Source organism: Agelaius phoeniceus, chromosome 3 (genome assembly GCF_051311805.1).
Source record: "Agelaius phoeniceus isolate bAgePho1 chromosome 3, bAgePho1.hap1, whole genome shotgun sequence".
Classification (NCBI taxonomy): domain Eukaryota; kingdom Metazoa; phylum Chordata; class Aves; order Passeriformes; family Icteridae; genus Agelaius; species Agelaius phoeniceus.
Genome location: NC_135267.1, coordinates 74,734,348 through 74,806,436, shown reverse-complemented (window position 1 = coordinate 74,806,436; position 72,089 = coordinate 74,734,348). Strand labels below are relative to the sequence as shown.

General features: G+C 38.4%; 1 protein-coding gene across 2 annotated transcripts; it reads right to left on the bottom strand.

Moving 5' to 3' along the window:
* Positions 1–22,505: 22,505 nt before the first annotated feature.
* THBS2 (thrombospondin 2) lies at positions 22,506–55,594 on the bottom strand. 2 transcript variants are annotated; one of them, XM_054629369.2, is made up of 22 exons: positions 55,444–55,594; positions 54,065–54,139; positions 52,576–53,132; positions 51,031–51,115; positions 46,462–46,655; positions 45,541–45,681; positions 45,221–45,317; positions 44,329–44,499; positions 43,329–43,505; positions 42,419–42,592; positions 41,855–41,982; positions 41,592–41,744; positions 40,317–40,535; positions 37,164–37,271; positions 35,222–35,381; positions 33,657–33,775; positions 32,998–33,232; positions 29,924–30,151; positions 29,165–29,436; positions 28,092–28,189; positions 25,696–25,835; positions 22,506–25,027 (listed from the first exon to the last, which is right to left on the bottom strand). In XM_054629369.2, the coding sequence occupies exons 2-22, from the start codon at positions 54,132–54,134 to the stop codon at positions 25,020–25,022; spliced, it is 3,534 nt and encodes a 1,177-aa protein (XP_054485344.1). In that variant the 5' UTR covers positions 54,135–54,139; positions 55,444–55,594; the 3' UTR covers positions 22,506–25,019. The 2 variants fall into 2 exon arrangements, with proteins under 2 accessions (XP_054485344.1, XP_077031738.1); XM_077175623.1 differs by lacking the exon at positions 55,444–55,594 and adding an exon at positions 55,207–55,369.
* Positions 55,595–72,089: the final 16,495 nt, after the last annotated feature.

The window sequence follows — 72,089 nt, the reverse complement described above, 5'->3', positions numbered from 1 at the left end:
AGCCACATCTGCATTCACAGATGGGTCCAGCCTCCATGCCGGCATGCCACAGGCTGGATTCCTTTGGCCAGGACATGAAGCCAGGCTGGATTCCCCTGGCCAGGCCATGTACCCAGGCTGTGCGTGCAAGCTCAGCACTTCCCAGCTGAGAGACCGCTGGCTGCCATGACCAAAGCTCTGCTCCATTCCCTCTCGCTGTCTGAGCTGTATCCTGACATCTCCTTGTATGTAATTAACTGTCTCAGCTACAGTGCTATCCAGCTGCAGGATTTTTACCCGATGAGTCATTTACCCCCCTGCCAAAAAGGCTTTGTTTTTTCCTTCTTTGTTTGTTTTTCTTTGCTTTGTTTCTGTGTAACAGACAGCCAAACACGTTAGCCTTTCTTTAAGGATTCCCATATTCTGGGCAGCTGTACCATATGCAAATCTTTATTACAAGGAATTCTCAGGACAAAGCAACCTCAATTACACACGTTTTTACTTACTGGCTATGAAAGACCAACTTCCCAGCTTCTGGTAGTCCTAATAAGGCTGTTGACCATACAGCTTATTTAAAGACTCTTGCACTCCTCTACCACAGGCAATTTCTGTACCATGGTTTAAAAATCTCCCTAGCATAGACATTGATAATGCAAACAGTTGGAAATCAAAAGCATAGCATTCGAACATATGATTCTATTGGCAAAGGTGTGTTAGTAGTCTTGTTTTATTTAGATTTCAGGCTTTGGTTGCCTGGGAGGAACTAATTGTTTCTAAATCCCTGAAAGTGACATGTATGCATGAACAAAGCAGCCTAAGGTACTTCATTTTATTCTAGTTCTTTAAGTGCTGGTAAACACAAGTAAGCAGGCAGACAGGCAGTGACTTGAAGCTTGTGGTGAAAGCAGATCTGAATGATGAGGGATCCATGCCCATTGTCTCATCCATGGCATCTTTCACAAAGTACAAAACCCGCAGACAAAATTTGTCCAAAACTTGTCGTCTGACTCCAAACTTGAGAAATGCACAGTTATATGAAATAGAATATATTTCAGGGCAATATACATGTAGGTATTACACTTAATATACAAAAACTTGGTATATACCTACACAATACACGTAACATTTAAAATCACCAGTGGCTTTAGCCATTGTCAGGGATTTGGACACATATTGCGATCCAAGACAAATAGGGAGCTCAGAAAAAAAAATTACAGTGGACATGACCAAATTTTTGCAGCATTGAGAGACAGAACTTCTATTACAAATAGCATTTTTTTAACCTACAAACCCAAACATTCTAAAAAACCACACTGTGTGTCCTTGAATGCCTCTTGCTTAGGAATTGGAAACAACAAAAGGAACTACACAGCAAAATGTGGTGCAAATCTGAATGTGGAAAATGCTCTTGTGAATCAGAAGTGGGGTAGGTTCAGACACAGACTTCCTTAGTTCTTTCACATGGGTAGAATTCATGACGCTGTTTTCATGGCCAACCATTAAGTCTTTCTCTATGGCTGAAATAATTAAAAGTTTTTAATTCTGAGCACTTCACATGCATAAGGAGAGAAGATTTTTCAGAGTTGGGATTGGAGTCCTCTAATGTTTCTAGGGGCTGATGCAGAGATTCTGAAACAACAGATGCATTCCCACTTTAAAAGATTAAAGACAATCTATTCCTTAAAGCCAGATTTTTTTCCCCTACCAAACGAAAGATGACATGCAGGGAGCACATAGGCTCAAATAGGCCCTGGATGGTTTAACACAGCGCATAAATGAGTGTATAGCTGGGCACTGTAGCACATTTTCTGTTTAAGCAGATTTGACTAGGAAAATATTTTAAATTTTTCTCTGAATTCATCTTTTACTTTGAAGTACAGCTATGCAAAATTGACGCTGTTCTACTCAAGGTAACTGGTCTTTCTCTGTATCAGCATCTGATCTTCTAAATTCATTGCTTAAAAAAATAGCTTCTCTTCTCTATTGCAGGCCACAGTGTATGCAATCTTTTCAGTAGGATTTTACATGAATTGTGATTTCTGAACCTTTATTGCTAACTCTGGAGCCAGAAGGAGCTCAGACAGACTTGTAGATTTTGAGATTAATTCTTGAGGATTTTTCAGTCAATTAAGAGGCAACTTTCTATCTGTAATTTGAGCAGATTTTTCATGGAACTTCTTAAAGACAATGTATACATTGACAAACTAAAGACACTCTTGGACAGAATATTCAAACTATTCTAAATTTCTGCTTAATAATAAAATTATCAAGCTTTCTGAAAGGACTCTTCTGGTCTTTTACCTTGAATATCCATGCAGAAATTTTGTCAGGACTTAAATTACAATTTTTTTTTTGTCAAATGAATGTGAAATAGGCTGAAACCTGCAATGCACTTATCCTTCTCTTAACGACACTTGCTGTGTTAGGAAGCTGCAGAGTAGATTGTAATATTCATATAATTATCTCACTAATGTTGGCAGCAATCCAGAGAGACAGAAAATGGCAAAATGCTCCTCTTTGGAATATTGTTAGTGTCTGTACAAACCTGGTCATCCAGATTATAGTTTAGTAGAGCTAAGGTAGTAGATATAAATATTTCCAAAATGGCTAGTAAGTCTCTATTAAGACTTCTCCAGGCTTGTCTTTCAACCAGTTCTAATGTTCAAGTGCAAAATATTTTAAAAATATTCAAATGCTCTCAGTGAAATCTGATTTTTTTTCATTCCTTACAAGGCCTCATTTACATGGCTTCCCTGGCACAATTGATAATTCTCCATCTTAATGAAGTGCAGAAGTGCTTCTTATTGAGAAAACATTCTGGTGATAGATCTCTTCCTGATTCTTGGTCCTTTCTTTAGAACAGCAATAAAGAAAAGCTAGGTCACTTGATTTTTTTTTTCCTTGAGCAGGTCATTTCTTAATATTCCTAAGGTGAAATCAGTCCTGGAAGAAAGGGATATACATCAAGTCTCCACACTTCTTCATTATGTTTGAGTACTACTTGTGTTTAGGAACATAAGTGACTCTAAGTTTTTGCACATTCCTTGTGCAGCCCACCAGAAGAAAGCAATGGTTGGGGATTGTAGTTAATGATCCATGTCCTAATTCAGGCAAAAATTCCCAAAGTACATACTCAGGGTTTTTTCCATCTCCTGAAATTCATGGTTCCTCCTTATGTCTTACCCAAGTACATCACAGTATTTGACACTTCAGACAAGCCCTTTCTCCCTCCTCCCCCTTGCTTCCATCTGGCTTACAGATTGGCCTGACTCCATATAAATGCAGTAGCACATTCACTGCTAGTAAAATTAATTTGGCTAATATCAACCTTGAAAGCTGAAAGCCTGCTTTAACACAAATAGAATTGAAATGTCCTCACAGCTGATCTGATCACAGAGCTTAGCAGCACAGGCTCTATAACCAAGGTAGAATAAATCACTAGAGAATTTCCACTGGGTTGCCCACTTTGCAAATTACCTTTTGTGTGGTCCAGTAAAGGTGTCAATTCTGACCAGGTTTTAAAATATGAAAATGACCTAATGGGTTTTCATGGGCTTGACCTAAGCATAAACAGAAATATTTCTGACAAAATTTAGGGGTGCACCAAAAATATATAATGGGGACCAGGTTCAGTGAAAAACCAGAGCATAAACAAATACACTAGAGAAAGAAAAGAGTTTAAAAAAAATTGAATTTGTTGAATACTTACCAGCTGAGCCCTGCTACAGGAGTCAAGGCCAATTGCTTTTGGAGCAACAGGCTAAGGCTAAAATCCATTTAGTTGTTGCTACTGTTCTAGTCATGATTGTTGGGTTTTTTTTTACCAAATCTCCATATGCACATGAAAGAAATCGTTTGATGCCTTTATTAAATTGAAAATTTATAATGAAATAGATTGATCTACAGACTCATAGAGATGCTAAGATGATGAATGATACATTTTTGTTTGCTTGTTTTTCATGTTTTTCAAAACTTGCCTGGATTGTTTTGGTGTTGCCTTGTATGACTGAGTGTTCTTGTATTTTCCCAAGTAGTTTGTAAATTTTACTGTAAAAGAGAAAGACAATGTCACTGCAGTAACTGAGATGGGAGGACAAAAAAATGGTCCAAACTCTAGAGAGGAACATTTTTTTAGTCATGTCAGCTCGAATTTCATGCCAGCTTGAATTTTTAACTCTATTCCAATGATAATTTACTCACTATTTGAAGTTTATTTAAGCTGTTGTTTTGTTTTGTTTTTCAGCTCCAACATGCAGCTGAAGCAGAAGGATGTTGAGGGCACTATTTTATTGTCTCTGCACTCTTCCATATTTTTACTTTCACTACCTTGAAGTATCAAACAGTTATACTGTCTTGGTGTGAGGCATGTAAATGTATTAGCCAGTGGTAATTACAATTAGCAATGGACTCATCCAGGCATTTCTGACCACCACCTGACTCAAAGCCCAAGGTGCCCAGGAGTTAGCTCACAGCATGAAACCAAAGCAAGATTCGAGTTCAATACCGGTGGGCCTTCAGAGAAATAATTCCTCTGTTTGGAAGGTAAAGGCAAACAAAAATGTGGAGGAAGGACCAACAGATCTGCCATTTTGGGGCGGGACACATTGCTGCATTTGTTCCAAGGATGTGAGACAGGATGCTCTGGTTTTTGGCTGTCCTGTGGTCTGAAATTCCATTGGCAGCAGCAGGTCATGGGGAGGACCAGTCCATTGCTTCTGGAGCACATCTGCTGGTTTCAGTTTATTCATAGGCACCAGGTTCACATACTCCAGGATGACTCTGCAGCAAGAACCACTACCTGGATAGTGAGAGAGATCAGGAGATCCCCATGAAAAACACACACAGCTGAGGTCACCTAAGGCACTAAAGTCAGTCTGAGTTCATTTGCTAGGATTTTCACTCACACCTTGGGAACTTCAACAGACACAGTCAGAAGGGAATAAAGTGATTTTATAAAATAGTCCCTCTCTTCTTCACTCTCTGAAAGTGTACAGACAAGGGTAACAATAGAACTAGGCATTCTTCTACTCTTGCCCTGTAGGGACTTGTACAGTAGAGAGAAAAACTGGACTGAGGTTTGGTTCCAGCACTAAACGTTTTCTGAGGCATCTTCAGGAACTGATAAGGTTCTGAAGAGATACTCTCTACCTAGTTAAATTTTTCTTTCTGTTCCTTAACAAACTCACCTATCTGGCCAGAGAACATCCATTCACCATCATCACCCACCCTACTTTCACCTGATTCTGCCTTTGCTTTATCTAAATTTTTCCTTTTATACCCACCATTGTTCTAGCTCACATTTGACATACTAAGATACAGTAAATAAACTCTAGCCCAATCCACCAGTGGATAAAAACTGGAATGACTAAACAAAAAAAAATTTGAAACAACAGATTTGTAAATCATTGTGTGGGTTATGCATTTCTACCCTTTCCTGATCCTGCTGTTTCCATTACAGGACCTTTCCAAAGATTCTCTCTTACTTTATACTGACAGAATGGGACTTAATGACTACTGGAACCTCCAAGGACCACTGCATAGCAAAAAAATAAGCAAAACAATAATGCACAAAAGAGAAGAATGTGTCTATCAGACAGAGAGATTTAGTTCTTCTATCACTACTGCATAAATTTAATGAGATTTCACCAAAATTTTTCATTTGAGTTTTCATTCCCAAGGAAGCTTTTGTAGATCATATTGACCCAGACAAAACAATTACAGAATTGTCTGAACTATAAATATTTATATTTCTTTCTAACCTTGGCTTGCATTTCTTTTTCCTTGACTTAAGCAATACTATTTCATTCTGAAAGGCTCAAGGGGAGTGAATCAAAAAATTAGTAAATAAAACAAATATGAGAAAGATAAATAACACAACGCTGCTATGGTTTATCTAACCCTCACTACCCATGAGAAAAGAGTTCTGGGATCTCACAAAGGTTGGAGCCCTCATATAGATTTCCAAAGATTATGATATTTGAGACCATAGACTTAAGATGAATTAATAAATAGCATTGTACAATCCTCTCACAGTATGATGGTTTTGTGTGTTTATGAAGCAGCTTGGGAGGTCAATGAGTGCATTCTACAGATTCTCCACATATTTTACTCTGCCTGAGACATAATGAAAAAAGCTCTTATCATGTCCTGATAAATAGTAGCAGAGTTTTAAAGGAAGAGACGATATTGCTACAACATCCCTCAGAAATCCAGACATGCCACTCTTTTTTACCCAGTGCTGAAGACTGGTTAAGTTATAAGAAATACCTTCAGATGGTAGCTATTCCTCCTCTTTTCCCAAAGTTTATTGAAACACTTATGCAGTGCTTGCTCCAGCTGTCAGTTGTCAGGGTGTCTCTTTGCCAAAAACTCTGAATCTATCTAGCTATACAAATCTCACTGTTCTTGGAAGCAAGTCTGATTTCATGACCAAGCTCTCCAAGAGCTGACTTCTGCACTAGTGCACAAGAGGATAGCTCAGGTCAAACACTGGAGTCAGCAAGGTAATTTTTCATAAACAAAGGAGACCTAGACTAAAGAGTGTGGTAAATCAGACTAAGGAACTCTGGCAAAGAGAAACATTTTCCTGTCTGCATAATAGAGAGTGCAGCTGAAACTGGGTTTGCGACCTCAAAAGTCACAAAAGAAAAATCTTTTTTTCTACCACATATGTCGCTGATGTGTTATTACATGCCCTTTTAGAAACCAAATAAACCCATGCAGAATGTGAAACAAACTATACTAATTTCAGTAGATATATATCACAATATATGCTACTTAAAAAAAAATCTGGATGAAATTTATCAGAACAAGCAATAGGTAATGTCTGAAAGAAATAATCAAGCTGAAATATATGAGATGGAGAGAAAAACTAAAGAATGTGATGTGGGACTAACAGTAAACAGCTGAATCTGTCAGCATTGTTATACAGATGCAAAAAAAACACCAGTGAAACAAATCTAAACAAAGCATGTCTGCATATTTAAATAAGAATCCAGCCTGCAAAATAAATGAAGTTGTTCTGCTTTCTGCTGCACTGTGCAGACACTGCTTAATGGAGGGCTATGTAAGGGGTAGGGCTCTATATTTCAAGAAAGATGTGAACTAACTGGAGACAGTTGAAAAACTGATCAACTGTCTGGAAAATCTGAGTTAAAAGGAAAGATTAAAAAAAATGCGATTGACAGAAAACAGGGGAAGACATAAAAGTTCTAAATTGCTACTCAGAGTTTATTTTTAAAAAGTCTTTTACCTAATGATAAATATCTATGAAACAATCAGAGTTAGTTCTGTCTTGTGTATGACAACACTTATTTTCCTACTCAAACGTGGATTAGAAATGGCCACTTAATTCTTGTCCATTACTCAAGTATGATTTATGTGCATATACAATAATGAAAAAAATCTATTTAATGTTTCATCCTAATTGTAAATTCTTATGTCCCTTTGTTTGTTTTCCAATGTCTGAACTTCAATCCATGTTATATTCATTTCAATAATATAAACTTGCACTAATTGTGTGTGATATTTTCTATGATAATATGAGTACAACCTGTCATGTCAAGTTCACAAATGTGTGAAACACCTGCAAAGTCATCCATTGACCTGAAAAAGAAAATCATATGTGGTCATGCATCCATGTCTTTTGCAAACATGTATAGTTAATTTTACTTTCCATTCAAACTAGTTCCATTTAAAAAAATAAAAATCAATGCCCTGTGTCTGCACTTTTGGTTTTGGGTATCTAATAAAATACGTAAAATGTTTCCTGGTTACTATTATCCACTTATATCTAAGTATCAAACAGCAGCAGGTATTCAATGATACTTTTCACACAGGTTTCCCCATTACCTCATTCTTCAGTCCCTGCAACCCCAATCCCACCCCTGCCTCCAGATTATGAGCCTCTTTGGTTACAGGCTCATGATCTGAGGCCAGGCAATTTATCAGCTGGTGCTTGTATTAAGCACTTTTCTTGCCACATACAAACTATAAATGATGCTGAAACACCTTGTTAAACCCTAAGTACTATTGATAGGCAGAACCATCTCACTGAAATTAGGCATGGCAGAACTGTCCCAAGCCACAAGTTCATAGAATCATATATTTAATATGTATTGATTTAATTGTATAAATACATGTCTACAAAGTTAACTTTTTGCACTCCTCAGAACCCAGTGAAACCACTGATCTGCACCTGTACCTGGTTGCTGTGGAATCCTTAGCATACACAACCTTTTCACAACCCTTTCAACAGGTGTGATGAAATACAGAATGGCTCCTCCATCCATCCAAACAGAACAGCAGAGCTGAGGTTTCATTTCTGAGAGTGTACCAGTAAGAATAGAGGTGACTATTGTGAAAATGGGGAAACAATTTTTATGACATTTAAAAAAATCCCAAAAACTTATGTTTGTCCATTACAGAATTTCTTGAAATAAAAGGATGAAGCCTCCACGAGCACAGCCTGTGTCAATATCATAACTTATCTGAGAAAGCCAAAGGTCATTTCCAGTGGGATGCCAGCAAAGCTGAAGCTGCATTGCAACACAGTGTGTCCTATTTAATTCCCTAGTGAAGAAGCAGCAGAAATTCATGCAGTGGGATGGCTGTTGTCCTGCTGGAAGGCAAAGCTTCGTATTGAAAAAGCACAGCAGGGAAAATAGCTCTAAGGAACAGATAAAAATTCTGGCTCCAATTCCTATGTGGGATTGCACATTTGACTTTCTGGTTTCTGAAAAAGTGAGCATGAATGCAACTGTAACTTGTCTTTATGGGTGGTAGAAACCTTTCACACAGTCTTTGCATCTCTGATCCACCTGGTATGGCATGCCTGCTCATGTGCTTCACTAAAAGACCACCAAATCTGGTATGAATCACAAATAAGCTCAAGTTTTACAAAAGAGTCAGCCCTGCCAAGTTTTTCAGACCAGAGAAGTTCAGAATAACATTTGAGTGCATCTGAATAACAATTTTTGAGGGCCCTGTGTGGCCTGCCTCCTTCCTTCTCTCCCTCGTTTCTTCCTAGGGATTTAGCTGGAGGGAGTCTGGGCTGTTGTACCCTTTAAAATCACCACACTGTAAGAAAGACAGTAGTCAAAGATTTGGACCACAAGAATTAGGACTACAGGATAGTAATGAATTTAGTAATTCGGGACTTAGCTTTTAAAGAGTCACTTCTCTGAATAAATCTAGCCTAACAGATTTTGAGAGTAGCATTAAAAAAAAAATATCCTTTCTATCTACAAGTAAAAATTAAAATAATATGCTATACACACAGTCATTTCTTATGGGATTTAAAATACTGATAGTAGTCCCATTATCATAGTCCTGGCATCAGTAAACTTTTGTTGTGTATTAGAAAGAATCCAAAACAGCTAATGCCAATATACATACAGAAAGAACAACCACCTCAAAGAATTCTTGTAGGCAAAATTGCTTTTTTTTTTACAAGCTTCAAGACTAGAATATCTGTAACTGTAGCTGTTTTTTAGTCTGCTTTGTGAGTGAGAACACATCCCATCCTTCCTGCAGAGCTTCTCTGTTTTTCAAGACCTCATCGTTCAAGATCTACAAGCACAAGCTTGTGCAGAATGGAGCTGTTAAACTGTGGCAATAGGTGGTCTAATGAAATATTATAGTACCATCTCTTCAAGGCCTTGTTTGGCTTCTTGTGTCATTTATCGTTCTCAGGATCACAGTGTTTACTTTGGACCCTTTTTCTGGAATTGCTCCTTGGTGCCTGATTGACGTGATGAATCACTGGGCCGTCACTGCCCCTTGACCCTGTTCAAGAACAGGAAGTTCCTCCAAGGCTGGCAGCCCGTGCTCACTCCAGGCGCTGCTCCAGGTCTCCGAGGAGGAGCAGCTCTTTCATGACACATAGTCTGCTTGGAGGAGTCCTGTTGACATCACCAGAATTGGCTTCCCTTGCACTCGGGTGGTAGGAGATGCAATTCAAGGAGATGTGAAAGGCACAGGAGGATAGGGGAAAGAATGGTCTTCTTCCATCCACAGACCAAATGTATTTTTTCTTCACCAGAGCCAGAAACAGATTGCTTCGAAGTGACACTAGGGATTTGAGGTCGTTGGCCTGAGTGCAGCTAGGACTCCAGCTCAGCTGCTGTTGTTTGTTTAGGAACAACAATTGTTCTCAGTCACAACTTCAGAAAACAGCATGTCTTTTGAGAGTCAGGACGATGCTGCAGTTGCTGTGAAGTACCGAGTGTCCTCATGTCCCCACTCTGACTGCAGTGAGAGCTGAGAGCTCTCAGCACTTTATTGGCAGTGATCATCACCTCAGAATTAGGTCCATGGACAATTAAGGCTCTCAGATATTCCCACACAGAAGTGATGAAGAGTTGCAAACATGAGGTTCTGATTCTCACTACTGTTAAGTGTGACTGCTGAAACATTAATTTCCACTTTGAGTATTTGTCCATATGTGTACTCCTCTACTGGTATGCACACACAGTATGGGGTTGCAATTTGAAATCTTTGGCCAGCAGGATCTGCTGGGGATATTCCTACTTCTTCTATGTCCACCTGCTGTGATGCCAAACTCTAAGGGGCTGTTCATGTATAATAAATAGCACAGTTTCTTCTCAGCATTCATCTTCTCCCAAGATAATCATTGGTACTGTAGTCAATAGATGCAGAAGTGTTAGTTTAACAGTGCTAATTAGGTAGCTGTTCCCTGAAAGCTCTTTAATCAGATTTAGTTTGTAGACATAAATCAAATGAGAGTCCTTCTTTGGGATAAGCTGTTCCACACTGGGATTGCTGGATTGAAACAATGCCCATCTTTTAAGAAAAAATTACTTCTTGCTTAAAGAAAGCACCTTTTTACCAGGAAGGACCTCAGAAAGTAAGGAGACCTAGTCAGCATCTGTAGCCATGTCTTTACCTAATTATCCATATGGAGACTGGAATCACTGCTAAGCTTGTTTTTCAGAGACCAGAGGCTTTTTTAAGTTCAATAATAGAAAAGAAATCAACATTATATACTTTTGCTTCTTTAACTTATGTCCATGCTGGTTCAGAAAGGAACTCAGAGCACTGAGTGGAATCACATCATCAAAGGACGTCCAGATCTTAAAAGAACAAATCAGTCCTGCTCTTAAAGGGGCCAACCATTCCTCCAGTGCGCCCATAGGAGGGGACAACTGATACAGACAAATGGAAAAGCAACCAACTGTCCAAACAGAAAGTAGGTTGCACAGAATTTGGGCAGTACTGTACATGAGAGGGGACCACAAAATAAACTTCTGAAAAAATTAAACTTCATACTGGATATTTATAAACTGGAGAGTGGTTTTGCAAGACACATGATGCAATCCTTCTGTTCTGCTTCTAATTAGATTTGGGGCATTTTTTAACAAGCTTGTTAAAAAAAACAGGACACCTGAAAATACTACAGTGGAAAACAAGAAAGGTGTTTTCGGCCTACAATGTGTTACTTTTGAGAATAAATTGATACTGGATTGCATGGGAGGAAGTGATATATAAAAAAAAATCAGTCTTCAAATATGTAAAAGGTTACCACAGAGTTTGTCAGTGAAGAATTGTCTGGTTTGTATTGTCAATTACTTCTTGTCCTATCACTGTGGATAGGATAAGAAGTAATTGATTCAAAGACCAGCTAAAAATACTTCATGAATTAGGGAAATTCTTCTGTCTGTTGCTGTGGTTAAGCATAATATCTAGGGCAGTTGTGAAATTCCTTCTCTGAAGAACAGACAAAGAAAATCATCTCTCAGGAATGGGTTAGATAGGGGCTGTCCTGTCTTGAGGAGGAAGCATGGATCTGGATCATGGATCTTTCCTATTCTACAGCAATGATTTGATATAGAATAAAACTATTTTTCATTGAAGTAAAAGCAGCAGACCCTTGAATGACATTATTTTTTCCCCCCTAGGTATTTTCCTACATTTCCTTCTGAATGCATACTTTTTACTTTACTTTTTACTTTTTATCTGTATTACCATAGACAATTTCATTGTCCAATACCACAAAGGAAGACAATTAGTCTAAAAGATCTTACCTGCTAGAGGCCAAACTAAACTCATTCCTCTCAGCTTTTCAAGTCTTGCCTAAGACTTCTCATTAGATACTAATGAGAAAGAGAAAAACCTGGCGTTTGGGAAAATTGTGCTCTGTTCCTCCTCCACCTTCTGTGGAAATCTGGGGAGATCCCCTTGACCTGCCTATTACACAATTCTCCATCTGCCCTTCTCTTCTCTCATGACTTCCACACAGGTTTGAACATTGTACCTTTAGTCTATCTTGGGCACTTAACAGATTTTCCAGGACAGCAAAATGCACCTCAGACTGTGCTTGTGTAGTACCTAGCAAGTTACCCATGAGGCTTGACTAGAACTAATACAGAACAAAGAAATTGCAACTTGGTTTTGTTTATTGCTTTAGTTCCACATGAATAGACCACTCATGAGGGTTCTGAGGTATTTCCAGGGACACATGCGACTCTGTGGGCACTGGAACTATGACTGGTTTCCAATCACTCTTTTAGCTGAATTTTCATTCCTCAGGAGCTTTATAAGACATCAAAGAGAAAGAGATTAGAGATCTGCTAATTATGATGAAAGATTTCAGTCTTTTTGTAACTTACTAGTAAAAAAGAGAGAATCCACATAGAAGAGAAAACTTAATCAATCCTATTGGCACAAAAATCATATGTACTTTATAATCTTCAAAATATCTGTCAAATTCAGCTCTGTCAAGTCAATTAAAAAACTTTCCAATGACCTTAAAACTTCTGCTAGTAAGTAATATACTAGCAGATGATAGACAGATGGAGAGCATGGTTGTGCCAGCTTAATTTCTTTGAGAAACTAGGATTTGTAAGAACCCTACTCCAGTTGCTAGTTAATTTTTCACAGTACGATGGATACAAAGCATGTTCTGTATCCTTAATAGTTCACTTTTGATTGTTTTTACTTTTTTCTGGTTTTAACTTTTCTTATTTCAACTGCTCTCAAAACAAATTTTTTCAGTCAGAGAAATAAAGAGATGAAAACCTTTGCAAAGATGCATCTTCACAATTCTCTCCAAGTGTCTAATTTTCTGATGGAAAGCAGATATCTTGGGACTACTCAGGTAGTTCTGTTAGTGGTTAAAGCCAGCTCCAGCTCTAGACATCTACTGGTCTAAGTAGGACTGTACTCACTTCCTACATCTGTGTAAGAGTAGTCAGAACCCTGTCTTCCTTCCAGATCTGTGTAATTTGATAGTCTGCATGTGGTACTAAATACAGGTTAAATAGAAGATAAGTGTACAGCCTCACACATATCACTGTCTTAAACTCAGATTTAAGTTAGCCACTGGTTACAGATTTTCCTGCTCAGTCTAATTTGCTGTTGAAGCTTTGCCATCAACAATGAAGCACCTGAATCCAGTGCTTCTAGGAGTCTGTGTAAGAGCTCCTTTATTTTTCCATCATTTTCTATAGGGTCACAGAGCAGCTGAAGTGGGAATGGACTGCTGGAAAATGTCTAGCCCAACCCCCCTGCTCCTAGCAGAGCCAGTTGGAGCAGTTACTCAAAACTGATTTTTGGTTTAGTGAGGTTTCTTATGTCCAAGCAATGGCCTATATATCACAGCAGCATTACTAAATTTTTAGGAGATGACTTGTATCTATTCCAATGTTTTTAATAACTCTAAAATTAGCAATGTCAGGTGAATGCAGCTGTTAGGATCCAGAATCACAAGCATTTGGGTCCTTCTGTCTGATCAGAGACTTTTGCTTAAGCTCAGAAATAAGTCATTAATGAGTCATTCTATTCAAATGCCTTAGTGCAGGGATGTGAGTCAAACACAAGGTCAGCTTGTATGAAGTCACTCCAGTGAACACATCCGGTGAATCCTCCTGAATCCACGTAGTCAAACACTTGCTCTCGTCAGCCTGGATAAAATTAGGTGCACCTTGAAAGTACTGATTTTATTTATATCCCACTAGGAGTTTGTAAGATAAATTTTCTCACTTGAAGCCCGTACCAGAAAGATATGGAATAATTATAATTTTATATTCACTTTTGAGTAGATCACAACAGGAATGGTGTTTTCCCTCTGCATCCAAAAGAACAGTTTTTAAAGTCTTCTTTTAAGTCTTCTTTTGGCTCAGACTTGAGCTTTTCAGCTTTACTTGTCCTATCTTATAGATCTAAATTAAAAAACCAAAAAGTTGTCCCAAGAAAAGATTGTTTACCTATGCTAACTGAAAAGAATGTCTAAAAAGTTCAGCCAGGTGTAGGTATCTACTCAGATTAAATGGTTGAATGCCATTTCTGGTTTGGTTTGGTAGTTGGTTTTCTTGCCTTCTTCCCTTTCGCCCTGTCCTCCCCCTACCGCCCCCCCCCCCCCCATTTCTTTACCATAACATCTTCTGTCTCACACATCTGGAAATAAATCTTTACTTACAGCTATATATGCAAATGGGGCATTGTGGTACGCAGACTAAATGGAGTGACCAATCCTTTATGACCTGCATTCCTTTGGGAAACTTAACAGTTGCCCTCAGCTCAACATTAACAATCTCCCATCATTTCTGTTTTCATCTCCAAGAACCCTCAGTATTTCCCACCTATGAACATGAATAAGTGGCCTTCATACTGTACTGAAAGTATTAAGAAAATATTAAAAATCTCCCAAAAAGGAATATAAGTGAAGATTGCAATCTCTGTAAACTCGCTCTGAGGAAGATAATGTCTGTATTTTATGCATAGATCAAACTCTTCATCCTGCTTTTGCACAAGGGAAGCAGGAATTTGGCTTTCTGGTTTTATAGTTATTGAATAAAAAATGCACAGCAACAAAGAAAGCCTAAGAGCTGCCTGCTGATGCACACAGCACAGCAGCTCCCCAGGGTATCCTGCCAGGCATCTTAGGTGGTTCAGATACTGGCTGATAGTCTCTGCAGACTAGATCATACATTTCTGCAAGTACTGAGTATGACCTGGGCAGAGGATTTTTCTACCTCTGCCCACCTCTTTTGTGTGGTTTGTCAGTTGCTATAAAATTTCTTGCAATTTTATGGCCGCTGCTTTTCCTGTACTCATTCCTCTAAGCCACATCTGGAATGTTACATGTCTGCATCTGACAGATTTCTGCTGGGTTTTCAATAAATTTAGCAAAGTGATATTGGCATAAATACTATAAAAACGTGGAGGCCCCCTTTGCAGTACAAATCATCACAATATGTCTCCATCTGCCACTGAGTCTGAAAATTTAGTACTGATAATTTTGTCTATGACTATTTTGAGTCAGCAGCTATGCTGCTGTTAACAAGAATTGTGCAATAAGTACATTTTTCATTGTGAATTGCATGCTAAGCCCTGTGCACGTGAGCATTTACTTTGAATATGTCAAGTACAGTTTTGTCTATTTGTACAGACATTGTCACAAGTGCTTTTTGACTGACTCACAGGGTGAGTAAAGTGAGTAAAGTTAGTATCCTTGACTCAGTAATCAACATAAAACCTATATTAATAGACTTTATTAATTGAGTTTCCCAAGGCTTTATGCCTCAGAGTTAAAATTCAGATGGGCTCCCCCTGCTCCTCACTGTGAATTATCTTAGTCTCACCATAAGGGTCGGACTTTTCCCTTCCTCCATGGCAGCATCTCTGGCACTCCTGAAGATCCATAACACTTTCTAAATAAGCAAAAAAGCTCTCTCTGATAGTTAAACAATTCTCTTTGTAGTATACAAAATGTGTACAACACAAATGTGTAAACACTAATGTATTTCATTTAGTAGGAAAATAAGGAGGATTTTTTTTTGGTGATTTACTCCCTGAAGTGAAATATCATCAATAGAAAGGGAATGAAAAAGAACTTTAGATAGATAAGGTTATATAGGTTATACAACAGATATACTTCCATTCACAGTTTTACAAAAAAACCCTTGGCTTAATATACTTCAGGAAATTAAACTGAAGAAAATTTAGAAATCCCTAAAAGCTCCCATCAGGAACTGTTATTTAATGCTGTTGGACCTGGCCAGTAGCAGTAGGAATTCCTACCATCGGCCTTTTTGTCGTAATTTTTTCTTTTTTTTCCTTCTCAGAACCTGGTGGTCTGTAATGCTGAGTGACTTCCACCACCTTGGCTTTGCTATGCACTTCTGAGATTTGTGGCAGGTAAAAAGGGGGAGGATTTTCTGTCTTTCCTATATGTTACCCTAAGAGAAATGGAACAACTTATCGTGCAATAGGGACGTCACAGCCCCGGATGATGAGATAGAAAATTATGGTTATGGCAGGAAATTAAAATGCTCTGAGATTGTTTCCTTTTGAATTCATAACTTTTTCACAGTTTCAGTTTTATTTTACATTTCAAATGCAAAACATTTGCAACATAAGTGTCAAGCTTTCTGCTAAAAATGATGTATGAGTTCCAAAATTTTGAACATGTCAATGGAAGACTGGCAGTCATGATAAGGCAAATTGCCAACACTGGCTTATTCCACAAGGACACTTCTATGCAGACTATTGAATGAACAGTAGAAGAGGTAAAGATACTTCAATTTATTACCTTATTAATCACAGTGAAATGTTTACAGTTTCTTGCAAAAATTAATCTTTATTCTTGAGAAATACCAGTTCTGTGTCTTGAATTGTTTAGATGTCTCAGCCCAAAGGTTTTCCAAGCCATTCCCCAGTGTTAAAACTTTACTAGAATATTGCAGGAAGGGACACAAAAATGTGCATTGATAATGTCTTTTCCATATCCATATGGAAATGCAGCATCAAAATTGGACAGAAAAGTGAACTTCCTCTTTATAAGAAGGCCATATGTGCCAACACACACATTAATTTCTTTTAAAACTATAGAAATTTATGCAACTCATTTAGAAAAAATCTTTTATTTCTGAAAGTACTACAAAAAAATCTTTTATTTCTGAAAGTGGCTGCAGTCGGTTTTGGGAATTGTGCATGACCTAAGAAGTTGATATGAAATAATAGCTGATATGAAATAGGTTGTGATTTACCAGCCTATTACCTGCATTGGTAAATCACAGTATTTGATGGAGGAACAACAGAGGGAAGAAAGTATGTATATAATTAGGGAGCTAAACAATTCACACTCTTTGAAAAATAGGACCCACCACATTATGAACTTGTCCTGGACATGAATGAAAATGCACAAGCAATGATCCTTCCAGTATTATAACACTACGGTGGTTTGCACTGGACTTTCTCTAAGAACTCTTTCAAGTCATTCCATGCTCTGGGACATACAGGAGCACTATGAAACCCCAGCTCGTGGAAGGAAAAAAAAGCAGTGCTGGCACAAATGTTCCAGAAATAAGCAAGTAAGACTGTTTAATTTTAGTCTGTATGCATCATTAAGAAAAGAAATAAATCTTAAGTGCAGTATTCAGGTGCTAAATGTGGAACTAGATTGTACACAGATGCATTGGCGTAAGGCTAGGGGAACGTATTTTTAGTACAGGCAACACAGAGGCCATGGAGCTGATCTGCAGACCTCAGTGGGTGAAGTGACTCTCCATGCCCTTGGCACAGATTCCCCCCTTCTCTGTAGAAGACTGTACCCAGGACAGCTGTAAGCAGGACTACTTACCTTGGCTATTTCTTTGGCTGCCATGGCAGGTTAAGTGGATTCGTGCCACAGATGCCAGTAACTCAGTTTCAGTAACTCTGATTTCAGTAACTCAGTTGTACTGTACCTCTCTTCAGAAGGTTGTTAATGCCTTCTGGAAGTGAACAGGGAGAGAACAGTTCTTCCCCTCCACAGAACAGTCAAATGGTTCTGGATAGAACATTCCTGCCCAGGGCGTGTGATTTCAGTAAAAACCAGACTTCATATCTGCAGTTAAGAATGGTTGCTAATAACAAAAATCATCTCCTCATTTTTATGTTACTGTAGATGGAAACAGAAAAAAACCCCAACCCTAAGAACTGAAAATATTACATGAAAGACCCTTCAATCAATGCAAAAAAGTGGATATTATCCACACATTTTCAAATATAATATAGTAAATATTTCACCCCCACCTTGAAAATATTCCATAGATATTATTTGTCTTAATAATAAACTCAGAAAATATATTGAATACCAGGGTCATTGTTTTTAAATTAGGCATTAGCTCAGAACATTTTTCTGTACTGAAAACTAGAGATGTGTTTGAAAGTCTAGACCTTACAGTGTATTGGTCTCAACCTGCCAAATATAACAGGTTAGCAGTAAAGAGTTCTTTTCATCTATGCCTCCAGCATAGTGCCCCGTAGTTGAATGAATAACTAGAAGGTAAGTTAAGATTGCCTATCTTAATTTCTCTTAAAGGGATGTCAATTCATTTTTAGAGGAAATTCTGAACAGGAAATAGCAGGAGCTGATTTTTTTTATATTGTTGTCATAATGACTTGTGCCTTCATGTTTTAGAACAGATGGTCTTGTGATAGTCATTGCCCCAGTGTTCAGAATCTCTCTGATTCATTTGTGTTCAGCTACAGCTTCCTTTTTCTTTATGTTTAGGAGCAGGAGGATATTATCTTCTCACACCACAGTGATGGCTGATGCTAGGCATGAAGAACAACAGGTTTCTTGATTATCCAGTGATGAACCATACAGTTTCTATGCTGAGTTGAGAAATTTTCCTATATATAACCATGAATGGCTTAATTTCATTCCATTTTATGAATACTGATTTAAGGTGTATTTTAAGTTCGGACACCAGTCTTTGGTGGAGACATCAAATAAGCTGACCCAAAAAGATAATTTATCATTATTGACCATTTTAATAGTGTTAAATAAACACAGAAAACTATAAAGTCTTCAACAAAAAGCAATTAATTAAATCCTATGGAGGAATTTGGAACTGTAGAAAAAAAGTAATTGTCTCAGTGTCCTCTGTGTAAAATTGAGTTTGCTTCCTTCTCAAATAAGTGCGAGCTTTACATTGATATATAACAAATCTGAAAGAAAAGAGACTCTTTATATCTGTCTTTAAAAAAAATACTTAAAAGGAAAAATTTCCAAGAAAAAAAAATGTGGTCTATTTCCATTTTACTGCCTGTATATGCTCCACTTCTCTGAAAACTGCGCAGATCTTAATCTGAGCATTTAACAAGGTTCTGGTTTCCTTCCCTCTCCTTTACGAGCATTGGCACTTTTTAAATGGAGAACTGTTGTTCTCTATAGCAGTGATTGACAATATCTTTGGAACTTATTCTCACTTGAGAAGGCAATTGATCTCCCAGTTGTCACTAGTTTCAGCTCAAAACACCGTCCCTATTTCTTCAGCATCCAGGGTGAGCTACTGCATATAGTTAAACCCACTGGATTACATCCACATCAAGATGGGTGGTCTTTTGCTTCTGGCTGCAAAAACCTAGACACTGAGCTGAATCTTTGAAAACCAGGACAGATTAATTTTCTTGGGTTCTAGCTCTGAAATGCTGTAAACTCAAAAGTACTCCAGTCTCACCAGCAAGGAGTGCCTTAACAATGTCTTTCTAGTGGAGGTTATTGCTATTTGCAAGAAGGCAGAAGCAGCAGCTCCAGGAAGTACACTGGATTGAATGATCAGCTGAAGACTGCCTTGCATGAAACTGAAACCATTAGGTTTCTTTTTCTTCACTCATATGAAGAAAAAGCATTGATCAAAAATTATCCTTTTCAGCTGCTCACTGCGCCTGCAGCTTGCTATCCTTTCCTTTGTTTTCTTTTCCATCAACATTATTTAAAGAGAAAAAATCAGCTCCTAAAGGGGGTGTCAAGACTATCTGCCAGAAGTTACTGAATGACTCTGTAATCTCAATGACTAAAATAATTTTCTAAATTAAAAGTTACCTTAGAACAGCTGTTGCTAAGATTTGAAGTGTGACTTGTAATGCAATCCTCCAGCTTCCAGAGGCTTTTGCATTTAGCAGTGCTGAAAAGAATTCAGAAATGACAGCAGTGTCTAAAAAGGAATTCACTTGCTTCTAAAAGAGAACCAAACACTTCCAGCTCTAAATATATCAAGAAGAACAGGTAATGATCAGTGACAATTGACAAGGGAAAAGAGGTCTGTCCATCTCATTTGCCTGATTCCAACTGTGGCCAGTAGCAGCTGGCTAGGGAAAGCATTAAGAACAAGCCAAGCACAGAATGATACTTAACCTTTGCAAAATATGTAGATTTTTCTCTCTATGTGTGCATGTGCATATATATAACACCTCTGCACAAGAGCTAAAATGATAGATTTGGAGAAGGCCATAAACATGGGGAGCATCCTGTACCTACAACAAAATATCAACAACACTACAGCTGATCTTTTCAGCAAGCAGAGGAAATTCTTCTACCTTTGATGTACCACATGAACCCATTACAGACACTTGCACAAAGCAGTAAAGTAGGATATTGTTTTTCTAACGCACAGTTTTATGATGAAATATATGTTATTAATTCCTTTCCTAAATCTGGGAGAAATCAAGCCTGTCAATGAAATTAAACAGCAACAGATCTGAAATTGGTAAAAAGGAAATTTATACTGTACAGAATATATAATCAATCTCCAGAGCTCTCAATAGGAGGAGAATTGGGATTAAAAATCTGGGATATTTTCATGAATAACAATAATATTTGCAGTTATCTTAGTGCAAAATAAACCACGCAGGCACAAAGGCAGATCCACCCATTTTCTGCCTGGGGCTAAGAATTACGTTTTCCTTCGAGGAGTGCTAATGTATGGTTTTTAATGATAAATACTTGACACCTTCTTCTAGTGAATTAGATACAGGCAGCTTTCAAGAAGTAGGATAATAGATTAGAAGAACCTTTGGTTTAATCAGCACCAGGTTTCTTTTTCTTCAAAGCCCCCCTTCCTCATCTACAAGGGTGGTCTTCTCCACAATGGAAACAATGCTGTGCCAAGTTATTACATAGTTATAATTTTTTTTTCAAATGGCTTTAGAGAGCAGATGTTCCCATGCAAGCATTAGAGCTCTTGCTCTGTGGATGTCTGCAGCACAAACCAAAGACTGAATCTCATCCAGCTATCACTCAAGCAAAACTCCCACTGAGCTGACCAAGACAAGGGTTTGGCCTTCTGACTGTGACAGTCTGTAGCAGCTCCTGTCCTATCGTGTGGCTAGCAGGGAGTACACACGTATGTTAGTATTCATCATATATTATTTGGGCTGCTTGATGTACAAAATCACAGGTATAATCCTTGGGTGGAATTATTTCCTTTCTTTCTGAAAGAAACCATGGTAAATCTTCTTCTCTTATAATGGACAAATCCTTAAATACTGTGAGCTCATCTTAACTTTTCAGAATTCAATGGCTTATCCAAAGTGTACCCAAAACCCCCACATTTTAGAAGGGGTCAAGAAGTCTCATCAGAACATAATTTTAGAACAGTTTCAGGATTTCATGCTTTCCTGTTTTTCTGGCTGGTCCAAAACCAGTTAGATACACACAAGACATAACAAGTATTTTAAAGGTGAGGAAATGTATCACTAAATTTTAGTAGGTGGGAATATGATGCCCAGGATAGTGAAAAAAATTCTGCCTAGTATTACTCATATATTAGTGGCAGAATCCTCACCTGCTCTACTCAGCTTCCCCTTGTGAGGAAAAACAGCCTCTCCAAAGGAATTTCAGACCTTCTTCCATACCCATCTCTTTTTGGGAACCAGATGTGGCAGACACTGTATAATTTTTAAATGTCTTTTTACCAGGTTATGCAAATACTTGAGTACGTTCAAAAGCCTTAAAAAAGGTGGTTAGACCAATGGACACAGGTCAGAGGATGCCACTGCTTTAGGTGAATCTGCTCATTCCCAGAAAATTTGCTTTTTTTGGTCCTTCCCTTCTGTTTTTCTGAGAGACGCTGTATTAGTGCTAAAGTGCTGCTGTTATGTTTTCACACATTTCCAGTCATTTTATTTCCTTGTCTTTAGTTTTGTGGGTGGTTTTTTGGTGCCATGAAGAGATTTTTTTCCCCATAGAACCATAAATAAGTGCTCATGTTCAAAACTCATGAAGATCCATACCAAAGAGCTTACAAAACTCTTGAGAAAGTGGAGAATAAGTTCTTGGTCACACTCTATTACCTGAATAATGTCAATCATTGATGTCCTTACACATACCTACAAGACTGAACATTTGTATTGTTTTAAAGGACTCACAAAGAAATGTACTGAAGGCCACATGGCTTTCTTGTGTAATGTTTCAAGTACTCTCATGGGAATCAAAAGCCAAGGAAACCAAATAGTTGGGACATTTGTAAGGCCAAGAAAAGTTAGAACTAGTGTTCACAGTCCAAAACTGGCATTTGACATGCTCAGCATTCTTATTTTTCCTAATGCAATTCAAATTCCCCTCCCTGTGAGTTGTTTATATTCATAGGAAAGATGTCTCATGCTAAGAATTATTTTCTTGTATTTTATTCTCTTTGGTTTGTGATGTTTCATTGGTTCCTGAAATTCTCCAGCAGGAAGGCAATTCCCACTCACACTGACGAATCCCAATGACTCAGATGGGACTCAGAGAAGCAGCAGTTGCAAAATAAGATATATTTGTTCCAACACATGGGCCAAGACACAATACAGAGAAGCAGGACCAAAATTTCTCATTCACAATGCTATAAATAAAATTTGTGATTGTTTGCCAGATAAAGACTTCATGGGGAATGATGTCTTGTCAGAGATCCTAGGAAACCTGCTGTTTACAAACTTAAGACAGTCAGTGATCTTTTAGGAAAGCAACAGATTTCTTGGTTTGCTTGAAATGAACTGGTTTCCAGCAAGGCAAGAGGCTTAGCTAAGAGCTTAGCAAAATGGAATATTTTCTTTAAAGAAAAACTGTAACTATAAAAAAGGTAAAGAGATTTTGGATTATAAAACCTTTTTACAGTTTATTTCCTATTATTAATTTCTTAAAATATATATATAAAAATGAGGATCTGACTAAATGAATCAGGACGTCAATTGATAAATGTCTGTCCTTGTAAACAAATAAATAATTATATACAGTCTTTGGCAAAACAAAATGAAATTTCATCAGTCTCACTCTCTCACACACACTTGCAAGGAAAAAAAAAAGAAAAAGAAATTAAAAAAAACCATCATAAATAATTTACATAGAATAGGAAAATTATGATACAGTCCAAATATTAACATCTTCATCCCTAAATTGATGTCTCTGACAAAACAAAAAACCCTACACAGCCATTACTCATTATATTTAATGAAGTCATCCTCCCTTCCACTTGGAAATTGGAGATGCCATTTGAAACACCAAAAGAAACTGAAATATTTAAAACCTCATGAAGAGGATTTGTGAAAACAACAAAAAATCCAAAACAAAAGAAAAACCAGCAACAAAACAAATTGAAATAAAATAAAAAATATTTGATAATATGAATATTATAAAATGTGCAATAAAGCCAGCAATTGTTGATTCCTTTCTAATGAATATAGCCACAAAACCTATTTCAAAGGAGAAAAAGTTGATTCAACATTTAGCTCACTGTGCCCTAGAAGAAGGCAGAGGTACTGTATTCTTCCATCAGGTATCGCATCTATGAATAAAATTACACCAGCCTGTGTTCTTTTTGTGAACAAAGCTCATACATCTTAAACAAAACAAAAATGTTAAACATGTCTATACTATTGTTTATCTGAGTAACTGTTGTATCTGTTTAGAATAAACACTGGTACCCCTTCAGCATTATTTAAGAAGTTCTATATACAGCAGACATAGGTAACAATACAAAAATATTAAAATTAGGGTAACTGGATATATATTAAGGTTCCATTTGTAAATTCCTTATTATTATTATTCATTTAACTTTAAAGTATACATGACTATAATCCATGGAACTATACTTAAATGTAGGCTATGCTTTGACAATATCTACATATTGTGATATGCTTTCAAAAATAGCTTTAAAATACCATTATTTGTGAATGTATTATTGATGGATTATATGCTTTAAAATCAATTATCAGAGAAGGTAGCTTGGTGTGATAATCACAATAAATACTAACAAAATATTTATAAATGGAACCTTAAATTCATATGTTACCAAATTAAGTAATGGCAGCATTGCCACCTTTTCAAAAACCCACATCAGGGTTCAGGATGTCAAAGTGCTTTTTGCAGCAGAGGTGGAAAAGTGGTTCAGGTTCATTTTGCTCCACATAGTCACGGTATATTCTTTATTACAAGGCAATGCAGAATATGATGAAAACAGGGCAACTGGAAATAATTTTTTGAAAGTCAGACAGTAGTGATAGCCTCAGATGTTTCAATGAATCACTCTTCCCTTTCACATGAGAGTTTCTAGTTCAATTCTCTTTGGCCTAAATAAAGCCCCTACTAAAGAATGCTTTAGGTTGCAAATTTGACAGTTCTACCAATAATCATTTTAAAGAGTGCTACTAAGAGCATCCTTATCAACTAAGCACCTTTTTGAATCAAGCAATGTTTATAATTGATCTTTAATAGCCAAAGTAATTTTCACTGTTGGTGTGGCCCACCATTACTCTGCTAAAATTAGACCCAGAAGCTCTGTGTTACTGAAGTCCAGTCTTTGTCAGAGCTAGGAAGTGTCAACCATGCACCCAAAAAATTAAGACACATTTTTCCTCACTTAAACATAACAACTGACAATCATCATCCCCCCTCTTTTTCTCCATATATATAAATACATTAAGTAATTACATTTTTATATGTAAACGTCATTCTTTAAAAAAGACAAGTAAACAAACAAACATGTTTTGCTAAGTTTTCACTCTACAAAAGTGTTCTAATGTATCAATCTGCTTTTGCTTCAGTGGTGGGTCCGACGTTCACGTTTAGGTTTCATTAGTCCTGGCTGTGAGAAGGCACTTGGGTGGAAGGGTGGCTGAAGCACTCCTGGCAGCTGGGAGGATCCTGGAGAGTGGAGCATGAGGAGAGAGGACAGGAGGTACACAAAAATAAAAACTGGGAGTACCAGGGTGTACTGAGGTGTCTGGGTTGCATAGCATCTACAGTACTTTGCTGGTAATGCAGCAACCACTGCTCAAGCATCTGAAAGAAATGGGAAAAATATATTAATTGTGATTGGGGTTTTTTTTGGTTAGGAACTCAATCAAAAAAGAACTCCACCATGATACACTTAAGAGATGCAGCATAACACTTTCTGTTCTTCATTTTCCTACAAACGGGAGGACATTTATATAAAACCACATGTGCCTACATAGAGAAAGAGACAAGCATGTGTATGTGCAGCTATGTATCTAGCTGCACGAAATAATATACAAGAAAACCTGGAAAAGCATTATCTGTATTTCAAAACATTTCAGACAAGGCATTACAGACAGACGTGCTCATTAAAGATATCTGCTCTCTTTTCCATGCCTCTCGAAAGAGGGGTGATCCAGAAGTATCTCTCTGCCTGCAGGTCATACTGAAATAGCCTACAGAGGACAGTGGATATATAGAGAGAATTCTAAGCAAGTCTTTCTCAGAAATTTCTACCTCATTTTTTCCAGGTGGATAGTATTAAACATCTGGGGTTTATTATTCAAATTGCGATTATTCTAGGGGCATTCATGGCATTTTACCAAAGGTCTTTGCCATGTTATGATATTACAGATTGCTTTTCATTTACAGGATACTTTTCATTTAGACACTTTGTGCTTGTTCCACAAGTTATGAAAGGCTTAAGCATTTTTCAGACATTTTTTGTAACTAACCTCTGCATTCATATTTGAGGTCAGAGAAATAGACCATCTCTTGAGAGAAGACAAAAAGACCTAATCGTCCACCAGCAAAAGTTGTATCATAGATTGGTCCAGAATCCACCATGACTTGTTTCCCTTCATAAACCAGAACTCTGTAAAGAAGAACATAAATTAAACAAAGAGGATAATACAGTATCCAGTGTAAGAGCTGGTAACAGTCTGTAAAACCTGGAGCAGAATTAATTTTAACAAGGCACCAGAAAGCCCAACCTCGTTGTAGGGATCACTTCTCATCTCTATCTCACACCCACATGGCTGGCAGCCATAACACATTAATCAGAAGCAGTGGGACTGCTCCTTTAGTGTTTTCATGCACACCATCTGCAAAAGATTTCCCAGTTCTTTATTTAGAACAGTCATGTCTCCTGGAATGAACTATGTCATGTACTAGCATTCACTGATAAGCCCCTGTCCTAGTGAACTCAGGGGTTAGCACATGGCCTTCCTTGTCACATCACTGAACAAAGCTGTCTTTGCAGCTGTGTGAGCAGCTGATTTATTTATCTTTAGGTGCAAGGGCCAACATCAGAAATTGGAAGAACCATCCCTTTAGATTCAAACAAAGCATTAATTGGAGACATGCTGAATCTCAATTTCAGGCATTTTAAGAGCTTAATGAAAGCTAGAAGGATTTGGACACAAAGAGCTAGACTAATAATAAATTGGAAAAGGAGAACTTGGTTTTTTTGGTTCTTGGAGGTTTTTTTTTAGTCTTTCAGGCATCGACCCTGGAGACAAAAGACCTCGAAAGTCAGCACTTCATTTTCTTTCTTTATCAGAGAGACTGCATTTCCACAAACTTGGATCCTCTGCTTCTCCTGGGAAACTTTGAGACAGTCTAGATTTTTAGGCTCTCAGTCTCCTTGGCCAAATGAGAAATTACTCTATAGTTTATTAATTAGACTAGCTTTTGGAGTCAGAGATTATTGTCCTGCTTCAACTGACAATACATTAGTTATACACAGCAAGATGGCTTCACGTGAGGATGACAACACTTGAGCAGCCTCCTAGAACACAGCAGTTAGGTAGGGGCAGATTTCTGTTTAGACAGAAATACATGTCCAGCACTTGTAATAAAGTGTTCTTTTCCCTGAAAAGTGCACAAAGAAAATTACAAAACTGCTCCCTGAGATCAGTATTTAATGAATGGTGAAAAGAACAGTAAAAAAAAGACAGATTTTCATGTTCATGTAATCCTATTTAATATAATTCTCAAAATATCAAAAACCCAAAACATATGGGAAGAGTTTAATAGTTCATTCAACCCATCAAAAATTACATAGCCCTTATCATGTTCATATGGAATTTATATTTCTGTACAAATAAATTGTTTCATGACTTCATTAGTGAAAAAAATAATTAATTCATTTTCTATCAGAACACCCTAACATATGAAGGAATTTCATGCCCCAAGCCACAGAATTTGCCATGTTGTATTAATCTAATGTGACACCAGTGGTAACATCATTTGTCTGACACTATGTAGATTCTGTAAAGGAAGTTACAGGTAACAGCAAAGTGAGTTAAAAAAATAAAAGTTTCTTTTTGACCTTTATCAGTCAATGCTTTGTACTGCAATACACTGAAGCATAAAGAAACTTCTCTCTTTACAAAAACAGGGAACTTAGTCTATCCTAATTTGTCTACACTTTGTCTTTCACAGACAAATGAAAACCTCCTGCACATAAACACAAGAAAGACGTTTGGAGGTAAGGTCTGACTCTACCCCATGAAAAATATCCTTTATAGTTCCAGTAGTAAGGAGAAGATAAAACTGACATGGGCAGTTAATCCTCAGTCTTTGGAACATCAGCTAAACAGCTGGGCTCTACAGAAAGTCATTTGCCACATCTCCCTTTGTGCATTACAGATGTGCTCATGGCCACTTCGGCAGTGTCTTGTGTAAGCCACTACGGGAGACAGGATGCTGAAGTAGACAGGCCCTTGGCCTGCTTCCCTGAGGCAATGCTCATGTTTATAATTATTTTCATTCACTGAAATTCCACAGACTGGGGAGAAATCTCATGTTCTAATCTCGCTTTGAGTTTTGCTCAGGAATTTTTGGTCTCCTTACAGAAAAGCTATTGAGAAAGAGGCCTATTTTTTTTTTCTTTGATTTAAGGGTATTTAGTTGATGTAAATATTGAACCATCCAGACTAAATTAAATACATCTGAAAAGAAAAGTAAATTATTCTGAAGATAATAAAATGTTCCCAAAATGTTGGACAAACTGTCACACAAGTAACAATTATCAGAAACAACAATGAAACTGAGAACATAGCTTTTAAATCAACAGAGACAAAAGCATTGCTACTAGAAAATGTAGAAGTACAGAAATATTTCTTACTTTATTAATCCTGTTTTAGGCCTATGAATCAAGTGCCACCTGTAAGCAGTATAATCTTTCCAGCCAATGTTCTTGGGATCATGCCACAAAGTACGCACCTACAGTAGGAATACAAATGCTTTATTAGAAACACACCATGCCCCAGTAACTTCACATCCGCCACTGTAACTGCCAAAGCTTGTTTTCTGCAGAGTATGAAACTGAAAATAGTTTAACATTTGACTGTATCATCAAAAGACTTCTTTTATGGGGTGAAAGTAATGGAAATTTCTGTCTTAAACTGTTGATCAGTTATTCACCTGCAGTTTCACAGCTCGAGTCACTGAAGACAGTTACGGCATTGAACCTTGACTTCCCTTATGAGGTCACAGAATTGGCCAAATTAGAAGAGACCCACAAGGATCATCAAATCCAACTCCTGGCCATGCAAAGGACCACTCCCAAAAGTCACATCATGTGTCCAAGACTATTGTCCAAATGCATTTGGAACTCTTTGGGTTTGCACATACATACAACCAGGCTGACAGAGCTGATGCTGAATGAGTGCCTCCAGTGAGGGAGAGGAACTGCAGCTTGTACAGATGTTACTGCCTGTGGCTGCTAGTTGAAAACTTCCATTCAGTGACAGTCCTGTGAATTCCTATCCACAAGTGAAGCCCTACCAACATAATTTCCAAAATGCACAAGTTTCTTCCATGCTTGGAACAGCAGCAGTTTTTCTCTCTTTTTTTCAATGTCTTCTCTTTTTCTGTCACTGTACTCTAAACCATGTGTAATTCAAACAAGCTGTAACACCAAAGAAGCAAGTGCCAATACAGAAGTAACAAAGGATTTCTGTATAACTGAGACATCTCTCTCGTTTTCTTTTTGATCACACCTCATCCTCTCTTTTATGTGATTGTCTTTGAAATACAATGCATGCGTTACAATTGACACTACTAATAAGGGAATTGAAGAAAAACTGATAAACATGCACAAAAATTGAGGTGTGAAAGGGAATTCTTTTTGAAACATGTCCCTTATTTTTAAAATATTAGTCATGCACTGTTGGCCTAAAGTTTTAAATCTCTCACCTGTCCAGGGGTGTTTCCTGTGTGCCAGAGAGCATTTCGTAAGTGCTCACCAGTACCAGTTGTTGAATTCACTACTTTGAGTGACACACCAGAATAGCCATAAGCCCTGGTGGGTTTGTCCTCCCAATAGGTCTGAGTGACCTGCTTCCACATCAGAACATAAAACCGACTGCTGGACTGGTAGCCAAACACAAAGCCGGCGTAGTCATCGTCACGGTCTGTGTTAACATAGAATGTCCCGCTGAAGTCAACAGAGCTGAACTCATCGTAGCCTGGAAGAGGACAAGAGAGACAAACCACTGAGTTACAATGCTGGCTCCAGTTACACACACCCAAGAGTCCCAGCTACAGCCTGAATTTTGGCAGGAGACATAAGTGGTATTTCCCAGTTTCCTCACCTGTAAAAGAGGAGGTAATTACACTTGCCTGCATGGAGGCTTCTGGAGAGAAGTAAGTTGCTTACAAGGGCCATTGAAGAGAGCAGGCACTACACCTACAAAATTTTTTTCAGTTGGGTATTTTATGTATGTTACAGTCAGTGATGAGATGAATGGACAAGAAATGCAGACAGCATTGAGCTGTTTATACTTTGGGCATATACACTGCCTCCATCATTAGTCCAATGTTAGCAGCACCGAAAAGGTGCATTTATGTACCTTTTTTCCTACCTTTTCTACCATTTTATCTACTTTCTTTTTCCCTTTCCTTATCACAGAATTACTTGTTACTTTTCCAAAGATGATCACATCTGATACTCACCTACAGCTATTCCAGGATCAGAGTTAGCAGTCTGCACCAGTTCCTTGCCTTGATGACGAATAACCCAGTTGGGATCAATCTGAGCTGTTCCCTTGGGGTCCAGAGGGACCATCTGGAACTTTCTGAAATCAGTTTCACTGATGGCATTGTTTTCAGGGCATACATCATAGATATCTGGAACATTGTCATTGTCAAAGTCATCTTTGCAAATATCACCTCTGCCATCACCTGTAAGCAATGTGAATAAGCAGAGGCAATTGTTAGCAATTTATCCGGCCCCAGTTTATACACCACTTTGGAATCAGGGTGGGAAAAGTTGGAAGTTTGCTGTGTCGATGTAATTCACTAATGCTTGCATTACATTTTCAGTTTGATTTGTTCCAGATGTGGATACAACACCACATTTTAACATGTGCTGCACAAATCAATTCAAAGAATATCATTACAATCTTAATCTTCCACACATCACTAAATATGATACATTACTAAATATTTATATATTCTTGATCACATTAAACTATTTTTAGACTCTTATCACTGTCTTAAGATTCTTTCTGCAAGAATCCATCTAAGACCCCACAGATTGCAGATGTGTCACCTCTATGCCAAAAATAAGGGGGGAGATTGTTGCAGTAAAATATGCATACATGCTTAGCCACTCTCTCACTTGTAGGTAGAACAATTTGGCTTATAAATAACATAGTGCTTCAGAAAAATGCATGAGAAAAGAAGGCAGCACTACATTCAACAGGACTAGCCTCAGAAGAATGAAAAAATTAAGTTTTGTTATTCGATTGTAGGAAGTTTTTTAGAGAACAAAAAAGTACAGCTCATCTATAGCTGTGCTTCTGCTCAACACTTTTACTACACTAAATATTTTAGAAAAACTAAAAATTATTTCCTTTCTTAGTTTACCTATAATATTAATGGACACCAAGAGACATGAATAGCAAGAAGTATAGCCTCAAACAGCAAGAAGTAAAAGGAGGCATCTATTAAAAAAACTCATGCCAATGACTCCATTATTCCATGGCATACAATAGCAAAAAGACCTGAAAATAATGTAGAAAAGCTTGACTAGACAAGTATAGAAACAAATTCCCAAATGGCTCCAACTTTTACAACAGAAACCACTGGATATTACATTGGGTACTAATGCAAAACCAGCGCTGCCAATTTGTTTCTATCCTCACATAGCAGAGCATCTGTTTTTTGGGGTTTTTTCCCCCAGTGTTTATGACTGCCCTAAGAACATGGGAATTAACACAGTGGGAAATAGCAATGACCCAACTCATTCAATACTGACCTACTACTAGATGTTTCACAGCAAAATGGAAAGCTACGTTACCATGACTAACCAACACAGTATTACCCGAGTATGGAGCTTTCAGACAGAAAGCTGAAGGAGTTTTAGCAAACAGCCAAAAAGAAAAGAGTAATTAGAGAAAATTGAAACATCTAGTGTCTCAGGGATCTCTGCAGCTCCTTTGTGGTAAAATGGTCCCATTTTCCACCTGGGATATGTACCACAGACAACTCCAAATCCTGACCAGCTGTGTGCTCCTCCACCTGTTTGTCTTAGCACTCATTGGAGAAAAGGGAATTAATTTCCTATTTTGTTTCCTTTGCCAAATCAAAGAGATAATTCACAGAAGAATCTAATTATTCACTAGAAGTCCAGCTGATGTTCATTTGGTAGTGAGTTGCTGCTGACAACATTCATTCCCTGTCAAGGAAAGTTAGAAAGTGTTTGTTTATCCAGTCACATCCAACAGCTCTCTCCAGGGCCTCATCTTTATGTGCTAAAACTCCTATCTTCAAGACCATGGGAGCAATTTTTGGCTTTATTTACCCCTTTTCCAAGATTTCTTTTGGACTTGCTGCTAATGACAGTGATGAGCTGGCTAAACTGATTAAGTATATGCTTCTTCTGAATCATTAATCCATACATCAATGTAGTTTCTTTTACAAGAACCAGATAATGGATAACTTAAATTATCTCAGCTTGGGGATCACCCTTATTCTGGATTTATGAAATTAAGGGGCTATTCCAGGGACTGGCAAATATAAAGATATTTTGGACTCATATAATAGGACTGAAAGGTTATATAAATTAAGAGCTACTACTGACTACCAACCAGAAACTTCCTACTGACAGCATTGTCTTACCAGGAAATCAGACAAGGCTCAGCATTTTATCTTTCTAAATGTACATAAAAACATATTGTGTAAGTAATAAATTCTGCTTTCAATTTCTACAGCACAGCCATGGAACAGCTCCAGCAAGTTGTATAACTTGGAACAGAAATTGCTTACCTGCATTTATTGCAACGGTCATTATTGTAAACATATTTGGTTGTTTTTAAAGGATCATAAACATTTTCAAAATTAAAATTGTAATTGTGAAACTATTTCATTATTTAAATAATGCCAAGCACAGAGAAGTACTGTCTGAGGTGACCAAAAACATTTTACCAAAAAAAACAAAAAGGCCAATTTCATATCCATTTTTTAACTGCGACATGTATATCATCAAGACTTATTTAGAGCAGTCTGTAAAAAAAATTTTGAGAAAAGATGCTTAGAAGTCAATTTAAAAAAAAACAATTGACTTAAAAAATCCTGAAGAAATAGTCTGTTTCTCAAAATAAAACTGTAGTAAACCACTTTTTTTGATTTTAATTTTCAGATGGAAAGTGAAACAGCTTACTTTTCATTTTTTAAGACATTGGTATTTCAAGCTATTTGAAATATTTTCTGACACTTTTAATATTTCAATTAAATGTAAAAATAAGAATATTAACAAAAAACATGGATTTTTTTGGTTTTAAAAAAATTTCTTAAAGGTTTTCTCCTGTAATTAAGTATGTGCATGTTTGAGCTCCTGTCAAAGACATTTCCTAATGCTCTAACCCTTGACCAAACCGAGCAGTTCAGTTCCATCTAATTCCTGGTATCTCAAATGTCAAAAGCAGCTCAGTTTGCTGTGAAGTCTCTCTTCACCAGATGTTAATGCACCAAGATCAAAATCAGACACTAAGAACTAAATGAAATTCATATGACCTTGCTCTTACCATCTGAGTCCTCCTGCTCAGGGTTGTATCTGAGGCGGCAGTTGTCCCTGTCATCTGGGACACCATCATTGTCATCATCAGGGTCACAGGCATCTCCTTTACCATCCTGATCGTGGTCAGCTTGGTTAGCATTGGGGATGTAAGGGCAGTTATCCTGGTTGTTTTGGTGGCCATCTTCATCTATGTCCTCATTATTGTCACACTGGTCACCAACAAGGTCATTATCTGCATCAGTCTACCCCAAAAAAGAATTGCGCAGAGTAATTTTATTATTTTTACTCAATACAGAAGTACAGCATGGTACTTAACTGCTCAACATTTCTCTTCAAGGGCTTCTGTAGTGACAAATATCACAATGACAACCGTGCTAAAAGCACAAGCATAACTTCAAGCTAGTATGGCAACTTATTCTTCTATCAGTGGGTAAGATCTGGTCCCCAGGATACTTGCAGGGCAGGGCTTTACTTGCAGATGGATTAAAGCAATCATCACTGTACTTCCCTTTCATCTGATACAAAGGGATCTCACAATATGAGATGTGAAAGTGAGCAATATAGTTCCACCTTTTCAGCTCTCAGTACAGGGACTGATAGAAATTCCTGTGGTCTTTTCTCTGCCCTTGCTTTGATGTTACCATTAAGGTAACTGAATTCATTTACCTGGTCTGGATTATGCATCAATGGACAATTATCACACTGATCACCAACTCCATCACCATCTGTATCACTCTGGTCTGTGTTGTAGACGTAAGGGCAATTATCTCGTTCATTAAAAATGTCTAGAGGAAAAAAAAACAACAAAATATTGAAAAAATCAAAATGGTACAACATACAACACAGACAGCCATAGACTGTAGGAATCACCAGTGAAGAAGCAAGGCTCTTAAGGGGCTCATAAGCTTTCTGATTGCTACAACATCATTGCTACAAATAGTTAAAATTAATCTTAGAAAAAAAATTATGGTATCAATTCCATTTTCTTATCACAACAAAATTTTCTGTATGTATTTACCTATGGAAAAATAAGTGCTGATTATGTCTTAAGAATCTAGGTTTTTTTAATTGAATAACAGGTAAAGGGGTGGGGTATTTTTCTTTTAATAATTTGGTTTGGGTTTTATTCCCCGACTCTAAGAAATGGCATAGAATGCAAAGCTACATCAGGCTCAAACTTGTGAACTTTTGTATAGAAACAACTGTATTAATATTCAGCTGCCTCACCATTAAATAACTTAATTTTACCAGAACATGTGCATCATTAATTGTATAGTGCGCCAAATTTTCAAAAGAAACTGTTCCTCCTCAGGAAGCTTCATTATAAAACCAATAATCTACTTCAAAATTATAAGATGAAAAGAAACAAACACACGTTGGCATATCTTTCTGGGAAAGATACAAGGACTCTTCCCTGTATTACATGGTCCCGTAAATTTGTATAATTTTTCAGCCAATAACATATGATTGGATTTTTCTTCAAATGCAGAACTACCACAAGCACTACTATGAACCTGATGATCAGAAGGAGGATAGGATATCTTCAAAATGTTCAGAACCTAAAGTCTGATAAGCATTCAAATGTTTAAAACATTGAGTAAAACCCAAAGCTAGATTTCTTCAACTTTTAGTATTTCTGTCTCTTCACACATTTGAAATGCCACAGGGATATGATTTCTGAACAATATTTAAGCGGCTTTTCCCCATTCTTATTCTGATCAAAGTGGGGTTATATAGCAATGTACTGGTGGAGGAAATAAGCACAATATTTTAAGACATACTAAAAACTGTGTATTTGGATTACTGTAAGTTTTGCATACTTATACATTCATAGAAAAGCAGATTACTTTACTATGGATATTGTCTTAACTGTGTGAATGTTCTGATGTTCTTTTCCCTTCCTAAAAGGAAAAGCAAAAGTCAACAGAAGTGTCATATTAGGCCCTGATTACTTTGGAACACAAATGAGGGAAAGATTTTTTTTAAGATTACACTGATAAAGACATGCTGTGATTTATTCTTTAGTAATATTAATTGTAGTCATTTAGGGACTGTATGGGCAACCATACTACACAGGGCAGATGAACCTCAGCCTTTTCTGTCTTGTCCAACATTTTTGAGCTGCTACACCCGATTTTATTCCACATATAAAAGCAAGTAGCCAATCTCATTGGCCATAAAGCAAAGTGCACTTGTGGAACAGCACCTAATTCTCAAAAGTGAAATCATACCATCTCCATCAATGTCCACAGCACATGAGTCACCCTCCCCATTGTTGTCTGTGTCAATCTGAGCAGGGTTGTGCACATAGGGGCAATTGTCACAGCGGTCACCAACTTCATCCTTGTCATAATCAAACTGGCGAGGGTTGAACAGAAGAGGGCAATTGTCCTAGTGAGAAAAAAAAATAGATTTCACAATATAAATCACAACTCATGAGACCATACTATGACAGGGTAACTCCTGTTCATCTTGGACAGAATTCAAAAACCAAATATTAATCCACTATTTTTTTAACAGACAAGCTGTACCTATACTGAAGGTCTTGGTGGTAACAGGATGGCACCTGGACAGCCTGTACAAAATGGTCTCTTTTGCACAAACATGTGAATTGTGCTCACTATCTCATAGGGAGAGCAACAGGCATTTGAACTGGATCTGTACTCAGACATTTAAATAAAGGTGTATCACTGGTTCATGTACTTAAAAAAATCAGAACATGTTGCAAAATCAGGTCAACTTCCGCTGCATTTTGTAACTTTCGAAAAACAAAAAAGAAACAACTAGAATTATTACTTTGACTTTTTTGGAACAAACTACTGTGGGTATTTTCAAGTTTATATCACATACTTTGACTTTTCAATTTAAACAAGTATTGAATTTTTATTGGTTGTGTTCTATTGAACAAGATAATACAATATAAAAAGTTTTTAAAAATGTTAAAATTAAATACTCTCATTTCCCAAAAATCTTTTTACCTGAGACATTTAAATGGAATTTTGAAAATTTCCTATCATTTTAATTGAAAAGTCTGCCAGAAGAATAATTCTTATATTTCACACATTCCCAAATTGCTCATGGACTTTTTCACATGCACAAGAAAGTACTCAGTGTGAAACACAAAGAAGAAAGAAAGAAAACCAAAACAGTAGAAGTGAGGGCTACAACAGTGGCATGGAATCTGAAGGGAGATAATAAGGAAAAAAATCTTTAAAGTTCTTTTTTCTCTGCTAAATAGAAAAAAACCCACATTTAATAGGAAATATTTTTTTAGCACAATACTTTAAATTCCCCGGAAATACGTTTCATATAATCAAGGGCAACATATGGAAGCAAGTCAAAATTTCATGCTGTTCATAAAACAATTTCTAGCTTCAAAAACTACTCATACTAAATAATATTTCTTTATCAAATTATTTTTTGCTGGGTTTTTTGTTTGGTTTTTTTTTTTAAGTTTTCCAAATAGAGACCAGATGAACACAGCTCTTGCCCAACTTTAACCATCTGAAGTTCTAGAGCATCTAGGTTGCCTCTGAAGGAAACAGAGGAACAGTAAAATTCTAATAACAATTCACTCATGCTAAACATGTTCTGAAAAGCCAGGGTGAAGCAAACTCTCAAAGTGCCTCTATCTTTTTGTTGATTGTACAAGGCAACAGTTTTAGACTAAGGCTATCTTTTAGACTCTGCAGGTAAATTAATTTGTCTTCTGGGCGGATCTGAAGGAAAGTATAAATCAGGCTAGGTATTTCCCTCCCATTATTTTCCTTTGATACTGGCTGTGTTTATAGTTGTTTCAGAAAAAAGTTACAATGAATAAAAAGAACATCTTATATATAATATTACCAGCTTTTCAAATACAGTAGACTTGTTACTCTCCCATTAAAATATAAAAAATCCCAAACTACTTTCCATTAAACTGTTTTCACATACATAACTGAACTCAAAACTGATACAGAGAACATAGGTCCTGGGGCTCCCCAGGCTGCTTTGCTCTGCACAGCACTACTCTCCTTTGACTGAACACAGCTTCACTCTGCACTACCCATCATTCAGGGAAGGAAGTGCAGAATAACTCAGTTGAAGCTCTGAAAAATAAAGTTCACATCTATTGTAATACTTTTCTTTAAAATCAGATGTTTAGGTCAAACATATTGCAGACAGATAGCTTACTTTGTCATCTTCGACACCATCATTGTCATCATCCTCATCACAGGCATCTCCTTTGCCATCTTTATCAAAGTCTTCTTGGCCAGAGTTAGGCAGAAGAGGGCAGTTATCCTGGCCAAAAGAAATAATCAATACATTATGCTTGCATTAGGTCAGGATAACTTGCCTGGGCAGAATAGTAGATATGGTACACCAGAGACTATAAAACCAGAGCAATCAGCTAAGTACTTTTGAAAGTGCCTGGTTTTTTGTTGCCAATTCATTTTCTGCTTTCATATTGTAAAGTAAGTGAAATGCAGCTGCAAATCATTTTATTTCCCAGCTGCTATTAGTGTGACATTTCTGGTAAATTTTAGAGGGAACTAGCAAAGAACAAACACACCACACGCACAGACATGCACTCTTACACCAACTTTTTGTAGACAATTCGTGAGATATGTTTGAAGATTACAGAAAAAATCAGCAGGTTTTGTTGCCAGAAAAATAAAAAAGCCAAGCCAAGAGAAGGTCTTCAGAAACAGCTGTTCATATGGAAGTTACTGCACAGCAATGGAAAGTACTACACATCAATGAAGGGGAAGACTCTAAGAAAGGATTTTGAAAAAAGTGTCTTTATACTGTTCTGCAAAACAGTACCTTTGCACTCCCAGGGCTTTAAAATAAAAGTCAAACAGCTCCTCTTTATTTTGTGACACAGCTTTGTAAAGAATGATTATTTTATAAAAACAATTCTTAAGTTACACTGAAAAATAAGTAAAATAGCTTGCCAAACTTTTTATATGCATTTTTTTTAAATACTAAAATCAGCTAAAATGGACTTCAACTCTACCACTTGCTATGAATAAATACATCTATGAAAATACACTCTGTTATTCTCATCTTTACTCACATTCCACATCTACCTCACCCAAAACTGAATCTGTCAAAAGAGTGTACAAATATCTCCTTTGTAACACATACTCTAAAAAATTAATATTATAGTAAGGCGTTTTCAATCTCAGCGGTTCTAATAGTGCAGACAATTAAGAAAAAGAGTACTGGAAATATTGTGATAAATATCAAATCCCCAAAATTTTTATCAAATACCTGTGAAGAGTCTTGACTATCCACCTCAACACTGGTTACCAGTAATACAAAAAAAAAAAATTAAATAATGAAAGAAAATAGTCACAAGAGTAAGTTAATTTTCAGTTATTATCAGCTCAAGGAAAGAAGTTTTTTAAAATCAATTTACTCAGCTAGGATATTTTGTAAAGAACACAAGGGCCTGAAAATTTGTGGTAGTATTAAAGGGTTTTTTTGGCAGGTGGAGAGGTCCTCTTAATGAAGTACTTGTGTCTATTAGATCAACACATATTACACAAAGCATTAAACAATCTTTGGAGACAGGGTTTTTTCTGAATGGGTTCAGCATGTTGTATTTAACCAAAACTAATGCTTTGTGTTACATCAAGAGTGAACATGTGCAAATTCTGATGACAGGAACTGAAAGAAATATATATGAAGTGCAACAGCTAAGTTGGCTGAATCTACAAGGAACACACATCAATTGCAGTGAGGAAGACCAACATTTGAGGCCCAAATTTCCATCCATATCTGAAACCCTTTGGCTGATAGAGCCCAGATTCATACAAGTGACTTATTCTCTCAAACAGCCTGATTTGAAACTTTCCTAGTCCCTTGGTCTGTATTTGTTTTAACCACTTTAGAAGTCTAGAGTTCAGTTATTTTTACATTTCTTTCAATTTTTTTTTTTTTTTTGCAGAAGTTGCTAGAACCTCAAGAAGATTTATAGGCAGATCACTTTAACACAGAGAAGAAGGAAAAATGTTTCAGGTCTGGGAAAATTTTCTCAGAAGAGAAAATCTTACCCTTACAGCCATGACTAATTAGCAAGACACTTGAGCTTCTGCCTAGTAATCATATGCAGGTAATCCAGTGTTGTCAGTGGCCCCACAGGTAGGTGTTTAAAACTGAATACCTGCACATGCCTTCTGCTCTGACAAAACTTCTCCATCCCAGTTGCTTAATTTGTTGCTGCAAACAGTATATGCCCCTCTGTATTGTGCCTGTCATTCAGCCATCAGCAAGGCCACCACTTAGAACTAGGATCCAGGGAATTGCCTGTCAGGGGGTGCCTTCACCCCTCAGCTATTTGAGCCATTGTTAAACTGGTGGAACAACTTTCAGCCTGGTTTCCTACCAGGCTGCATCAGGACAAGAGCTACAAGGAGGCTGCTCACCATTTTTGAGCAATTCCCACTGGAAGAAACCTCAGGCCATGAAACCAAGAAGGACTTGGTGTGCTTCAGGTCCCAGGGAACATATCTGGTGGACACAACCTAATAAACCTACATGCTACCATTTTTAGGCTCCGTGATGCTGTTTTTTCTCATTGGTGTAGTAATGTTTCATTAGTAATGTTCACTACAACAGCACAGCAAGATTGAATAGGTGCCATTTGCCAGGTGTAGAGCCAATAGAGGTGGGCAGGTCAGGTGATTCCCCTTGAGAGGGTGAGAGCTGGGATTTCACATCTCTGAAGGGCAAGAGAGGCTGAATCTCTCATCCTGCTCCTGTGAGCCTTTGCAATAAGGAGAACGCCTCTAATTAGTCACATTCATTCCTCTCTTAGGCTCCTATTGTTAAAAATGATCTCAGGCTCTGAATCCAGTTGTCACAGTGTGTGGTCTGCTTAACTCTTTAAAAGGAAGGGTAGTCCAAGACAGCATTTTGAACTCTAGCCCTTACATGGTGTCAGTTTCTTTTTACAAGCCCTGCAGGTAGGATTTCACACTGGCCTGGTCCCTGAGATCCTTGGTTGGTTCTCACTAGCTCTGTGCCTCACATCCATGCTTTAGGCAACTCCTGCTCAGTGTGCTAACTCCATTCACCAGCATCACAATTGTCCATGTGTTCTGATTAGGAAGGTATCCAAGGCAGAGGACTCTGGATTTAATTTTGATAATCCCTTACTGCATTTTACCAGATTAAGTGAATATACATTTCACAATCTCCTAGAAAACGAGCATACTGTAACAGTCAAAGCTTACTGAAAGCACCAGCTTAATGAATTAAAAGGGTTACTCACAACTATTTAGGAAAAAGTGAAAATGTTGTTAACACGTAGCATTTTTATCAACCTTTTTCACCTACCTTCACACAGTGGTACGTTGCATTGGCAGCACAGACCAAGTTGTTATTAGGCCAGCCATCCAAATCTGAATCCTCACCACAGATGCGGCCATCACCCGCATAACCTGTCCTACATTCACATTTGTACATTGGATCACTGAAATGGCCCAGATAGATGCACTCTGCAGACTTGTGGCAGCTGTGTGTCTTGTCCTTGCATGGATTCTCAGGTTCACAGACCTATAAATGATGGAGCATATTCAATGAAACTTGATAATCACACCCATCTGTGTGTGCCTCAGCTTTGTCAAAATCAGACCAGTTTTTTAGAGCTCTGAAGACAGGAACTTTGTTTTGATTGTGGTTAGTAAATCATACTGCTCTCTCAGTTCACAACTCCAACAAATATGTACAATGAAAATAATTAAGACAAACCACGAGAAAAATTGGACATTATTTAAAAAGCAATTAAAGTGGTTAACAATTTCAGAACTGTATCTGCCTTCTTCCAGATGTCACTAAACCCCAGAAATTAACTGCAACAGAAAGGAGATTACACTTACCTCTTTTCTTCAGTGTTTTGCCTGACAGTATAAAAAGACTATCTTATTTTCTTAAATCAAAGAGACCCTAAGTAATTCTTGTGTTCACCTCATGTAGGGTTTTTTTACCTCTTCCTTATCACTGTATTTTTCATTGACAGTATTTGAGAATCTTACACAGATGGTTCACATGTAGAATTCACAAGCTGAGCTAACCACAGATTGATTCAACAGTAACAAAGAGATGGCAAACCATGACTCCCACTTTAACATTTTTTGTCTTTTCTAGGAAACTGTAGTCTTCAACCTCACTTCTGCTTCCTGCTGTCCTTCACCACTGATAAGCTTTGGCCCAATGGAATTTAGGGAGTGAGAACGTCAGACATGTGTCTGAAAACACTGAAATTAACAGTGTCATACTTATGAAAAAAACAATCCTAATTCTTCAGTTTCCATTCTCCAGAACAGGTATGTTAACCTCAGAGAAAGGAATGCAAAGCAGGGAACTGTTTGCTCCTGAAATTTTAGGCTCATTTGGTACAACTGTGCAGATGCCTTCAAAAAAAAATCAAACTCTTAAAAAAGCCAATCCCAAATTCAGTATTTTGTTACCCAAAACAAAAATACTCTGAAACAACATTCAGCTATTTCAAGCCACTTTTGTTTGGTACCCAAGTTTATCTTATGCCATCATTCAAAGATATTTCAGATGAGAATTACTCAAAGCCATCAAATTCCCTTCAATATCGCTTACTTGCTTCTCTGTCTTGGCAACTTCAAGCCCTACTCCATAGGGCTGACTTCCTTTATAGCGTGGAGGACATGGCAAGCAGTGGAAGCCTGGATTTGTGTTCACACAGCGATGGACCTGATTCACTTTAAAGCAAACATCTGACACAGCTATACACTGCAGGTAAAGAAAGAAAAAAAGGAAAAACCAATTAGATGGCTGTGTAATTCCCAAATAATGTATTTTTCATGGTGATTTCCTGCTGTTAATGGAAACAAAGCCAATACCTCATCAAGATCCTCACAGAAGGTACCATTGCCAAGGTATCCTGCTGGGCATGCCCCACATGACCAAGACCCATCTGGGTAACTGTTGCATTCTGCTCCAGGAAAGCAAGGATTTGACAAGCACCCATCTGGCAGACACACAAAACTGAAAATTAAGTAAGGAGCATAAAAGGCACATAAAACTTCATTTAACAAACAGTGATTCTCTGATCATTAGCTTAAATCACATTTGATGCAATAGACTCTTATGAAACCCCTAAAGTTAGGGGTTTTAAGTGCATTTAAGACTACTATTGATTTAATAAGAAAAAGTTACAGATTGCTATATCTAGTTGAATACATTACAGCATATTCAATCCCTATTTAAGAAAGGCATACTTGTTCAAGAAAGTTGGTATTGCAAATATATAAAAAATCCCACTAAAAAGCACTCAAAATAGTTCAATGTCCTCTACTGAAACAAAGGTATAATTAGCAGATTCCTGCAGTGTCACTTCATAATTACCCATTAAAGAGATTACAGCAATAATAGCTACTAAGACTGAGTAAAGAATGAACACCAACCAATTGGGCAATCCTTCTTATTGCACATATCATGTTGTTTGGTATCTCCCACACATGGCTTTCCTCCATACTGTGGCTCTGGACTGTTACAGAGGCGAGACCTCTCACGAATTCCTCCTCCACAGGTGACAGTGCAGGCAGACCACGGGGACCAAGGACCCCACTGGCCATTCACTAAGATATGTGAAAGAGCAGAGAATCACAGGCAATGAAGTGGGGACATCTGGTGCCAATGACCACAATCACTCATCAGATCCCTGACTAGAGACAGTTCCTCACTATGTATGTAGGAAAATTATGGCAGATGTTTGCACTGAGATAGCAATATTTCAGAAACAAACCAATGAAAAATACCCAAGTGCTTCATAGGCATTTTTGGCCAATAATTCAAAACAGCCTGCCATGCTCACTAGATATACAAAGAGAAAAAAAGGAGGAAAAATTATATGAAAGGAAAGTGTATGGAATGAAAGGTCTCTAAAAAAGGTTTAAAAGTGTAGATGAATAAGAGAATTATAATAACAATTAATTGTGTTGAATGTGTAAAAAATGTATTCACAAATATCAAAGAAACCTGACTATTGAGGGATTCTATGTCTATTCCTAACAAGTACAGACACAGCTTCCTTTTAGAAAGGAAGTGTTTATTTTTGATATGCAGAGACATGTCAGTAAATAGGAAATTTCTCAAACTCTGAGTATTTAAAGCCAAATTATAACTTGGAAGGTTTACAAAACCTCTGACTGCATTGTTGCCTTCGTTTTCAAAACACCCTTATGTGTTATTTCACTCATAAGATAAAATTGTATTTTCCATCATGGAAATTCACTGCCATTTAGATCTGAACAAAGAGAAGGAATTCAGCTGGAATATTATTGTGTTACTTTTGATTCAAGACCACAGACATACCTGGACATGGAACCTTCTCACACTTCTCTGTTTCACGCCCATTTCCCACACAGTTTTTCCCACCCATCTGGGGAATAGGAGAATTGCAGAGACGGATGCGGGTGATATTTCCCACTCCACAGGTAACTGAACAGGAAGACCAGGGAGACCAGTGACTCCAGCCACCATCTTGACGTACTGCAGAGAAAAGAGCACAACTCCAGCAAACAGCCCACCTGCAGCAGTAATACAAACTCACTTATGAGGTTAGCCTTCTATGAGCCTCTCACCACATCTGATGAATGTCCCATCTCTTTCCCACCATTTCACTTACAAAGCCCAGGTACTGAAGAACAGCTTTCTCAGGAATTTCAGTAACCAACGTGTGACTAACAATTATGGCAGATATTTTACTTAAAAAAAAACTTTCCAATGAAACAAACACTTGTTCAAAATGCACATTTGGACATCTAGCAGTCTCAGATGCTATATATTGCCTTAGATACTATATTACCCTGGATATCAAAGGTAACTTGCAAAAGCATTAACTACACTTCTGGAATATCATCCTTGTAAGTGCCTTAAATATAAAAGTAGTTTGATATTTTTCAGAAATCTTCCATGATTACTGTATTCCTAGACACAGCTAAGTTAATGGAATGGCCCAACAATCATTGAATGGCAGACGTAAACAGCCTTGAATATCATGTTTACAAACTAAGTGTTACCTCCAAACTGAGTTCAAACAAAAGACTCTAGTTCATAATGTTAAAGAAAGGATCACTCATCTTTTTTTTTTTTTTCAACATAGCTAAGCCCAGAATGTACATACCTATTAAATTGTCAGGAAAGGGAGCAATATTTGAGAGGGGAAAATTGGCAAAGACTCTAATAATGACAGCTATTTAATTGTGCATATAGGATTTCTCAAGTACATACTGTCCTGACTAAACTTGGTTTTGCTTTGAGATGTGAAAAGAAGCTTTTAAAATGGAACAAATTTGTCAAATTTATTACTTACTGCGATGGTCACATTTCTTAAAGCTGCACATCCTTGTTTGGATGTGCGGACCTGTGCAAGCACTCCTGGTGACATCACACGACCTTCCCCGCATCTGTGTCCCAGAGCCACAGGTAACTGAGCACTTTGTCCAGTCTGACCACGGTGACCAGCCCTCCTCACTGTCATCAGCTGCAGAGCAAAAGGTAAAAAGAAGTGCTTAGCTCTGAAAGTTGCTCTATTATCCTATTTAGAAGATATTCTCTTCTCTTTTTCCACAGAACATGTACTTTAACATTTAGATATCTCCTTTCCTAATTTTGCTTTCCCAAGCTGCCACTGATGTCACAGAATTTTGGTGTAATATAATGAGAGGTTAGTTGAAATAAGAATCCTGGATCTTCATGAATTTGTGTGCAGTGTGTTTGCACGAAGCACTGATCTCTGAAGGAAGAACATTTCTCTAGAAAGGACCAAGCCAAAACCTGAGTCCAAACTGCCTTTGGCTTCAGAATATAGGTCAGTGTGACATGTGGCCCCACCTTTGAAAGCTGCATAATGGTGAACATGATCAAGAGCACACTGTAAGTATATGCCCTATGGTCTGAATGGGAAAAAAAAAAGTGAAACATGACTGGGGAGAAGCATACTTTTAACATTTTATGCCCAAAGTAGCTAAGCAGGTTATCACCTTAATTCTAAGTAACCAATATAATCAGTGAAGACATACCAAATCCTTCAGAGGGTAACTTCAAGCACTCAAATTATTTTGTATGATCTTTGTATACATACAAGTTCTATATTTGATCTTACCTGCCTTGGCATCTTACTTGTTTTGAGCTTTCAAGAACACTAGTAGTGATTTTAAATAATGCCGAAGACTATCTATTTTTCTCCTCAGCTAAATACTCACAATGAGAGCAGACTGGACAGCATTCACCTTCAACAAAAACTGGATCAGCACAGGAAACTGCTGGGCAGGTGATTTGATTGCACACAATTTTGGAATCCTAAAGGCAAAGAAATCAATTTACTGATTTATGCTCACGGAGAGGTAAATGAAGGTGGGCATCTGGGGAAGTTTCATGTGGAAATGTTTTGATTTATTCTATCATGGACATGGAGACTCTTTATAAACATTATTACATCCAGCCAAGCTCTAAGTAAATATGATCTGACAAGGACAGCTGAGCTGGAACTCCATTTATGCAGAGAATATTTCCAAAACCTTACCTGGCAAATGCACTTGGTGCAGCTATCCACAATCCAGCTTTCATTATCTGCAAAGACACGACCATCCTGCCAGCAAACCGGTTGGTTCTTCGTTGTTTTGTTAGGCCCAATCAGTTCCCACATAATTTGGTTCTCTTCAGACTAAAAGATGAATTTAATGAAAACAAACTGTGTATTTCATAAGCACACTGTTTTAAATAGACAAAAATGAGTTACAACCAGACTAAATTCTTCCATCAAAAAAATTATTTTTATGTCCATAAGGAAGATGGTCTTAAGTATTGCAGTCCTGCATAGCAAATCTTCTAGGAATGGTACAAACACAGTAACACAACACTAAGGGAAATCTGTTCTTAGCCATTTTGCTTTACTCTAACACAGCTCATCTTTAGGTGAGAAGATTTTAGTCCTGACACATATGGCATACTAATAAAATTCCTTCAGAAAAATTAGCTGATTCAGAATAAGAAGAGGGGCAGACTTCAGCAAAACATCACCATCATACTACAACTATAAAAATCCCATACATTTACTTGCAGTTTAGGTACCCCATGCAGCCACTTACTGAGGTAGTCATAAACGGTGTAAACATGGTAAAAAGACTAACAGTATGCAAGCAAGGTTGGGATTGCTAGCTTTCAATTTCCAAACCTGTAGAAGGATTTCCTCTGTGTATGAGTGTATGTGTGTGTGTGTGCTCTTTTAAACCCAGTGTGTGAAAACCAAGCCTTGATTAAAGTGTTATACTCAGGAACTACCAAACTAGTCTCAATGAAAAGACATCTTTACGTTATCTAGATAAACTAACAGGTGTTCATATGCAATATAGAAATCTCTATTAAATACCCCGGCATAAAATAAGGAAGGAAAGAGCACTGCACAGCAGACCTGCATCAGCTCTCCAGACTCGCAGGTACCTACCACTTTCTGGAGGTTGTCAGCCAAGTTGTTCACCACGATGCGCAGGCCGGTGAGCTCTGTGAACATCGATCCCAGCTCCTCACAGGAGCGGTCACAGAACTCGGCCTTCCCTGGTTTCTCACCCACGTACTCCGTTGTCACAGCGGGGCTCAAGTGAAGGATTTCAGTGCTCTCATTGATGGTGTTCACTTCAGCTGGTGGCAAGAGAATGAAAGAGAAGAGCAGCATATACAAAGCTCTTCCACAGATTACAGATTCCTGCTGAAATCACAGACTGGCACCCATAGGTAGGGTTTAAACACATCTATTTTGGCACAGCTTCTTGCTTATTATACCCATGAATAAAAGAGGGGTTAGATGTCAGCTGGTTCCAATTATAGGCTTTCCCTTTTCAAAATTAAGAGCCAAGCTGCGTCTCACATGGCCTTCACTTTAAAATTGTTGGCACTGCAACATATTCATTTATGAAGAAGGCTAACAAAAGGATGAAGTATCAAAAAAGCAAACCCATTTTATCCACTGAGACATAAAAAGTTTCAGATTCTTTTCATGACCTATCACATTTCCTTAAGGCAGAGAAAAAGGCAGGAGAAAGTTTCCTTGCAGAAAGTCACTGTCCTTGTTCTTCCATAAATACCAAGGCTGGATCAAATTTGGACCATTATGCAATGTATACCAGACTGGGCTGCTCTGTATTGCACTGTCCAGTGTTAAGCTCAGAGGAGCTGTTATAAAAACAGTTTCATTCTAAAGTGAAATGGAGGTCAAGCTAAGATCAGACAGATTATTTAATTTGTCACTCCAAACACTCCTCCAAAAGGCAGATTGTAATTAAAACAGAATTTTGCATGCATTAGACAGGGAGAACTGGACATGTTCTAATATAATTTTGAAAGACTTCCCTGTCTACAGTAAATTCCTGAAAAATAACATAGCAGAATGCATAGTTTTTTAATTAATAAAAAAGCAAAAAGCACTTAGATAACTAAATAAAACAGTCTGTGTTCTGTTAAGCATTTTAATCTCCATCAGGTAAATAACTTATGGATTCCATGGACACTTTCTCTAAGGACTCCATGAGAAACCCAAAGTTGGTATCAGCTATACAGCAATCCATACTTCTCCGTCTCTTAATAAAGACTTCTTTACCACATTTAGTGGCATTGGAATGGCTCAAGGTTACCAAAGTGGGAAGACAAGCAAAGGATATAGCAATTTAAAAAGAAAAAAACAGCACAGGAACATGTGCCATAAAACATATGTGTCAAAACCCCAATACCATTCAGTGTTGACAAATCACCAAAGGTGGCAAATCTTCAGAAATGTTAAGGACTTGATTTGATGCTTTACCATACAATGTCAAGTGTTATATATAAATATAAAAGGAAAACAGGAGCAAAGTATTCTTCATTTGGAAGGCTAAAAATAAAAGAACAAAGAACCAACACACAATATGACATTAAGTGATTACTTCTCGACCAAACTTAAAATTATTGGCTTGATGTGCATTTAAATTAGCTATGAAACATCTGCCACTAGCCAAGGCCTAAAAAATTGTTCTCAGTTTTCCAAAGTTGAAGCAATTGTCCAGCTTCACTTACAGTATGGGAGAAAACCACATAGCAGATCAGAACTCTGTGTCATAACAGCTTATTTCAGCTGCTTTTTGATTCCCTGGAAAGAATGCAATTTTCCTACCACATTGGAACACTAGATTTCTCAGATCCCCCCACAGCACTTCTCAGATCATTAATTTCATATTTTTCAAGCCAACATGGAGTATGCCTTGACCGGAACATTCTGAGGACATTAATAAAGTTGCAATCTCAGCAGGAAACATAAACCAAAACTATGTTAGAAGAACTAAATCCTCACTTCCTACTGGTACTTGGCAGTGACTGAAAGAAGATGCCTGGGGATCACTGGGAAATCAGTTCTCTGCTGCTGGCTTCCTGCTAATTTCCTAAGGACCAGATGATTAAAATGAGAAACCAGAAGAGTAAAATGTGCATCCTCTCACATATGCAAATATCATTCTATTGATATAACTCAAGAAGGGATTTTATTAATGTTCCTATTTAGGTGTGTTTTTGTCATCTTTCCTATCCAGTGCAGTGTATAAATCCTGCCTAAAGGATCAGTAGTCACCACACTACACACATACTTTCCTACCCTCAACCAAACAGCAATCCCAAGCCACCATTTCACCAGATGTCACATTCCCATATTAGGCTTAAAGATACATTGGGAAAATAGTCCTGCCTCCTTTTGTGTTCTTAGGGCTGAGGGAACTTCATTGGTAACGTCAGTCTTGCTGTCATGGGACATTAACACATAAATATGTCATCTTAATGCCTGTACTTCAGCTCAATGAGTCTGCCATCAAAATGGGAAAATATCTTGTGATCAGTAACATCATTCATGGCTTTTCAACTGTGGTAATTGTCATTAGCAGCATCTCCCAAGTTTCAATACTGGGCCCAGTCTTGTTTAACTTATCCATCAATGACTTGGATGGACCGATGCCTCCTCAGCAAGTTCACAGATGACAAATCCTGGAGTAACCAATACCCCAGAGGGCTGTGCTGTCCTCAAGGACCTCAACAGGCTGGAGAGAGGGGCAGAGAAGAACCATGCTGCCCCTCTCCTCATCCTCAGCTATATCTGAAGTGCTGTGTCCAATTCTAGGCTCAGTACAAGATATGGAGCTCCTGGACTGGGTCCAACCACAGACGACAAAGTAAATTAAGGGACTGGAGCCTCCCTATTATGAGGAAAAACTGAGGGAGCTGGGCCTGTTCAGACTCAAAGAAAGACAATTGAAAGGGGACCTCATCAAGGTATATAAATATCTAAAGGGGATGGAGCCAGGTTCTGTTCAGTGGTGCCAAGCAATAGGACAAGAGGCAATGGGTAGACCCTGATGCACAGGAAGTTCCACCTGGATACGAGGAAGAACTTCTTCACTGTGTGGGAGACCAAGCACTGGAACAGCTGCCCGAGAGATTGTGGAGATTCCCTCACTGGAGATATTGAAGAATCATCTGGACGCAACCCTGTGCCACGTGCTCTTGGATGACCCTCCTTGAGCAGGGAGATTACACTGATGATGCCCTGCAGTCCTTTTCAACCTGACCCATTCCATGAGTGTGTAATTAATCTGGATAGGCAATGTCAGACTCTGACGTGCACATAAAAATGCACTCTCAAGTAATTTTGATGGTCTCACTGTGCTATTAGTTCTTTTCTGTTACTGCACAAGAAATTTCCATATTCTATTATTCTCTTGGTGTTGCAAAGTAAAAGGAGAATACTGTGAACTGAATTATTTGCTAAATAATTCCCAGTAAGGATAAAACAAAAACCCCAAATCTGTATAATTAATAGAACTGATAATTTGGCAATTGACAGATGTGATAACAATACACTAAGAAAATATTATCTGTTGGTTATCAGCAGCTTACAGCTGTACAAGAATTCCTCCTAAGGTATGCATTAGCATGAAGTATTCAATTAATCCTTTAGGATCCCATTGGTTTCCTCTTCATTGTAGAGGTATAGTAACATTCCATTTCTACTTGGTGATATTTCAAAACATTTAGTACTCCTTTGAAGAAGTCAAGATCTGCTATCATTTAATTTCTGGGTTTTGCATAAACAAGGAAAACATTGAATTCAATCTGTTTAACTGATTTTCTATATACCACATATTTGAGCAAAGTAACAGAAAAAATGGCTTTTCAGGTGGCAGGAGTTTCAAACGAAACTCTGAAGTCCTGTCTTGTGCACCCACAACATTCCTCTGACAGATTGAGCTGGCTCCGATTCTTGACTGAGCTCTTGTCAGCTACAAGCACTGGGAAGTAAAACAGTCAGCACCTCCTATAAACTTGAGTACAAAACCTTAGCACATATTTGACAAATAATCCTAATTCTTTTATGGGGAATCCACTACACACCCACACACAGAGTACTCCCCTCCTGGCAGGGTAAGCATGAACTGGACTAAGAACATGTCAGCCCGTAACATACAAGCCTTCCATCTCTCTTCCTTTGATTCCTTATTTTCCTGAGTCTGTTTTGATTAACAATACTTTGGGAGTCAAACCCAAAGCCTCTTTCAGTTGAAGGTATTGCCAAGGAATTCAGTATCTTTAAAAATGGCAGACTAGTTTGTGGGCCCATTGACAGTCAGCAGCAGAATTCAGAAGCAAAACTACTGTCTGGTGTGCAATGAATTGCAGAAACCTCATATACAAAAATATGTATTTTCCTGTATGTGCTTTTTTCCCTTTCATTTCTACTAGTTTATTGCTCAACACTTTTTTTCCCCAGCTTAAAAACAGAGGTTCAGAGTTATAAACCTAAGTAACTGAACTAAAATAATAGGCTAGAGAGTAGAAATGACATCATATAAACATGTAAGTTCCCATTAGCACCAAAAAGCAACTTATTCTCCTTTTCATTTCAAAGGGATCTGTTGCCTGGTTTTAGGATAATATTTCACAACTGACATTTCTGATTTTCAGATTCAACTGAACAGTATTAACAAGATAACAAAAGCCTTACTTGACTGGCTTCTCTGGCATCCTTTCTTACGCAGAACGTCCTCTATTGAAGTATCAAAGATTAACTGAATATTTTGCAAGAGACCCTGTAATAACAATTTTTAAAAGCAATTAAAAGCAGTAAGATTAATTTTTGAATAACTAATAACTGATCTGTCTCAATTCCATGCTACTGACTGGATTCAGACATAAGCAAATACATAAAGAACAATCTACAAGGCATTAAACCTGACACACAGGAAAAAAAACGGTTATAGCTTTGTTATATACAATTTCAGTATTATAAGCTACAAAGATAGGTATGTTCTGAAACATGTATTAATAAAATATATTAATCTGCTACAAGCTAAAATCTCCATTTTCATAGTGAATTTTAGATTCGCCATAGAGTCAAAGCCAAGTTTTCTGCACCATCACACTTCCATCCTTAGCCAGTCATTTCAATGCACCACAGTTCCCTGCTTGCTCAACTGTGTTGGCCCTACTCTGAGACAACACTCTAAAACCAGACAAGTATCTATTTCACTTGGGAAAAAAACCTTCAAAGAAAAAAAAAAAAAAACAGCTTGTTTTTTCAGTGAGTCATTTAGCAGTACAGCTTCAGAACCAGTTGTATGAGCACTACTGGTGGAGTAACATAGCAGGAATGGAGAGGCTTTGGGCAAGAACTTCTGAAGTCCCTGCCAAAACTGGTCATCCCATGGAGCCAAACTCCAGCATGCCAGGCTCTGGCTGAAAACCAGATGGCACAACATGATGAGAAAGAAAGGGCTTTTTGAAATTTTTGGAGCCATGAGTTCAAGTCTGACTTCAGCTGTGACTGAAAAAAAGCCATCCTTAAAGCAGTTGGGCCAGATCACATCACCAGATTATGAGGCAGAAGGTTGCTTTCATTTGATAGGAAAACCAAAAAAGCTTGTAATTGTTTAATCTCAAATGTTTTCCACAAAAAGAAAAATAAACTCATTTACAGGACTGATCAAAACTTTTTGTTGTATTTCTTTTCTCAAATTTTTCCTCTTTAAAATTTAAATTGAAAAGAAACAGTCAAAATGGTAAAACGGGATGTTCTGTCACAGGATGGACCAACACCACATGCTTCAGCTTCATTAAAAATTCTTTCTTTTCTTCTTCCAAATAGAAAAATAAAAATGTTCTCATTATTTGAATAGATTACTTCAATGTAAAAACAGTTCAAGAAATTTGCAAAAAATTCTACAAATCACCACAAAAACTCAACATCTCTAGAAGTTTTACATCTGGAAGAGAAAAGGGATGGTTGCACAGGAAACCCAAAAATTGGTTTTGCACACTTTTTCTGGATTTAGACTTTGCTTTTTCCTTGCTTTCAGGAACCCCAAAATCACACAACACAGATCCAGCAATTAATAAAAGCACACTGAAGAAAGTCTTCTTGGGAACACCTGTGACCCCATCAAATCCAAGAGGCACTGGGACAACAAAACTGTTCCCATTGCATCTTCCCAAACTACTTGCAGTTACCTTCTTACCACAGCAGAGACCCAAGCTTCTGCAGGTCACCTACCCTGAAATGATTCTCCCGAGTGGACCCTTTCGCCACGTACAGCCTGCTGCTCTCGGCTTTCAGCTGCTCATAGAAAGGCTCCTCCAGGATGAAGCTGTCAATAAGGTCACAGCCAACATAGAGGTTGTAGTTCTCCCCCGTTATCTGCACGGTGAGGTTCTTCCACTGGGAGTCAGCAAGGTCCACGTCTTCCAGGGAAATCACATTCTGGAAGCCATCCACCCAATAGATAAGGTCCAGGGTGTTGGCCCGGCCATTGGAAATGATCTCAAACTGCCTCTCACTGATGCCGGGGCCCTCTAAAGCAAGGATAGTGCCTCTAGATTGCCTGTCCTGCCTCAGGGTGGCTGAGAGGATAAAGCCCTCATTCTGCCGTATTAATTTTAGCATCTTTTTGAGTTTCTCGGGCTTACATGGAGGTATATGGTCAAACCGAATGAAACGGTACGCTGGCACAGCGGGGTCTGGGCCCCGGAACACCTTTGCTCCAATTGTCTTTCGGTTTATGTTACTGACTTGAAGTAAATCAAAGGTGGTCTCCTCTTCCTTGTCACCATCTGAAAAAGTTAACAGCGTGTGACAGTGTGTCTGCAAAAAGTCTTACAAGAAACAGCACCATACAGTACACTGAGCAACTGCAATTGTATGACAGACATTAAGGAACAGCAGAGTAAACCCAGCACTTTCTGGCCTCCACAAATGGAATTGCTCCTACAAGAAGGCAAGTAAATCATATTTTCTACCTGACATTTTCACTTACATGAAAATTCTCTCCATGTGTACAAACACTTTTCATTATACATTTGCTGTGGTAGCTTCATACATTATGGCTATACATTATGGCTTCATATTTGATAGCACTATATGGTACATACTTTTACATATATATCTATTCTGTAGGCCATGTATATGCCTACACATGGATGCATGCAGCAATTTATTAATTAAATATTTTTTAATATATGATTGGATAAGGAACTTGAGGCAATTTCTATATTTTGATTACGAGATAATGGAAAACTAAATTATGAGAGTCCATGTGCCTATACGATGACCAAAAAAAGATATTTACTTTTAAAGACTGCAACCAAGAAATCAGATGGAAATGAGGGTCTGGCACTGTGCCAATTTGAATTCTACTTATATTTGGTCTGTAGATGTCTATTTCTCTACTTTTATCTTTTTAAATTATCAGTAATTCTGTTTATGTTACTTTCACCATACATTTCCACCACACAGAAAAGTATAACATTAATTATTTCTGGGATTATATACCTTTTCATAAATAATTTCTAAAGAAAGCAATTTTGAGATATATTGAGAAATCTTCATTTAGCACTGGCAAGGTATGGCTACCAAAAATATCCCAGGCACTTCTAAAAAAATCCTTTATGACTATTTTGCCCACTGTAGTTCAGGTAAGCCAACACTTTATAACTTTTAACTTTGGGAGTTAGTCTGTATCCAGTTAAGAAGTTTCAGAACTTACCCTGAGCATTTGAGGAAACCCACAGGGTTATCAAGACAACAAGGCACAGCAACCCTCTCCTCTTCAGCATAACTCCTAAGAATAAAACAAAAAGTAGTAAGTATTAGGGAAATTATATTTATCAGCTATAAATAATGCAATTTTCCTCATGAAATGCCATAAACAGCAACTATATATATAAAATAGATTTTTTTTTAATTTTTATTGATTCTTGTAACACTTATTCTGGGTCTATTCTTGATGGTAGAAGTGAAATGTGACATGAGGTTAAGGGAGGAGGAATTATGGCAATGTCCTTAATAAAAAGGAAAGGCATACAGAAAATATACAATATTATTTTCTTAATGAAATTTCAGTAGCTGGCATAGGGACTATATGACACTACAGGAGATACAGCTTATTGCTAGCACATCGTTACTTTGGAGCACAATATTCAGCCAAAAATCCTTGCAGAATAATGGGATCTAAACTGGATGTCAGTTCCAAGTAAGAGGGGTACTTTTCAGTAGCTTTTCCAGTGCCAGGATACCAACACTCTTTTCCATATGTATAAAAATATGTACAATCCCCTGTATCCAACCACAGCTGGATAAAGTGACTCTTAACGTGATGCCGGGCTCGCCCTGTAGCACTGTGCAGTTATAAACCACATAATTGCATCTCCATACGCGTCTCAGCTCACAATGAATGGAGCAGAAGCATTCGCCAGAACGCGCAGAAATCCATTTCTCTGGGTACAGCCAAATAACTTCAGCACCGCCAACTCCACACGTTACTGCAACGACTCAGGGATGCCGCCAGCGCTTCCTGTCTACATTTTCTTTGTTCTACACGGAACTCTTACTACCTGGCATCATCTCCAGGGTACCACCGCTACCGGCGGCCGCCAGGATGCCTCTCTCACCTCTCGAACCCAGGGGCTCCCGGCGGGACAGACCCTGCCTGGGGGCGGGCGCGGCGGCGGCAGGGCTGCTGCGGGCAGGTGCCTGCACACACCGCCTGCCCCGCGGCTGCTCCCCGGGCTCCCGCGGCGTGGGCAGCGGGGCGAGTGCCCACGGGGAGCTCCGAGCGGGCTGACGGCCTCCTCCGCCCGCCGAGCGGGCTCCGCGGCGGGCACGGCACCTCCGCGCCCTGCACCTCACCTGGCATCGGGGAGCCGACGGCGGGCTGAGCTCTGCAGGGCGAGGCGGCCGGGAGCGAAGCGGGATGGGACGCTCTGCTGCCGACGCCGCCGCAAGTCCCTGCACGGCCCCGCGCCCCGCGCCTTTATGGGCTGCGGGCCGGGCCCCGCTGTCAATCAGCGGCGCCGGGGCGCGCCCCCGGCTCGCCCCTCCGCGGCGGTGACATAAACCCCGCCGCCCCCTCCCCACCTCGCCTACCTGCGGGGCCATCGCCGGCCCGGGCCGGCCCCCGGCGGGCGGTGCCGGGGTGGTGCGGGGGGCGGGCAGGGCGGCAGCGGCCTCCCCCCGGTAGCGGAGGGGCGGGCAGGCGAGCCCGCGGTCTGTGTGGCGGGGGCCGAGCGCGGCAGAGCCCCCGGGAGGCGGCGCCAGGCTCCGCGGCGGGGCAGGAGCGCGGTCCGGATCTGCTGTCGGGGCGATCCGAGCCCGGTTCCTGCGGCCCCTCCAGCCGGCCCGGCTCTCCCGGGGACACTTGTCGCTTGAGAGCTCCGTGCTGCTGCCGCCACCGCGGCAAAATCCGGCCTTCTCCAGGGCTCTGTTATCTCGTTTTTATCCTTTTTAGTTTTAAATTGTACAACAGCCCAAAGCCGAGACTTGCCCCGTCTCCCGGTCAGTTGGCAAAGTGCCCTCTGGATATAAGCCAGCGGCTCCTCAAGTGAGCCCAAGCACCTCGGTCCCGCTGTTCTGCGCAAGAAGCACCATCCCCTTGCATTCCATGGAGGGCGATGAGGGCTTACTGAGGCGTGCTCCTTGAGCAAGGAGCCTTGGCTCAGGGCTAGTGAAAGAAACCTCACTCTTAGGCTGGTCCTAGACACGTTAGGAGAACTGGGAACTATCTCCACAAGCAAGCACTCCAGTCACAACCATTGAATTTTAAAGGTCAATGTCCTGAGGAGCAGCCAGCACAGCTTCCAGCATCACGCTCCACAGAGAGCAGGCGGATGGATCTCTGTAGTAGGTCGACACTCAGAACCTGCCATGACACGTGGATACATTTCAGAAGTCAAAGGAGAAAACCATGATCCCAGCTGCTGAGTCGTGAACTGGGGTTGCAGAATATCTGTGAAAGAATCCTGCAGCTGGTGTGAAGAGGCATGGATTTGGCTCAGTTGCCCACAGAATCCAAGAAATGTAGTGCTGTCAAATGTATAGGTGGACAAACTTCACAAATCTTAACACACAAAAAACCAAAACTCAAACAAAACCAAAACATTACCCCCCCCCCCAAAAAAAAAAAAAAAAAAAAACAACCAAAAAAAACACACAAAACCCAAAAAACAGAGCCTGGGAAGTCATTAACTTCGCCCATCACAATCTGAAATTCCAATAGAAAAAGGTGTTGATATTTCAGAGCTCAGAAGACTTCAAAAGGCTCAATCTGTCACTACAGCAGAAAATGCCAATGCAAGCAGTGTTCCCTTTCCGTTTGCCATGGAAGCTCCTTCCAAGTTGGCTGGCCTTGGCCTTTCAGGGTAGCGGGAGCCAAGGAGCCTTACCCTTTCTCACAGGGTCCAGGGGACTGAGCCAAGATAGTAGGGAGAGGGCTTTTTTGTCTTCTTAAGACATTTGGTTTTCAGTTTTGCAAACCTCAAGAATTTAAAAAAGTAGTTAATGATGTTCACAAAACCTCAAATTCTAGTGGGTTTACTCATTCCCCCTGCTATATTAAGACTTGGTCTTTATATCTATATATGTAGCTGTGTGGTGTGTTTTCCACTAGATTGAACTGTGCTGGGATAACTCTCATCAGGAAACTGCTCTGGGATTACAGCTGGAGAAGAGAATGCAACAAAGTGTTTAAGAGACCAAGAAGAAACTCTGGGATAATTTCATGAATTATTTGTACATCGATATGGAAAGCCTTTTTACAATAGAAATTTTTAAGTCAATAAAATAACAATAAAGAGACCAATTTTATTGTGTCAGCTTCTAACCAGCAGCCTCATAGCAAATCTTTCCTTTCAATCTCTGTGAGTGTTCTAGGAATGAAGGATCGATAGCATATTGTTTTGAGCTGAGTGGTTTATATATAGGATGATGGCCTTTGAGTAGACAGTTTTGATTGTGGTCTTTCCACAACCGTAAAAATGCTTGCTTGCTCACTTTCCCCCTGGCCACCTTGGAAGAGGTAAACATCTTCTTTCCAAGATTCCTGGTGGAAAGTCTCAAAGAAACAAATACACACTCTGCTTTGCGCAGTGGGCCAATGTACACATGCAAACATTGGAATAACATTCATATGTGTCAATTTACCTGTTTTTTCAGTGTGAAGGGAAAGTGAACAATGGTAATTAGAGAGATTGTAAAGCCAGATTTGCTAACATATAGGACCACAACTGAGATAACAGTAGATCTCATAGTGATGGTTTTCTGTATTATTTTACCCTTCACTGCTTCAGACCAGCATATCAGCCATGAGCACAGGTCCTTAACTTCTCATCTCTTTATGCACCTCCCTTTGCCATTTTCAGTTGGCTGTTTTCCTTTTGTACTTGCCCTTGGGACTTTCCATTTTGGATCACGTAAACATTGTACAAGGTACACTTGTACCTTGAAAATCACTGGAGAATGTCAGGATTCTGTTATGGCACTGTCTCAGAAAGAACTGTGATTTGATGGATGTCCACCAAATATTCCATGGTTTTGCCTAGGAGTTTATCACTGACTTTTTGACTTAGCTTGACTTTGGAGAAGACTTGAACTCTCCTACATTAGAAAGAATCCAAGTAAAGTGGAATATGCTTTACATGCTATATTTTTTTTCTTTACTGCTTTTCTGATAAAATTGAAACACTGTGCTTATGGCATGATCCCAAAGAAATTCTGTGACTTTCGCTGGGTGAAATTCTGATCTTTTTTTTTTCTTTTTTCTGACAAAAGCATCCCCACTAGTTGAAATAGGTCTAGTTGCATGAGCATGATAAGGTCCTTTAAGTTTTATCCTGCAGTCCTGGATTTCTCCTGATAATCATTCTCACAGAAAAGCTGTGAAAAAGCCATGAAGAATTTTTTTTTTTTCTTCCTGTGGTGGAATTTGATTTTCATAATTCACACTATTGAGGTTCCAAAACTGAAACAGGTAACTTGCAATTAGTATGTGACTCAGTCACTGAGTTTTTTGAATGAGCTAGTAGGGACAGGGAGAGAGACCTGAGTGCTTCCTCTGACAACATGTTGTAAGTACTTCAGCTAAATGCAGATTTTGAGTCCTGGAATGGAATCCACAAGGGAGAGTGAATTATTCTATGATGAGGGAGAGAGGTAGTTTTGACAAAGCTTTATGTATGCTCTAGTTTAAGTTCTGGTGCCAGGTAAAAATGGGTATCATAATCAGATACTTAGTCTTCTGCTCTTTGTTTCAGAGGAAGTGTTTTGGTCTTGTTTTAAACCTTCCTTAAGTTATTTCCAGGTATAAAATATATCCAGACACAAATGCTAATGCATTCTGTCAGAAAAAATGGCCATCAACTGCACAAGCACCAACTGGTATGCTGTTACAATAAACTTGTCAGAGAGGGAAATACTGCTACCACCCATTTGCAAATTTCTTCTTTAGTTTAAAAAGGGATGTACACAAAAACTTGTGCAGTGTTTCAGCAGGAAGACTTTGAGTTTAAAGCTAAGTCCACATCTGAGTGTTTTGCTACATTGGTTCCTACATGATTTAACTGGTGTCACACAGTAAATTATGGAAAGAGCCAAACGTAAGTGGAACCCAAGACTCTTTAACTCATGGTCAAAAACTTGGATCTGGAAACCCCTTTTATTCCCTGTTCTTGCAGTACATATGACAAAACAAATATCCATCTACAAACAGTTAACTGTGTCCTTAACATTTTACAGAATTTTTGTACTCTCGCCCCACGTGAGCTGCTGAACATATTAAGAGTGCCAAGTATTTTCAGCCTCCAAAAAGGAACATTCCTCTACCAAGTGCAGTGCAAATGAGCATTGAAAATGCTCTGTAAATCCCATGTTGCTACTCTGGGTTAAAAAAAACCCCAAACCTTTTACCAGATTCAGGACAGATTATTACCCAAAGACCTGCTTTATTCAACTTTGTTACACAGTTTCACATTCTATCACAGAAGTATTGATGTTTTCAGTTACAACAGGAAAAAGTCACTAAAGCACTGGCTTTTAAACAACTAAGATTATCCTTACAGGCTGTAATATAATAATTTTTATTATATTTCCAATACCGTGCTTTCTCTATGTCGAATGGGATTTGGTTTGTTGTATCTACGTATGTTCAAAGCCAACCCAATCGCCAAGCTTTTAAATTATTTGGATTAAATCCGTATTTAGAAGTAAAACATGCTGAAGTTGACCGTAGCTTTAGCTGAGGGGTAAGTGAATACAACTAAAATTATGACTTCAGTGGTCCAGCTGGATTTTAAAAGTTGTTTGGGGGAACAGATACCATTCATTTCAGGGGGATGTAGCGCCAAACTACTTTTGAAGGCTTGGACCTAGTTTCTTTTCATTTAGTTAGGTGAAACAAAACAAATGCTTACTGAGAGCTCAATGAGCTATAACAAATGTTTGAATGATCTTAGTCTAAAAAGAATTTTTTATTGCAATGAGACCCACCCTTTTGTTTCCTCAGAATTATGATGGGTCCTTGCCTTACCTGCACAACTGCCCTGTGAAATGTGGATTATTCCCACTGCTGCATATGCTGACTGTTGCGGGGGGGGGGCTCATCCTTAGGGGACTTGAGGTGCAAACACAGGAGAGGACCCCTTTTCTTGGCAGACATGGAGTCCCTTGACCAAGGGTGCTGCCTCTGCTATGCTTTCTCTCTCCTTCCAGCTAGGGCCTGGATAGCTGAACTCTTCTCCTGGACCCCATTTTTCTATAGGTACAGAGGTTGGCTGGCTGGCAGTAAAATATGGCCTCACCAGGTACAGTGTGTCCCTGAAACATGGGATTCACAGAGTCTGGAGAGACTGGGAGGCATAACTGTGTAGAGAAACTGAAGAAGAAGAAAGAAGAAGAAAGCTCCAACAGGCCAAGAAGAAAAAATGTACTGAAAAGAGTTGAAATTGTTTGCAAAAACTTTGAAAGGCCACAGAGAACAGTCTGGGGGTTTGATATCTCTCCATATGTTCAGAACTCCCACAGATGGAGTCATGAGTCCCACAGGATGAAGTGAAGAGATGAAAGAAGGCAATTCATGAAACTGCTACTGCTGGCTGTGTCTCTAACTGGGAGAAAGAACATCATTAAGCTGTGGCCTGATAATGATTATGAAGATTAAAGCTGAACAAATAATTCCCATATTATTTTTTTTTTTACTCTAATATGTTTTTGCCTCTTTTTCCCCTCCTAAGAACATCCACACTCAGACCACATTTTCCTCTAGCACATTAATAATCTGGGTGTGGTCATAGAGCTGTTACTTGCATTGTTGATAAATATTTAAAATCCAATTCATCTTGCTTTGCTGTAAATGCTCAGAGGAGTCAGATGGCAGCATTCACGCTCCCCAGTTAGCAGACCATCACTTCCCAAACAAATACTTGGCCATACATGTTAAAAGCAGGACCTTTTATGGTACTTATGCTTACAAACATCCATTTGGCTCTGAAATATCTCTGAAAGACATCATCCACATAGAATTAAATAATTTCAACCATCCTCTGAAAGAGTTCAAAGGTAAAGAAAGTTTTGCTGTTATATTCTGTGTTCCACTGTAGTTTTCTCTGCTCTTGAAGAGGGAACAGGGAGAAATTTGCTCTGGTGATTACCATAGACTACTCAATTTGATTTAATCATATAATGGAATGCTGAAAAAGTATTTCTTACAACATACACCAGGAACAAAGCCATGTACCTTCACACATATTCATTGCAGATTTGCCACTTCTTGTAAGTTACTAGCTTTTAATTTATTTATTTATTTGTGATTAGCTTTGTGTTTTGCTCTATTCAAGGACTAATTGCCTTCACATCAGTGATAGACTACAAGGAAACTGCAATTTGTTCCCCTTGCTATGAAACATTCTCTTGGTATTTCTATACTTGCTCTATGACAATACGAAAATTATAAGCTAAACAACAGAGATGTAATTCAACCTATACGTGGTTTACTGATATTAATATTTTCACTTGTTTACTTACTTTAAGAAATTAACTGCATTTCTTCTTTCTCAGCATCACTTCACTTTCCTTTCCATGAATGCTTACAATGAGGTGTTGGAAATGGGGGCACAGCAATGGAATGCTACTTGGTCAGATGAAGAGGCACATTAGTATTTATTATTGTCTTGCATTTATTTAGTTAGTTATTTTATGATTCTTAAGGCTCGCTTCTATGAAGCCCCAAGAAAAAAAAGCTGTCTCTACTTCAAGAAAAGCTCTGCTGAGCATAAAGCTTCCAATTTTTCTTTCAGCTAACCACATAATACATCTGAAATTTGCATGGCTATTTGCATGGTTCACAGCAATAAGGAAAAGAGAAGTAGGGTTGATGATTGTGGCTCTTTTGCAATTGGATTAATGATTTGCAGATGTTGGGGTGATCCTGTGTTGCATGTTGCTGGTGGTGGAATCCTGTGTGTTGTTGAGGTTTGTGTGGGGTTCTGTTAATGCATTTGTGTGAGCACAAGTGTGTAACTGTTCAAAGATGTGTCCATTGCATAAACCTGGAAAGCTCCCTGTGTTACGCTATGTTGAAGACACTGAATTTCAGACTCAGCTTGGGTGCAAATATGTAGCTTTACTTCTTTTTGTTTTGGTTAAATATATACTACATGTTAATCTTGTCATCCTCTTGTTCAAATACAGCAGAATGTCTTTCATATGATTTTAATTTGAATTTAATACATTTTTTCTCAAAAATGAAATAGAAAACAAGCAATTATTCACCTAATTTTAATTGTTTGTACTGTTGCTCCTCATTTTTCTGTGCCCACTAAAAAGGTCTAATCCTTTGCATGTTTATAAAACTCTACCCAAAAACCATCAGCTCAATAACAGCCATCAGAAAAAGTTGTGCCTGAGGCAGTTTCCTAGCTACTTCTCTGCCAGCCTGGATGACTCTTCATTCAAAATTCCAGCTCTTGTAGCAGTCTTTATTTCCTGCAATTTAACTGATAATTCTTCATTTGCCATTGGGCCTTAATGTTTTGCTAACAACTGCAGAATTAGATATTTTGCATTTTCCTTCTCTACAAGGTCTGTCTTAGCATAAAAGCCACCATTTTCCTTTGGTAAATAGATCTTGCTTTTATCCAGTTTTGCTCCTGGTTTCAGTATTTTAAAATTCATTGTGCTTTACTGAGATCTGATTTGCTCTCCTCCTTTATTTTTTAATTTTATCCATTTCCTGTGAGACTGTCTCAGATAAGACAGATTCAAATTACTCACTTCTGGATTTGGAGCCTCTGGTACCAGTTCCTTCAAGGTCCTGATGCAGAAATTAATTGGTGATGTGAATTTTGGGAAAATCTGACTCAGGGAGTTTAGCCTTTTCTTCTACCTCAGATGTTATATTATTTTTCAATACCTTTTATTAAATTATTTTTCCTTTTTTTTTCCCTTTTCTTTTTCCTTCTTGCATTCAAAATCCATGTATATTTTTGAAATAGAAACGCCAGAAGCAGATATAACTCTTCAGTGAAATATGTGATAAAAATATTTTCCCTGTTCTACTTGGTATTTGCCTATTTATGTGTGTCCAAGATGTAAGTGCTTTTTCATAATCCTGTCGTAGTTCTTGATAGATAATTCAATTAATTATTGCAGTGTGTCCCTTTACAAAGATTAGAGTCACCATTTCCTATATTCTCATATTTCAGTGGATTAAACTGCGTATTTTTAAGGGACACCACATCAAATATTTATGTAATCTGAAGACCTCAGCAGTTTTGGTATTTTTTTTCAGGTGTATGCAACTAGTGAATGTGGCTGCAATGAGAAGAGCCCCTTGTAGGACCTCTCTGCAATACTTTCTTCAGCCACCCACAGTGAAGATCTTTCTCTTGTAACTATTACTGCAATCAAAAGAGTTACTGTGCTCTACTTACTACTGCTTTTAATCTATGATGGATCTATGGTCAAAAGATTCTTGAAACAATAAATGACAAATTCTTAATATAAATGTCAGCAGAATTTAAATTTTGCTCAGAAATGCCTTTAATTATTTTCTTGATCTTGCTCTCAAAGAAAACTAAGTTTCTGTCTGGGAGAACATATTTTTGTACTAGCTTTCCTATTAAATTTCTTAATAAGTGCTCTCTTAGAACTGAGGTAGAAAAAGTCAACCATATTTTTCTTCCAAAATAAAATATGTAATTTTGATCAATTATTCTGTTAAATTCTGCAAATGCTCTCTCCTTCCATTGGGCCCCAGAATTACCGTGGCACTTTACTGTACTCAAGGATGGCAAAGGGAGGTACCCAACTACCACCCTCTGCATCCCAGAAGTACTGAAGTGCTTTTTACATAAAGCTGGTTATATGTCTTTATTTATTGTTTCACACACATGATTTTGAGTGTGTCTGAAACAATAAATCATACTAAAATGCATTTGGCTCCCACATTCAAATAAACAAGTAACTGAGCCTCTGTTTTTTAAGCAACTCAACACACCTTCAGAATCGCTAGTTCCTATAGTGTAAGTCTGTGGAAATACAATTCTATAGTTCATTAGAAACAGGCTTTTATGATAGGTTGTTTTTCAATGTTTTTATAAAACTCTGCAGAAAAAGTGATATTCTTGCCACTGAATTTTGGGAACTAAGTGAAAAACAACATGTCTGTTTGGAGTACCTCCTCTTAAGGACTTTTAGACTTTGCTTAACATTTCAGTTCTCTCTATGGCTTGCAACATATGACTTGTGTTAAGAAGATGTTAGTAGATAGTCTATAGTCCTGTTCAGGTTTGATCTTGAAGAAACATTCCTGGACAACTGTTTATGCATTTCTCTTCAGACATAAAGTAAGCGCTAAGGCATATTCCCTGCATCAACCTTTCACTAAGAACTGTAGCTAAAATTTTCAATAATACCTGAGTGAGTCCCCTTGAGACCACATTCTTACACGTTAAGAGGAGCTATTTTCAATGTAATAAAGTTTATGATTTTAAAGTCAGTGGCAATTTATAAGAGATTTAAAAGTTGGTTATTTTTTACACCATCAGAAATGGTTAACAAAGTCCTGTTTTGTGTCCTTTCTTAATTTCTCAGTATTCTTGTGATTTTCTCAGATTAATTTCCAGTATAAGTAAGTTAGTGGAATATTAGTTGTGTCTACATATTTTAATCCAAAATTAGATTAAGGTTCTTTGTTTGTTGGAAATCAAGTTGTTAGTAATTAATAAAAATCTAGCTGCCTGACCTTTGTTTAGAAATAGTAATTTAGCCTCTTGAGTTGAAAAGTAAAACTAGACACCACCTCTAAAAGAATGCGTTTCCCTCTGTAAATGGAAGTGGTGCAATCTCTTTATCCAGCCTGGAGTTCCTTATATGGAGTAGAATATATTCAGCCAAATACTGCTTCCAGTCTCTTAAACCACCTTCTGATGGGAGCTGATGGATGACACATAACCAGAAGATGAGGTTATTTGCACCACGTGTCCTAAGTGGCTTTCACAGAGCTGCGTTTTTATGCTGAAGTGTAAACTTGTCTTTCCACCCTCCTTCCTTCTCAGAGGCATGCAGCACTCCAGTGTAAATAGGATGTAAATTTGAGTTATGTCTCTATTGTTATATGTTGCTTAGAAGACTGCCGTGATATGATCTGTACACTGACAGCTTCAATACACCACAGAGAGACAAAAACAGTTAAAAGTTTTTAGTTCAAACAAGCTTGAAAGACATCTGGCTAATTATGTGAGTAGTGTAGCCATAGGTGTATGTTTCTCATTGACCATTGCTACTGTCTCAGTTATGGGGGGTTTCTATTATCTTTTAAGCATACAATAGTGTTTTCTTCTCCTGGTAAGACACAGTCTGACTTTGGCTGATAAATATACAATGTTTTAACAAAAAAATCAGTAGCTTCTAACTGCCTTATATATATATATATATATATATATATATATATATATATAGTCTCCAAAAGTCAAATCTATGGAAGAATGCAAAAGAAAATTATCTCAATTTATTGTTGAAAAAAAACCAATGAAAACTGTTTTCTGAGGCTTGGCTGGTTAGAATGCTGATTTTCTTAGAAATTCAGTCCCAGATATAATTAAAATGTCATCAGACTTCTGCATCACTGAGGTCCGTGTTAGGTTGAACACACAGCCAAAAGGAAATGTGTTTTAGAACTTTCATAACAGAAGGCCAGCCCGAGATCTTCTTTGATCTTTACTGGATCGCTTTATAGGCAACCTATTTCACAACTGCATTTAGTCATCTGTCTTCATGATAAAAAGCACATTTGGTGTACGTCTGTGCATTGTAAAAGTGGTAAGCAGGTCATGGCACAGCACCATGGAATGGGAATTTTAAAACTAATGAGACTATGCTTGCTGAGAAAGAAAAAATGTCAAATAGGAAACTGAGATTTTGGAAAATTCCAATTGTGATGTATTGAGAGCTGCCCTAACTATAAAAATATATTTTTTCTCAGTTAACTCAGAAGCTGGTTATACAACACTTAGCTGTACAACTTCTAGTCTTTCTGTGGTCAACAGAGAGACACAGGCATTTCCAGAGGGTGACTCTCCCCCTCTTAAAAGCTAGTCTGAAATGAAAAAGATCCAAAATGCTTACCAAAGACCAAAATTAACAAAACATGACTTTAAAAGTTGCAGTGACGGTAAATGACTGCGTTTTCAGAGTTCACACATTGTTCTGATAAGCCTGAACACAATTTTTTCCATAGTGTTGCCATGTATCCAGCATTTTGAAGGCCCTTTGGGTCTTTCCTGCTCAGTCTCTGAGATAATAATTTGTTCTTTGGCTACCAAGTTGTTACCTCCTCTCACAATTCAACATGTGGCCAAAAGAACAGATGTGAAAAATGCAGATAATGAAATTTAACAGTGAAGAACAAAGAAGTGATGTCTAAAATCCCCAAGTGAATGAATGAGGACGCTAAGTCCATAACACAGAAGCAGAGAATGTTCTAAATTCAGGTACAGATTTGGATGTTCAAGTCAGTGCTGGACTCAGATTCTGAACGGGAGTTAATTTCCTTCATTGAAGGAAATTGACCTTCTAAGCTCTCTTAGAGCAAGATAAACCAAGACAGACAGGCTGGAAGGATACAAAGTGCAAATTATTCCAGCTCTTGTACCACACCTCATTATTTAGAAGTTCTAAAAGTAATACATGACCCAATGAAAACACCCAAGAATTCCTTTATGTCAAACATTTGCCCACATGTTGGATCATCAGTACAGACTTCTGACAAAAATTGCAGATACCAAAGAGTGGGAAAAGTAATGGCTGAGTAATGATGTAGGCTTTGAACAGGGATAGTCCTACCCTTTCCTGCAGGTTTCACACAAATATCTCTTGGGAGTCATGAACTCAAATTCCTAAAAGTTCAATTCCGCAGTGAGGGTGCTAAAACTATCTATAAGAATTCTCTATCAAGTCAGTGTCTCTCTTGGATGTCATTTCTTATTCTCTTGCTCCTATTCTCCAAAGTCTTTCTCTTAAAGAAATGCCATTATCTGTCCCCCATGTGTGACATCAATCACATGATGTGCTTCCTGCCTTCATCTCTCGTCTAGTACCCAAATGTCCTTCTATCTCCTGACCAGCACTACTTTCCCTGACTCTTGAGTCCCCTGATCTGATCTTCAAAGTAACTCCCAAACTACTTTCTCAGCATTTCCAAGTAAAACTGCTTCTTGTTCTTTTAATTGAATTTTGATACTTTATTCCAAAAATGGGGATGCAAAACTGCTTCTAAATGATGGTTTTCGTATGAGTTGAGGATATCAGATGTAAGATGTGCTCATTCCAACTTTATAAACAACCTTCCCAAGTTTTTTCCTTCAACATTTCTAAAAAAATGTCTCTGGGGCAGCCTCAAAACCAGAAAATTTTAATTGAGAGTATTAGCTTAGGATAAAATTAAAAGCTAACAAAAAGAGAATCAAATTGTCTCAATGCTGAAATGTTGATATCTACACTGCCTGTGACATTTCTATCATGTATATAGCAGTTGTTACTGGATCCCTTGGGATAATCCACAAGTATCAGATTATCTACACTACCAACTATTAAGCAAACAGAAGAGATTTATGTCAGTAGGAAATAGAAGTTGACCTTCACTGTGTAGGAATGTTCCTAGGAAGGGAGGATCAAGGAATTTTTCCTAGGCAGACCATGATCTGTTGAGTGATTATTCTAATGAGAAATTTATCTCTAAATCTTTGCCTACTCCAAAAGGCTGAAGTTAATAATGGCTGGGGGGAAAAAACTGACCAAACCAATGCAAAAACTGACAAAAATATCCTTGAATTCTGTACTGATTTTAAAATTAATTTGGACTTATTTTAGACACAAACTGAACTGGCATCAATACAAATCTTAAAGCCTGAAAGAAAATCCCCAGTAAATACACATTCCATATTTCAAGCAGGCAAATGAAGAGAAAAAGTGATCCTCATTGTATAAACCTCCAGAAGTAGAAGGAGTCTTGCAGGAGCACTTAGATATCCCAGAAAAGTGGCCAGGCACATTTCATAAAGTCATAGAAAACTGCTCACAAAGTGAAGCTGATCCTTTATATTGTTCAGGAACATTTTGCATGCCTGACATTTTTTTCTTGTCAGTTCTATGTATTCAACTTACATAAAAATGCTCGGCTACAAGTAAAATCCACAGGTGAAATGTCTGATGTTTCTTGCACCACAAACATAGAAGATTTTGTTTTGTTGGTTCTTTCACCCATGAGACTTGGGAAGTCTCAAATGGTCGCTACTAAATTGTATCCTAAAGACCAACATGAAAAGAACTTCTCAATTTAAATGGACAGCCATAAGTAACTCCTCATTACAGCTGCTTTTGGCAGGGAGTGGGAAGAGGTCACTAAGCTCTACATCAAACTGGGAAGTCGTGCCAGGAAAACATGCATTTCTGTAGTTGACACAGCAGTGTGCACTGTCTCAGCATTATGGTGTATGGAACAAATTCTGATGTCCCTACTCAGTTTTAATCATTCTTTAGTCAAAAATGTCACAGAATGAAACAGGAACAGTGCCAGAATAAAGACTGAGTTACAGTTGGGATTGACAGTGGTTTACTGTTTCAAAGATGACTATTCCAAGTACTCTAAAATTCACATATAACCCTGGCTGTTTGGAAAATTGTTGGACTCCTGAGGCTGAAAGTAGGGTTTGTGTCCCAGGTCCAAGGTTATTTAAGCAATTGATTCCAAAGTGCCCCCCTCCCGTACCCATGGAACAGCACACAAAGCCACTTGATCCTTCATTTTCTATGTACAACTGAGCCTCAAATCTCGGCTCAACCTTTCTCAAAAATGAACCAAGATCTTTTGGATATCTGTCAAGCACATAATAGCCATGGCCTTTTAGGCAAAGAGGTGGTGGGAAGGAGTTCACATAAAAACTTTCTCAAGGTTTAAGTTGGAAGTTCAAAGCCAGCCAGGAAAATGAACCAAAAGAAGCAACACATTCATGTTGAGGCTTTGTTTGTCTTGAGTTGCAAAGGAGCTTCACACATGGACTGAGCCACTCAGTCTCCGTGAGGCTCAAAGATACAGGTAACCTAACTTCAGGTTTGGTGCCTCTGGAGACCCTGCAAGATTCCTGCCACCTGCCAATGGGTGTGTTCTGGGAAGTTTTCCATGGTCACATACAGCTGTACGGAATGTGCATGCATCTGTGCACTGAGCCATGGGTTGTCCAGTCTAGGCAATGACAGAAATGAGTTATGCCTACTTTCTGGCCTGCAGGATGCATTTCTTTTCCAAGAAAATGAAAAAATGAGAATACATGAGGTCATAAGGAATGGCCTAGAATTTGCATGGATGCTGTTTGAAACGAATTACATTAAATCATATCATATTTTGACTTTGAAGGGACCCACTCAGATCATCAAAGTTCAACTCCTGGACCTGCACAGGACAGTCCCAAGAATCACTCCATGTCCTTGAGAGCACTGCCCAAACAATTTTTGAGCTCTGTCAAGGTGGTGCTGTCACCACTTCCCTGGGGAACTGTTCCAGTGCCCAGCTACCCTCTGGGTGAAGAACATTTTCCTAACAACCAACCTAAACCTTCCCTGAAACAACTTCAGGCCATTCCTTTGGGTCCTGTCACTGGTCACTGCAGAGAAAAGGTCAGTGTCTGCCCATCCTCTTCCCCTCACAATGAGGTCTCCCCTCAGTCTCTTCTTCTCCAGGCTGAACAGACCAAGTGATGTCAGCCACTCCTCATAGAGCTGCTCCTCAAGGCCCTTCACCATCTTCATTGCCCTCTTTGAGACACTGTAATAATTTAATGTCTTGCTTACATTTTGGTGCCCAAAACCATGCAAAATATTCAAGGTGAGGCTGCCCCAGTGCAGAGCAGAGCAGGACAATCCCCTCCCTTGCCCAGCTGTGATGCTGTGCTTGATGTCCCCCAGGACAGGGTTGGCCCTCCTGGTTGCCAGGGCACTGCTGACTCTTGTTCAACTTGCCACAGACCAGGACCCTCAGGGTATTGCAGGTACTCTTCAGGATTCTGCAGGGTTGCTCTCCAACCTCTCATTCCCCAGTCTGCACATACAGCCAGGATTGCCCCATTCCAGGTGCAGAATCCATCACTTCCCCTGTTAAAATGCATACATCTGGTACGTGCATGCAGAGCTGAAAGCTTGAAGCATACAAAGATGTCATAATGTAGCTATAACCCAATGCATATAAAATCAATTCTGCATTTCTGGACACAAAAGACTTTTTCAAAGTGTTTGAAGATCTATATATAGATTCTCATTTTAGAATTGCTTTCCAAGGAAATTAACACTGATGAACTAGCTAGGATTATCCTGGCATACTTCCTGACAAACAGAGATGAATATAAACAAGGCACAAGTCACTAAGTTGTGTGGTCAAGGGATCCATCATACAGATCCTGTAGAAAAAGCTCTTCATAACTCTTCCAGATGCTCCTCAGATGTTTTCTTGGGATGTACAGTGAAAGAGGGTGCCACAGAGACAGAAGAGGAGAGTAGGTTCATTAATTACATTTCTTTGTTTTCAAAAGTTGAAGTTTCTATTACATTGGGTAGCAGCTTTTGTGTTCTAAGCTCTTGAATAACAAAGCTCAGATAATTTTTATTTAAATATAGTTGCGACCATAAAATTTTGACACTATATCTGTTCTGAGTGTTTTTAGAAGTGTCTTGAAGGAAATTTGATATTCTACGAAAACGTATCATTTGTCTCTGAGTTCTAACCAGTCAGACAGCCACTGAGGAATTCCCATGGCTCTTTCAAGTCCACGTAATTTAAAAATTACAAACCATGGAAAGTCAAAAGTCTGCAAATAGTGTAAGTACATCAATCCCCTGGTTGTTATGTAATGCATATTTTAATTGAGAAAAAATGTTATTGATATTTATCATAACTGTATGTTTAAATATTGTGGCTAGCCAACTGTGAAAAATATCTCCATCAGCTATTTCCTTTCTCTGTCATGGTTTGCAAAAAGTCTTCTGGAATATTTTAGACAAGAAATATGAAACTACTTTTTTACATATTCCATTAGGACTATTTCCTCGGTCCAAGAAAGTGATGGACGATAAGTTGAGCAGGGAGTAGACTCATCTAGTCAAATGTTCATTGTCTTGTGTCAGAAATCTTGGGCAAAATCTTGACAATTCTGCAGAAAAAATACAGTTGCATATCTGAAAAAAATTGACTAGGGAAGGAATCAAAGGTGTGAAGCATTCTCTTTGTATATAGGGGTTCTTTGGCTGATGTAACAGTACAAGCAATTTTTTCATTGACTAGCTTTTTGGATTTGGCACAAAGAAGTCTTTACTGACATGCAGTGATTGATGCTGTACATGACAACAGTAAAATTCCCTTCACTTTCTCTTCTCTGTCTGCATGAGTGATGACCGTAATGACTCTCTCTGTTCTTCTGTTCCCTCCTTGAATTGCTCTTTTCTGTTGCCAAGTTGCTTTGCACCTGATTTGTCAAAATAAAATCTTCTCTTTAGCACTCAAAACTAGCAAAAGAAATCATCTGAGGTTGGTTCAGTGGTTTCCAGAACAAACCAGTCCTCACAGGCTGCGTGTTGTTGGCTTGCCTTATTCTCTTACTTGTTATAATCTTTTTGATTACTTCTGATTCCTTTTCTTCTCTCAGTTCTACATGTCATGGTGGTAGATCTAATAAAATTTTTGAAATTAAATAAAATAATGCTTTTGGACCTGCACAGCACTTAGTTCTCATTAAACACCTCTGAGAGGAGTCTGAGAAGTGAATTGTTTGACGCTAGGAGGAATTTCCTGCTGGGAAAATGACAATATGCAGAAATGACACTTGCAGCTTCTTAGTTCTGCCCAGATGAGATCCTTCTCACAGTAACACAAAGGGCAGGGTTTCCAGATGTCACTGTCTCCAAGGGAAATGAGAACTTCCGTTTACATGCCCCATAAAATATGTTTCACTTCAGTGCACACTACTACGCCAGGAGTGCAGTACGGCATCAGTTCTGTATCCCATAGCCTTAGGGGATGACAAAATATAGGACTACAAAGAAAATCTGTGGTGGGTGAAGTACAGTTCAGTGGTTCAATTCATGTTACGTTGTATCTCAACATTTGAAATCAATTGAGGAGAGACTGATTATATTTAAACCCTGGATGCCCTTTCTAAGAAGAAACAAAATGGTTCATTAGGAAAAAAAGCCAAACTAAC

Coding starts and splice junctions, on each gene's coding strand:
- THBS2 (XM_077175623.1), bottom strand. Junction 42,593..43,328: donor TGAGAAGGTTCCATGTCCAG/GTATGTCTGTGG, acceptor CACATATCTTAG/TGAATGGCCAGTGGGGTCCT. Junction 30,152..32,997: donor TGAGCAGGAGGACTCAGATG/GTAAGAGCAAGG, acceptor CATTGCTTACAG/GTGATGGCAGAGGTGATATT.